At 39.3% G+C, this 72,089-nt stretch overlaps 3 protein-coding genes across 6 annotated transcripts; 2 read left to right on the top strand and 1 right to left on the bottom strand.

Annotated features, from left to right (window-relative positions):
• The first annotated feature begins 4,838 nt into the window (after positions 1 to 4,838).
• LOC121324880 (eukaryotic translation initiation factor 4E-1A-like) lies at positions 4,839 to 9,686 on the top strand. The gene is made up of 7 exons (XM_041267085.1): positions 4,839 to 4,862; positions 5,566 to 5,678; positions 6,417 to 6,512; positions 7,333 to 7,396; positions 7,972 to 8,085; positions 8,327 to 8,466; positions 9,572 to 9,686. The coding sequence occupies exons 1-7, from the start codon at positions 4,839 to 4,841 to the stop codon at positions 9,684 to 9,686; spliced, it is 666 nt and encodes a 221-aa protein (XP_041123019.1).
• A 1,756-nt stretch (positions 9,687 to 11,442) lies between these two features.
• LOC121324928 (tetraspanin-17) lies at positions 11,443 to 29,846 on the top strand. Its single transcript, XM_041267133.1, has 8 exons — positions 11,443 to 11,958; positions 22,868 to 22,918; positions 23,165 to 23,311; positions 24,578 to 24,748; positions 25,709 to 25,834; positions 26,113 to 26,160; positions 28,331 to 28,447; positions 29,100 to 29,846. The coding sequence occupies exons 1-8, from the start codon at positions 11,872 to 11,874 to the stop codon at positions 29,163 to 29,165; spliced, it is 813 nt and encodes a 270-aa protein (XP_041123067.1). The 5' UTR covers positions 11,443 to 11,871; the 3' UTR covers positions 29,166 to 29,846.
• A 10,834-nt stretch (positions 29,847 to 40,680) lies between these two features.
• On the bottom strand, positions 40,681 to 65,287 carry LOC121324509 (synaptopodin-like). Of its 4 annotated transcripts, none has more exons than XM_041266484.1 (5): positions 65,205 to 65,287; positions 58,078 to 59,760; positions 55,467 to 55,589; positions 45,914 to 47,856; positions 40,681 to 42,661 (listed from the first exon to the last, which is right to left on the bottom strand). In XM_041266484.1, exons 2-5 carry the CDS (start codon positions 58,556 to 58,558, stop codon positions 42,029 to 42,031), a joined length of 3,180 nt encoding a protein of 1,059 aa, XP_041122418.1. In that variant the 5' UTR covers positions 58,559 to 59,760; positions 65,205 to 65,287; the 3' UTR covers positions 40,681 to 42,028. The 4 variants fall into 4 exon arrangements, with proteins under 4 accessions (XP_041122418.1, XP_041122417.1, XP_041122419.1 ...); XM_041266483.1 differs by having other exon boundaries at positions 65,073 to 65,269; XM_041266485.1 differs by lacking the exon at positions 55,467 to 55,589 and having other exon boundaries at positions 65,073 to 65,268.
• Between the last annotated feature and the right edge of the window lie 6,802 nt (positions 65,288 to 72,089).

Below are 72,089 nucleotides of genomic sequence, written 5' to 3'. Positions count from 1 at the left end.
CCATTTTGAGCCAGAAGTCCTTTGTATAATCGCCTACCTGTATTGAATAAGCCTTAGTTTTTAGATTATTTGATTGACTGATTATAAAAGAATGTTCTGATTAACACTGTGCACATTGTAGGGCAACAGAAAAACTGAACCAGTTTTTTAAAAAAAGAAAGTTTATTAATAACTGGAGTAATTACTTTGAAATCATTCCTAAAATAATCCTATCATGGCCTCAGTTGAGAATAATGTCGTGGGTTTCAGTCTTTAGCGTTAGTGTTTGGAATGCAAAGTGTTTTTTGATATGACCTGTTAAATGTAAAATGAACTCCCCTGCTTACTTTTAATGCATTTATTTAGAATATATTCAATACTTGCCATCTGCCTGTTCAGAAGCATCCTGTCTCTGAGGCAAGCAATATTATTATATGCAGGGTCAAGATCTATGTATAATAATTATTTAACAAGTCTCTATGAGAAAATGTTTATATTAATGCAGTAGCAGCTATTTACCATTCATCTCATTTCTGGGGAAATAAATAGTGAAGTTTCCTTATTTGAGAACGCTTTCTTTCTTTGAGATAGAAAAATAAGGAACATCTCTAGTTTTAGGTCTATTGTGTACACTGTATCTTTCTGGTTTGTTTCTTATGTCCATCATTTGACTCAAGGGTTTCTTTGTCAGCAATAAATACAGCAGAATACATCATGTAGGAAAACTGTCTTTCTTTTTTTTTACAGCAACATTGTGTAATTGATTACCCTGTACAGTCAATATACACTTTTAAAAGTATCAGTAAACAGCTAATCCATGCTCCCCTCAGCTTAGGCCTTTGTCTTTGTCTTTATCTTTATCCATTTTGTTGTTTTTTGGTATTTGTATCATTTTGACTTTAATAAACTTCTAGACTGGTGGAAGTGACATTTTGTTACAACACACTGCTTCACTTTGCTTGTGAACCAATCATTTTATCATATTAAAACTCCAAAAGGAACAAAGATCAGCTGATATGCTGAGGCTGGAATGAAAGTGGAGGGAGGCCACAAGACTTTAATTGGAATAAAACATATTCTGCTACCTGTCTTTCAAATTAATTAAACAAAGTGATTTTCAGATCTGTGAATGACGCAGAATGAAGCCCCCCTCATCCATAGACAGCAGTGTCCTGCCACACAGGTGGTTAATATTGAAAATAGACATTATATTAAAATTGAGAACTGGTTTTAAACATGGCCGGTGAAAGACACTCAACTTCGGGGACTGGGTCACATGGGGTCAACAGTAACTCCTAGCTGAAACAAGTTCAGAAGCTTTTAAAAGCTACGTTTTGTTTTTTAAATACATGTATCAATACATAGAAAATTGATAGGACAAAACTAGAAATTACTGGTAAAAAAATAATACATTGCTATTATACAGTAGAAGTAGGGTTAGGTTAAAGGATTATTTGCATTTAATTGAATCTTATATGGTTTATTTGTGTACCTGGGGCAAGTTGCAATGAGGCAAACGGGTAAAGCACCGACAAGCATCTTAATCTACTTAGTTTAGAGACTACACTGGGGCTCTGTGAAATTCTCACAAACTGTTTGGCATCTCTCATCTCCCCCTTCCCTGCTGTCTTTCTTCCCAATAACTTATTCTGTCTCATTACCTGTTGTGTGCAATCGTCTGACAGCTACCTGGGTTCTTCTCAGGTTTGCTGCTCATCAGGTCTTGTCTTTAAACTGATGTCAAAGCATATAGTATGCATCCTTCTGGGTCAAGAAGAAGAAGAAGAAGAAGAAGAAGAAGAAGAAGAAGAAGAAGAAGAAGAAGAAGAAGAAAATTGTGTTTCATACTTTCATGAATCTGTGTGACTGAATGGTGTGGAAAAGTTATTGTATTTTTTTTAGAGACAACATTTAAAAAGAAAAGGTAGTAACTACTACTACAAAAAAAACAGTGTTAACTCCAGTCTTTAATTTATTTACTATCAGTATGCGGACACAATTTGAAAAAATGTCCCCACAAAGATAGCAACTCCGGAAAAAATGACATTCCCACTTTGTAAAACACCTTTTTAATAACTGAATATATCTTTAAAAAAAAAATAAAAGTGCCAAACTATTTAGTTTGTTGTCGACTTTTACCCTGTGTGGAATTTTGTCTGATTGGAGTTAGAAATAGTAGAGTCAATAAGAAGTCCCCACAAATATAGAAATGCAAACATGTGTGTTCGTGTGTGACTGTATGGGTGTGTCTGTGTATCTGTGTGTGTGTGTGTGTGTGTGTGTGTGTGTGTGTATGTGGAGTTTTAGTGTGTGTGTGTATCTGTGTGTGTGTGTGTGACTGTATGGGTGTGTCTGTGTATCTGTGTGTGTGTGTGTGACTGTATGGGTGTGTCTGTGTATCTGTGTGTGTGTGTGTGTATGTGTGTGTGTGTATCTGTGTGTGTGTATCTGTGTGTGTGTGTGTGACTGTATGGGTGTGTCTGTGTATCTGTGTGTGTGTGTGTGACTGTATGGGTGTGTGTGTATAGAAATGTGTGTGTGTGTGTGTGTGTGTGTGTGTGTGTGTGTGTGACTGTATGGGTGTGTCTGTGTATCTGTGTGTGTGTGTGTGACTGTATGGGTGTGTCTGTGTATCTGTGTGTGTGTGTGTGACTGTGTGTATGGGTGTGTCTGTGTATCTGTGTGTGTGTGTGTGTGTATGTGTGTCTGTGTATCTGTGTGTGTGTGTGTGACTGTGTGTGTCTGTGTATCTGTGTGTGTGTGTGTGACTGTATGTGTGGTCTGTGTCTGTGTGTGTGTGTGTGACTGTGGGTGTGTCTGTGTATCTGTGTGTGTGTGTGGTGTGTCTGTGTATCTGTGTGTGTGTGTGTGTGTGTGTGTGACTGTATGGGTGTGTCTGTGTGTGTGTGTGTGTGTGTGTGTGGGTGTGTCTGTGTATCTGTGTGTGTGTGTGTGACTGTATGGGTGTGTCTGTGTATCTGTGTGTGTGTGTGTGTGTGTGTGTGTGTGTGTGTATCTGTGTGTGTGTGTGTCTGTGTATGTGTGTGTGTGTATGTGTGTGTGTATCTGTGTGTGTGTGCCGACTCACAAGACAACTGCCATTGATGTTTTTATTTATTTGAAGCAATTAGTTGTTTCAGAAATTTTTACTCTTTTGATTTTGTTGCAAATTGCTTTTTGATGCCACAACAAAAAGTTCAGAATAGGTTCAGAAAAGGTTCTGATTAATTGCTTGTGAGCTGCCTTGTGTTCCCTGCCCTGAACTGAGCAGCCATTACAAAGTCAGCAGAGACCACGTGTTTCTGGGCCTGCCAGATTGGATTTTATTGTATTCAGGGACATGCTTTGCTGTAGTCTGCTTTACTATAACATCTGCCCAATCATTGTAGAGCTGAAGTTTAGCTTTAAAAAAAAAAAATAGGAATTTAAGGTAGATATTGCGCAGCTGCTGAGTTGAGATGTTCTTGTTAGTATTTGACATTTCAGGCTTGTACAGTACTTTCATATATTAATGTTTTATTTCCAGTAGTGAATATTCATCTTTAAATCCAGACTACAGCGAGATATGGAGTCAGAAGATGACACAGCCATCAAGTTTCACACTCCCTGAAGCCTGGTGTTTAGTTATTACTAATGCTGTGACTGATTTGCTGGGGACTTTTGAAGCTCCCCTATGTGAATACAGATACACACAGAAACACACACACACAGGCCTCTGCTGTAAAGCAGTGATTTATTTCTTACATTTTCGTATATTTCTTTTAACTGATCTCTTACCTTTTCATGCTGTTTAGTTATTCAGATTTATTTTGTGTTGCTATTCCTCATATATTGTGTTTAATTACATTTTTGTGAAAATTTGTATTGGAGTTGATTTTAGTGGCAGTTGCCAGATTCTTTCACTTTGACATACAGTGTGTAACATAGGCTTGACTGGCAATGTGTCTGTTTAGGTTTAAGGATCTGCATTATCTAGGGACTCAAGTTTTCTTTTGCATTGCCAGCAGAGTAAACAATACATGCTCACTAGATGTACAGACACTTCTAGCAATCCTGCAGCAACTGTCGCTGGAAAACTGCCCATAAATTCAGGATATCAAAAAAGCAAGTCTGCTGAAATATGTACCTGGCCTGCAGCTTGCTGTATGTTCTTATGACTCTACCCACAGTCCTCCCGCCTATAGACAGCAAGTACTGTGACTGAAACATTTCTATCTGTAATACCCTGCCTGCTATTGTTTGAATAAATGAAAAGAAGTGAAGCACAGAAAAGATGGGAAAGCATGCATAGGTTTACAAACTCGTTCAGGAAAGACAAACTATTGCACCATTTTCAGACACACACACACACACACATACATACACTACGCCATGTCCAGTATTATTAACAATCTGTGAATAAACAGGCGTGTACCGCCGAAGAACAGAAACCTTCTACAATGTCATCTTTTTTTCCAAGTTGGAGTTTTTCGACATTAAATACTGGCTACAGTATTTAAATAAAAACATATATTTGGGTGATATATTTTAAAAAGTGTATTTAATGTAATGTGCCTTGCAGACGAATACAGTTTCTCGCCTTTTGCTAGTTTCGTAGACGGCGTGATTGCGTTGCGTGTATTATAAATTCAAATAAATGGCTCCCTACTTAAAGTTTTAACAAAACAATATATATATATATATATATTATATATATCTATATATATATATATATATATATATATATATATTATATATTGTTTTATTTTTATTTTGTAATTGTCTTTTGTAATTAAGAATACACACCCGCATCGTATTTCCTTTTTAGGATCTTAAACACACCCGTCAGGTGCTGGTGCTTGATTGAGACGGAGACAGCGATGGCTATGGCTACAATTCAAACGGTGAGCGGTTTGGGCTTCCTTGCAAACGTGGCACATGTTTTTACATTGTTATTATCGTGATTGGAAATGTTTATTTTCATAGTTAGCATAAGTTTTATTTTTATTTTTTTTGGGGGGGGGGGGGTTGGTTGTTATTTGCTGTTTAATTCGAGTCAGACGGAACATTTCGTTGGCTTCGTTAGACTTCCAATAGTTTGTTGCTGTGTTATTTACGCCTGCTTTCTGGAGAAAGTACTCTGCCCTGGCAGAGAAGTCTGCGTAGCGCATTTGGTATGTTAGATTGTTTAGTGAAGCATAACATAAAATGCCACTGAACTAATAGGATGTTTTTGATAAACCGAAATAACGCGAATAAGAATAGAGTGGCCCCAGTAGTAGGGCCCCTTATTATCCTTAATTTTTTGTGTGTTTTTCCTAAATTGGTAAAAGTTCAAAGTTAAATATTGCAACCTTATAGTAAACACATCTGATACTACAACCATATAGTAAACAAATTTGATATAAAATGCTGTATCTTTTTAGTCCTGGTAAAATTGCGCACGGACTTCCAACTTAAAACAAGTATTTATTTTATTTTTTATTTTTTTGTGGGTGTGCGGGGCGGTGTCTGTAGGCCTACTTCGCCTAAACACGATTTTGTTTCTGGGTAGCGCAAAGACATTAAAAAAGAGGTTTCAAAATAAAAAAATAACGGTCTTCCTAGGTAAGTTTGGCACGTGCACAGGAAAAAAAGGAGCAAAAGAAGAGTCCACGCGTAATCGTAACAGAAGCCACCGCTTCGCTGGAGAGACCCGTGAAGAGCCCATTGCAGAACAGGTAGAGAGCACATTGACAGTCCTGTTTAAGTGCTGTCAGTCTCTGCGTTTTTCACGCATATGTTTACTTTGAGTTAAAGAAAGCACGGCAGACACCACACTAAGAAGTCATTTCTTGCTGAACAAGAAGCACGCCCATACTGTGACACGTTTAAATTGGCTTGCCATGAGTCGAGAAAATTAAGTTTTGAAAAAATCACCAACAAAAATAGATTAATCATATATAGAAAATATATTATCCAGTCAACATACTTGGTGTATAACCTTGTGCAACGCACTTTTACACCAGATAATGGTATATCTGTTTATAGACCACAAGCTCCTGGTCGGTGCCCTTACCACTGATTGTGTATTGCATCACTGGTAAGGGTCTGTTTTCTGCAGGAACATTTCAGAAAAAGTGCTGACGATATCCTTGGTATTTAATGTCATTTAAAAAAAAATTGCAACTGCCTACAAAAAAAAATGTAAATTTAAAATATAATAAACAAGTTAATGTACTTGTCAAATTGGAAAGTAGTGCAACTTATGATTTAATCATTTAGCAGGCGTTTTTATGCAAAGCGACTTAGACTAGGGAGTGAACTAGACATCATCAACTGCTGCTGCAGAGTCACTTGCAAAGGATGGATGATATTGTGATGTTTGGCCTAATCAGGCTAACAAAGCCTGGGTGTTATTGCTGTTGTGATAAACTATTGTGTTAACACTGTCTTACGTCCCCCTGGTGTCCTTACAGATGGGCTCTATGGTTCTATAAGAATGACAAAAGTAAAACATGGCAGGCGAACCTGCAGCTCATCACAAAGTTCGACACAGTGGAGGATTTCTGGGCGTGAGTAAAAACAAGCTGACTCAAGGATATGCATTATATTGGATAGTTGATGTGCAGCATTTAGGGCTAAACTAACAAAAAGCCAAACAAATGAGGTGTGAATGCCATTTTGGTTGATGCCAAAAGACATAATGTGATAAATACTGTAAGCACTGACTGAATATAATATAGATATCATTGGAGTTGAATCTATAGAAATGCTTTGCAAATGTAAGGGTACACTGCCATCCTGTGGCAAAGAGCTGCAAGCACATACCAGGTAGATAGAGACATACCCCTTGCCTCGAATTTGATATTGTTACACATGTTGATGGAGCAGACTATCTCTGAAGTGTTTTCAGTGTGAGTCGTGCATGTACCAGTATTGTAACGTAGCTATCGGGCACACAGTTTTGAGGTTGCCTCTTTGGATAGGCTTTGGATCAGTCTGCATTAGAATGTTGAGGCAGGTGGAGATGTCACTTTTTCTATCTAGTTTCCTGGTCAGTCCTCTGCCAGCATGCATTGTTCCTTGTCCACTCCCCTTGACCCTCCATGAACTCCAGCACTAATGGAATGGGGTGGTTTTATTATTGTGCATAAATTATATTTTGTCAAGCTGTTGTACTCTGCAGTGCCATTCAGTTTCATAAGAACTTGAGCCATGTCAATGATCTCTAAATCCAGATTATTGGTTTATTTGTATAATATTTTGGGGAAAGAACCTAACTGTTCCCAGTGATTTGAGGGTGTTGCCATTGAAGAGACATCTCCAGATTACAATCATTTAGAATGTCTGCTATTTCAGTTTATAAGTTTGTGTTGCTTTGCTTTTTCAAAGAATATATAACCACATTCAAGTTGCCAGCAAGCTGTCATCGGGCTGTGACTACTCTCTGTTTAAGGCAAGTGAATTTGGTTTAATCAAATTTTTTAATTTTCTGTTTTTAGAGACTTTGTCTCTTCTTGTGGGAACTTTTGGTGAGGAGGGGATGATTAATACTGATGCTCTCAGCAATCTTTTCACTTCACTTTTATGCTAGTCTCCATTAGTGAAATTATTACCCTGATGAAAGCACTAGCCGAAACTTTTATTCTTGATTCAGTTCCATGTAAGTTTCTTTAGAATCCATGATCTAGTGTTCAAAGTTATCAGAGGTTATGAAAGGGCATGAGCCTGCTTTATTATGGTCTTTACACCACAAGATTTTCCTTTTAAGGAGAAAGATTTTGATCGAGTTGGACTATGCAGTAGAGGAATGCAGCACTCCTCTGACTCCCCTATCCCGTTCTCCACTCTGCCATGTACTAAACACAGTGAAGAAATGATTCCTTTAACACTGTGGTCTGGACTAAAGTGGATAATCAGTGCTCTTTATTTTGTTGCAAATGGTACTATGATAGTACAGAACTAAGCACTACATTCTCAAGTTTGCTGCAACTGACCAATTGTGTTTTTTTTTTTTTTTTTTTTTTTAAGGATGGGATTGAGCCCATGTGGGAGGATAGGAGGAACAAGTGCGGAGGCCGCTGGCTAATTACTCTTTCAAAACAGCAGAGGCACACCGAGCTTGATCGATTTTGGCTGGAAACTGTGAGAACTGTTTCACTGTTTATTCGGTAAAGGGCATAGTTCTCTCTCTCATAAAAACAAGTTTTAAAGATGTGTTTGTATACAGTACATGCACAGGGCTTATAGCAGTATTCAGTACCTGGATAACTGACCCTGTCCTTTGTTAAGAGCTCTCTGTTCTTAAGGATTGAAATAGGATATGCAGTTCTGCTCTCTCTTTCCTACGAGGACAGTGAATGTTGTCTGTCTGGTTTTCTCTCAGCTCCTGTGCATCATCGGAGAGACCTTTGATGATTACAGCGATGATGTGTGTGGCGCTGTCATCAATGTCCGTGCAAAGGGAGATAAAATCGCTGTCTGGACAACCGATACGGAAAACAGGGAGGCTGTCACTTATATTGGGTGGGTGTGCTCTTTGTGGTGCTCTGATGCATAGCGGGTTTCAAATCACTAACTGTACCATAAAGCCTTTTCTTGTTGGAGTGAATTGTCCTCAGACGGGCTCTAACCTTGATGTTTGAGTAGTTTCAATTCTCTTAGCGCTCTATAATTGCAAGTGTAGTTTCTGTTAATAGGTTCCAATGGGGGCGTGACTTACAATGCATGTCAGAACTTTTACCAACCAATCGGGAAGCTCCATATCAGGGCACTACCATACTCCAGGGTGCAAATTGTTTTGAAAATTGGTGCTAAACTGTTTTGAAATTTTAGCACCAGAGAGCCTACTGGTGCTAAATTATCAAGCCCCCCCTCACAACCTCCCACACAAGACTAACTTTCTTTCCTGTGTGTGTGGATGAGTGTCTTGGGTCATGTGAGCAGTCCAGACCCAATCAGAAACAATCGCCATCATCTATGGTTGCTAAGGAATACAAAAGTATTGCTGGCGCCAGAATTGAATGTTTCTTCCTGGGGCTATGTGGTACCCTGACGCTAGACTCTCATGCCAGATTGATGTCTAAGTGCCGTTTGTATGCATCTGTGCTCAAAACATTTGAGCAGTGTTTGACTTGGATACTTGCATGGTCTTTTCTTTGATGTCAGTCTCTGCAGTGTACTGCTGACGCCTGATTGGCTGTTCAAGGCTGTACCTTCTGAACTTCCTGTCAGGTTTTGTAATGCTATTCTCCATGCTGTGGCTGCAGGTCATAGTGGCACCTGTGTAAATACAAACTGTTTAGTATTTCACACGGTCAGCTTGAAGTCTCCATTTAGTTATGGGCAGTCAAAGGGATATACAATGAGAAAACAAGAACGAATCTGATGCTTTATGCCGCAGGTGTCCAAAGTCCACTGCTCGTCTTTGTTCCAACCCTGTTGTAAATGATTTAATTGAACCAATTAAGCCTTTACCTAGACCCTGTAGCAGTTCACTGTCTAATTGTACCTGTTAAACCTGCAGTGGAATGGCCCTTCATTGTGCAGCCTTGCTATATGCAATCATTTCCATGTGTTGCACGTTACAGATTAGAAGCTGCACTGAACTCCTTTTCCTCTCCCTATTCAGGCGCAGGTACAAGGAAGGGCTGGGGCTCCCTGCAAAGATAGTGATTGGCTATCAGGCTCATGCAGACACGGCGACAAAGAGCACCTCCCTTGGCAAGAACAAGTTTGTTGTCTGAGAGGCTGTGGTAGTCTTGGAAGAGGATGCAAAACTACAGTGTTAACTTTAGTTAATGCCATGATGTGTTTTTTTTTTTTTTTTTTTTTTTGGGAGGTGGGCAGTGATATGACTCTTTTGGTTAATTTTCATTTAATGTGCAGCTCTTGCACTGTTCCGTTATCTAAAATAAATTAATGTGTGGAGAAGCAAATAGTTTAGTTGCATAGACAGAATACATTGCCACTGTGCTCAAAACAAGCAGTTTGTGTATAAAATAAAAATACGTATTTGCATTTGATCAATAAATTATTGTACTGCATTTAATAAGGTCCTGTAAAGTGTATAAGACATGGAGTAGTCATGTGTATTTGAGCTGTTTTGAACCTCTGCTTTAGCTGAGGTTGGTACTGTCTTGTGTAACGATGCAGACTTCAACTGTTTCAAGACCATCCTCACAGTTGGAGGTGGTTTCGTGGTGTGGGGAAAGGGGGCTTTGTTATTTTTATGCTGTATATTTCTTAACACGATGGCTGCTCCTTTTTGTTTTCTTTTGATTAAAAAATATCCAGTATTTGGAAAATAACTTCATTTTGTACTATTGGTGGATGCATGCCATTGCCAAGTAAGAGGATGCCGAGTCAAGAGCATCTGTAACAATGATATGAGATTAATTTGCAACATCGTCTTACCTGTTGTCTTGTTCAAAAATCCCACCTGTCTATGCACAATGCTTGCTTATGTGGAAGGAGCTCTAATCAGGTTTTTAATAATTGAATGTCTTATCTTTACCTCTAGCTGTGTTATCACTGCTTTTGTGTTAATATTTAAAAAAAAAAAAAATGCTGTTGAGTTTAGTCTGGCATTTCCACATACATTTGACTTATGTTCGAATTGAAGGAAAAACAACCATTCTAAAAGCCTGGATAATGTGTTGGTAGAAGCAGGACTGTCTCTCTACCACATGAACTGGGATTAAATAACTCTTGCAAGCTAAGAAATGCAATGTAATGCAGATCTTAAGCCTCTAACTAGTTTTCATGGTCTACCTTTTTGTGTATAACCACTTGAAAGGCTGTTGTAATTGGTACTTTTTTTTTTTTTCTTGGCTCCTTTTTGCCACAAGATGGCACTGTGCAAGTTATGCACAGGTTTAGATCCAGCATTTATTGTGTGCGAATAATGGCACGGCTTTTAAATTTAAAAACTGCCTGCACGCATTCGTGCTTGACTGTGGATAGTGATCCGTGACACACTGTTAAAACGTGTAATCTCCAAAAGTGATGCAATTTAAATATACAATATATGTTTGGCAAAATTGCTGGGCAACACATAGACAGGGAAACCGCAATTCCATGGATAACCAAACATCATTTTGACCAAACAAATATGTATCACAGATATTGCTTAGTTACAGAAAGAGAACACATATTGTATCAATAAGGAGGTGGGGGAGTTTCATTCTTGTGGGTATCCTTCTATTGCATACGTACATTTCACACTTATTTTAAAATAAACATTTTACAAAGAATTCCAAGCTCTGTAACGATTTATTTCTTTGATGTTAACCCACTAATGTAAAAGCCAAATTTAGCTGCAGTTTCCCGCTTGTGTGTGTGTTTCATGGTTTTGATTTAGTTCGTTGCGGCAATATGTGTCATCACTATCGTCATCAACAATCACTGCACTTCAGAATATTTGATACTGTACTTCGCGCAGGTTCCACTAGGGGTCCCTGTTAAAAAAAAAAAAAAAAAAAAAAAAAGGTACCTTCGAAACGGACTTTGTGAAGAGTCTGTGTTTTTCCTTGCATGGAACACGGCAGGGGTGTATATGTGAACAAGTCAGAGATGCATTGTTCCAGAAATGGAGGTTATTCGCAGGCGATCGTGAAACAAAAAACAACAAAAACCAGATGCAAGCCTTTTCGTACCTCTGGGATCACTGCTGTGTAATTCTACACCAAATTCGCCCTCGTCGTTGGTTAATGTCTCCTGTTTTACACTAATTCATTCCTGCCGAGGATTCCCACAGCGAGATGTTTTACATACACCCACATTCCTAACGCGCTTTTTTATTTTTTATTTATTGCTTTAGTGTGTGTGTGAATTGTAGAATCGTTTCGAATTATTCTGTGCTTTTTTTTGTATTTATTTTTTATTTTTTATTATTTGTGTTTATTTTCACGTAATAATATCATAAGAAGAATGTCTGGGAAACACCACCATTACAAAGGACCCGAAGTGAGCTGCTGTGTGAAATATTTCCTTTTTGGCTTCAACATTATTTTTTGGGTAAGTAGATGTGTTGCTACTATGCTAGAGAAACAGTACGGTGCTGCTGAGGAAGTATAAAACATTGTGTAATCTACACATTGTGGTTGTGACATTATCTGTGGGGTAGGTGGGCGACCGTTTGTTTTTGTGAAAAATCCATTACATCTGCACAGCACGACGCAAATTGCCTTTCCCGATCTTGGAAGAATATTGACATGTGAAAATGCTAAATCGAAGATTTATTATTAGTAGTCGTAGTATTATTATTATTATTATTAGTTCTCAATGTGGTAAAATACTAACATCTGTCGCGTTTTACAGCAATTACGTAATTATATTAAAGGTTATATAATATTGTCTTGTTTTTCATAAGAGAAAGCTCAGTTGTCGATTGACTGACGAACATTTTTTGTATTTTTTTTTTTTTAAGAATACAAAACACTTAGAGTAATCCGATTTATGCCTCTGTTGTACAGTAGACAGTAAAACAGTGTACTGTACTTTGCAGTATCTAGTCTGGCCCGAGTGTAATAATGTTATTTCCTCTGTTCTACTGGTGTACCCTATGAAGTTGTATAGTTGTCTTGCTTCCTCTTGTTGTGTTTTTAAACATGTTAAGACTTTTAAATGCATTGACTCTCTTTTGAAGAGTGCTAGCTTTGTCCGTTTTATATTTTGCCAATAACCCCACTGTTTTGTATAGCGTGCCTATCTGTATGAACACATATTTCAGGTTTGAAGTTCCTGTGAATTCAGGTTTCCTTTGAAGACCAACAGCAGAGCTCAATATTTTTAGTGTGTCATCTGCCTTGCCAAACTGGGGGCATACTAATCCAGCTGGAGTTACAGTTCAGCTTTTAAAAGTCAAGTTTTTTTTTTTTTTTTTTTTTATATACACAGTGATGCAGACCACAGAAAGCGATGGTGATTATTGTTTGTAATTTAACTCTTCTTAGTACAGTACCTAACAGTATAGTGGAGGGAATTGTCTGCTTTGAGTTGCATCTTCAAGTGGCCTCAAACTTCCTAATCTGAAATATGTAGTGCATGCTGCCCCAGTACAGTACAATACTGTGCTTTGTCAGAATGACTGGAAAGAAGTGTGCTAATGGAACAGATCTGCGAAGCCGCAGACTGTGATGGTATAACAAGATGTAGGTATTAATCCAAACTGGCAAAAATGTGCATGACAAATATACTGTAGATGGTTAACATGACATTTATTTCATATTCAATTCAGTCTTTATTCTTCCCCATACATTTTAATTGAAGTACATATTGGTTTAATGGTGCAGTCATTTATGTAAATGATATGTGAATGACTGGAAACATTTCAAATATCAGGTGTGCAAAAGGCGTATTCTTAAAGTCTAGGCTAAAGATATAGTAAATTACATGGACTGTAACAGCTATGCATTGTGACTGACTGACATTTAGGCAAATTACTTGGAACAAGACATTGACAACTTAAAAAGGGAGCAGTCCAGCTCTTCAACATACCATTAGTAGTGGGAGTAAGCCAATTGCAGAGCACTGGAAAGTTTCTTCGAAAACATGCTGTGGTGATAAGTGATAGTGTAAGGACAAGGACATTCTTGATGTGCTTTCACCCTCTAGGGTCTTATGCGGAGGTGTTTCAATTAGGAGCATATGTTTACGCATGTGAAGCCACTCCCTGATTGTTCCTGTGTCTGGTGTTTAATCTAATCCACATATGTTTGTTTACCAGGCTCAGTGAAGGTGAAGCTGTAGCTGTGTTTGTGTTGCATATCTGACGCAAATTCACTTTCAGAAACTGCACCAAGATTTAGAGAAGCCTGTGTTTCCTTTGTGTAACGTGTGATCGTGTGTGTTTGATGGGATTGAGGGAGTAATCGGGGAATCTCGAAGGACTAGTTGAACTCCTACTGCTGAGTGGTTTAGCAGAAATATTGGCATACTGTGTACAGGTAGTGGACAAAAAAATGGAAAAAACCCTCTTTCAAAGTCGCTGAGGTCTCTTGCAGCCACGCTAGCCATAATTATAGGCAACCAGGCCTGTCCAGCATTTTTATTCATGACCCTAAGCATGCTGCAATGTTATTTGCTTAATTAACACATGAGCCACGCCGTGTGTGGAAGCCCTTGTTTTCAATATGTGTGTTGTCCCTCATTTACCCAGGTGTTCCCATTTTTTTGTCCACTACCTGTAGTATAGCCAGCTGGATATTGTGATAAGATACAATACACTAAATTGTGCATTGTGGCATACAGGTACCATCTTTAGTTGTATTTTTTATGTTTTATTTATTGACTTGGTTCAAAGATTTGTTCTTTTTTCAAACTAAAACCCAGCTGGACTTCTAAGAAGTGCTGAATGGCTGGTACTGTGGTGTCTAGTTAAGTGGATTAAGTACTGCAGGCTAATTATTAAACAAGCAGAAGATCAAGATTATAAACATTTGAACAAGAAAAACAAGTGCAGTGTCATTGGGCAGCATTTTGAACATGTTCTCAAAGCTCCTGACAGACAGGACAGCATAGCCATTTCACAACAGGGACTCCAAATTTCATTCTAACGATTTCTTAATCTTCCTTGTAAAAGACACCTGTCTCATGTGGGAGACTTTCCCAATTGAAAAGGAGTAAGTGGGTGCAGGCTGGCCACAGAGCCCTTTTCTGTTTCAATTGCTTTGGTTAATCAAGTTATTTATTTTTCTTTATTCTAAAGCAGAACCAAACCAGCGATCTAAATAATTGGCTAGACAGCTGACATTTCTACAAGCTATTGATTATTGAGCTGTTTTTCTGTTTGTTTTGTAATGCTGAAGAGGTTGAGTAATAATGGAGATGTGTTCTTTTTTTCTTCTTTTTTGAAAAAAAATCCCGACAGGAAGTCCAATTCCCACTCATTCGCAAAATCAACATCCTTGTTGGTGCTGGATAATGCTGTATACATTAAGTACTGTAGCCTGGTGATTGCAGAGATTCTTTTCAAACAGTAATGTATATGGGGCTGCTGTGTGTCTACTTTCATGTACTTTAGTATAACTTGATTCCTGTTTAATATTTGTATAGTGATTTGAGTGTAGAGGAGAACATGGTTTCCCAAAGAAACTGTTGATACTTGTGTTTAATAACACCGGTTTAAGTTTGCTTTTTACTGCAACTGCATGCATTGGGTAACCTTCAAACTGCAGGGTGTGTTTTAATGAAGAGTCATGCCATGCTACTGTAGCCTGCTCTTAGAAGGCACCTCGGTATCTAGGCAGCAGAGCAGCTGGAGAGACCCAGGATTAATCCTTTATAATGAGCGTATAGGGCCCTGGGGGAAGATTGATTAGAATCGATTCATACTTACCTTCTTAGTAAAGCATTTTTTTTCTCGGGGTCCCGAGTCTGGAATGAAATGGAGTCATTCAGAGGAATGATTTGGGAAGAAAAGACAGAACTCATTGTGTGCCGGGGGGGGGGGGCTCGCGTTCGCTGTCTCATTGTGTGCAAGGAGGGGGCCCCCCCCGCGCCCTCTGTCCCATTCATTGAGAGGTAAGTGCTTGTATTGAGCTAGAGCTGGACTTGAGAAGCGTTCTCTTCATCCTCACTTGAACAAATAGCCTCCCCCTCACCTTGGGACTGAGCAGCAACAGAAAGGGACAAGGGAAGAGAAAACAGACAGATGCTTTACTTTGATTTACTAATTACAGGCTGATGTAGTAAAACCGAAGTAGTGTACAACTGGGACAGATGTTACTCTGGCATTTGACTGAACATCCATTTACAGTATGAGTAACTTATGTACAGTCATCGGTTAAAAAAATCAATTCACCTAGGGAAAAATAAAGACTAGCCTGTAAATACAGGCTAATTACCCATGGTACTCCAGGCAATTTTGGAATACTGTAACCTTCCCATTCAGAAGGAAAAAGGTGCAAAAACTGAACTAAACCAAGTTCCTGTAGGAAACTGTTGTGTTCCTGTGAGTGTGTAAACCAGCAAAAGCGAAACCTAGGAGCAGCACTAGAAGGAATCTCTCGGCATGCAATTGAAGGTAAAACCTCTGTAATTGGATCGGAGATCAGCCGCTGCCTTGAGGTCAGGCTACATTTAAGGATCTTACTGTAGTTCAGATTGGGACTACTCTCCATATAAATGGGTTACCAGTCCACTTGCATAATCTTTAAAGAAGCTTACACACATCGCTGCAAGCATTCGGTACAAATATGCACCCCTCCCTCTGCATGCACTTACAGGTACAGTACACACATGGTCAGATATATTCAAGCAGGGAGCAAAGGAAAGTACGCAGTCCAGCATTAAGTGTATATTTAGCTCCCTCTCAATGGATTTGGAATGAAGAGCAATGTGTACGTAATAGGTACCTTAGTACTGTAAATACTGTAAGAATCCCTATTGACGAACACATTTCTGACACTATTTCATGTGCATGTTTTCATCACAGCGGAAGTTTAAAAGTTTTGCATGTCTTTGTCCACCCTTGTAAATTTGCAGGATAATTCTGCAGTATTCCTATGGTCCTGTCCAATGACTGCGTTTACCAGGGTTTGCCATGTTTTTTTTTAATATGCTTTACCTCACAATACCTATCTTGGCTTTACACTGCTTACCTACAGTATGATTTAACTGTGTGACACTTTCATAAGGACAGAGCCTACTAAAGGTAACAGAACAGTACATCAAGCCTGAACTATTAAACCCGTATCCACTAGACCTAAAATCTGCAGCACATTCCATGGTAAAACAAATAAATAATTAAATCAGGTTTTCAGGTTCAGCATCAACGAAATAACATCGCATTCGTTGTTCTAGACTAAAGATGATCTTGCTCCCCAGTTTTCAAATCCTTTTGAAACCCATCTCATTATTTAGTGGTTTTCTTACAGTAATACCTTCCACTTTGAGGAATGAAATTTCAAATAGCCGGGGGGGATATGTCATTTACAAAAGACAAATGGGACTCTACAAGCAAAGAGGCTAAATGTAGATAATGCATTCATTCATTTTCCTTCCCTATGTTGTGTTCATAACACTTGGACATTAAGATAATAGGCTTTTCTAAAGGTTATCACAATAGCTGGTTGCAACAGTAGAGCCAAAGAAAGTTACCTGTGCTACCTGTAGAAATGTATAACTGATAATATACCCAGATTACTGTGTACATTACCGAAACGCCACTTGGTACCTGCTTGCTTTGCATTTTTTAATTTTCCTTGTAGAAGTCAGGGCATTGTCTGCAAGTTAAAATATCAGTTTGGTATGTTATTAAGAGATTTCATTTTTGGGACCTATCAAATTGTGAAATCTCACTTTATATAAAACCAGTACAGGCAGAATTTGGTTAATTCCCACGCAGAGTAATCGCCTTTAGGTGTAAACCATGAACAACATGTTTTTCGTGCTGCTGCATGCAAGTGTGTCTGTTTTCTTACTCTGTGTTTTATCCCACACCTGAGAGAGGGATAGCTTCACAAGGCAGGGCTTCTCCTTTTACAAAAAGTATTGCTTATGTTGAAAAGCAACAGAGCCCAGCCAGTGCTGATTCAAAAGTAGCGCAAGTTCTAATGCAAGTGTTAATTTATCTGCATGGCTGGCCAGCAAGACAGGTGGAAATCTGGCCTCTTCAAACTTGCAGATATGCTGATTGCGGCTTTTACTGCTGTGTCTGCTTTAATCTGATTGGATAAGAAGGTAGTCTGAGCCAAGCTAAATTGGATCCATCGCTCTTTGACCCCTGTTGCTTAATCTCAGCATACTGTATGGAGAATTGTTATTTGAATTGCAAACTATCCAATTCATCTGTTGTCTGTGCTGAGCTACAGTATAATACTGTATAATATAATATTTTGTGTGTGTGTGTGTGTGTGTGTATATATATATATATACACATACATATATACAGTAGTTAATAATTGTACCAGACATCGAGCTAATGACTGGGACTAATGCTGCTGAGATTTTATTACATGTTCTATAAAACTAGATGTAATCTTGTAAAGTTGTAGACTGTTTTAACTCTGATTTAAAGTAAATACTTTTTAGCGTAACTTAGTTTAGTGTTTGTTTGTTGCTTTGCCAAGGGATATCAGTAATCTTGAAAGTATGCTTAGGCCTTTTTGGCTGTTACTCAAAGCCATTTATGTCCTTTTTTATGTTCCCCTTTTAAATGTCCTCTTTCATCATGTCAACCCATTTGTTAGCCGAACAAAACAGAGATTGCCCTTTCTGTACAGTGGCTTTACTGTTGAAAAATGTACAGATAATTCTTGAAGCGTACTGTTATTGTGCAGGCATTTTTACTCTTACATTAGTTTAGTCCAAATAAATCACTTAAGACTTAAGTGAATTACTGCTTGCTTTACAGAGCGCTGTAAAGTTTATCTGTGCTACACCACCCTCCTGGTGTGTTTATCATTATCACAGTTATATTGCATACCCCACCTCTTGTGTTCTTATCTTTGACCCTCAATAAGTATAGGAGGAACAGCCGGACACGGCAGGCTGTAAATCAGCTTCTAATTGCCATGCAGTGCGAAGAGATGAGGGGGCGGAGGGAGGGTAGCCATAGCAACAGTCTGTAGGCGGTGGGATTCTTTCTGGTTGTCTCGCAGTCTGTTAACGTCTTCATCAGAACGAGAATGCAGCTTTGTGCATCTCCTGGGTAACTCTGGTTGCTAACGGAGGTCGTCATGGAAGCCCTGTCTGGAGGTCAGGGCAGTGGATTGGCAAACTCTGTGAACCTGCAGTGTTGTGCTATAGCCAAATAGACTTTAGGGTTTCAGACAAGAGCGTGACGTGGGAATGAAACTCGAGTTCCTCCGATCATGTCTCATCATAGATTTTCCTGACGCATCCCATCCCTTGAAAAATGTTTACGTGTCATTTTTTTCTCCCATCCCGTACTGTTCCATACATAGAATTTTTTTCATTCCCGTCTAGTCAGATGTCCTGTCCCGTCCCATGATATTTAAGAAAAAGAGAAGCGACCGTTATCTTTTAGCCTTTCCAGGCAGAAAGGCTAAGACTTATCAGGCAGGATTCTTTTTGGATTACCCTTTTTTCTTGTCTTTTTTCATTCTCTACCTGTTCTTATTTGAATTTTTAAAATTTCATTTACTACTGCCATATAACAAGAACCACACCAACTAAAGCCAACCGTTTTATTATGCATAAAGTCTTGATAACAGAAAAAAAAAGAGGGCCAGTCTTTTGAGTTTCACTCCATCGTGAACATCTAATAAGTTTAATTAATCCAATTATTTGCCAGGGCTGGCATATTTAAAATTAGTTTAGGTATTTTACAGTTTTACTGTGAATGTTAGTTGCAATCAACGATAGCAAGATGCAGTGAGGTTGAATTGAATGGCTGGGCCAGTGATGTCACTAAATGAGGTGGGTCGTTAATACGAGGGTTATAGTGTTTGTCTTGGTAAATATATAGATACCCAGAAGTCTGAGTATGCATTTGGTTTAGTTTTACGACATCATATATTGATTTGGTTTAATATTACAACATCTAAAGTTCTTGGCTTATCTGACAGACTAAAGTTTGTTACTGTACTGCACTTCCCACAGCCTTCAGTCTTGTTCCCACTCATTCCCTCAGCCTTCAGTTCTCTCCCATCCATTCCTGTGAGATTTAAAACTCTTTATTCCCAGTCCCAACCATTCCTGCCAGTTTCATTTCTGTTTCCATCCATTCCTGCAAACATAAAAAGAAATGTGTTCCCGTAGCGTGGGAATCCCGTCCTCCTGTCACTCTCCACTGGACATGGACACTAGTACGCACAGTAGCAAAGGATTTTATTTCCTGAGTTTACTGTACTGTGTATACAGTCGGGTGTAAATAGTTTAGAATTAACCATTTAGGCTAAATGTTAGCAAAGTGTCACGCTTCACATTTAACCATTGTCATGAATTTGATGGATCAAACCGTTCTTCCTCTGTTGGACTGTTGATTACATACTGTTCTGCTGTGACGATTATGTGCTGAGAGTGGACCGGAGTTAATGTCCAGGTTCACGACAGACCTGCGACCTTTAACCTGTGACCCTGAGAGTGGTGTGCTGCTTCAGTGTATGATTCTCTTATTTGTTATGTACGTTCTCAGCCATACCATTATTAAAATAAACAATGAACCGAGCATTTACTGAGAATAGATGCAGTTGAAGCTGATAATGGCTCTGAGATTGCTGTATTCAGGTCTACTGTTTACTGTGCTGCCAGTTCAAACCTCTCTTCTGTTCTGTTCTGATTGAGTCCTTGAAGTAGTCTCAGTTCGTAATATGCTCGGGGATTTTCAGTGCGATTAGCTGTGCGCAGCTTGATGTCAGTGGAGTTGGGAAAGGTCTTTCTCTGCAGGCTACAGTTATGGTGATCACATCAACCCTGGATGATGTGACATATGAAGAGCACACAGCCAATGGCAACATTTCCCAAGAGTTTACTGGCAGGATGTCAGAACAGGGAGCCGTGTAACGCATAAGAGAAAAACTTTCAATGACATCGTTGTACAGTCCGCTCCAAGGACAGCACTGGTACAAGTGATCAGTTACCCACACATCAACATCCAGAGCACACTTTATATCCACATTCAGGCTGTATTTAGCTCCACAATTATATATAATTCTGTGTTAAATATATAAAAACAGTGCAAACACATTCAGAGGGTCCTCATAATCGCACAGTATGTTTATAATTTATTACAAGTTTATTATTTATAATAATGTTCAGTGAGGTAGAGTAGAGGCGCCACAACAACAGTTTAAATGTACATTAAACGCCAAGTTAAGAGCATGACAGAATTACTGTACAGGTTAACAGTTTTTGTATTAAAGCAAGTTTCCTTGATTATAGCCAATTGCAATCCAAAACATATACTGTAGGAGACTGGGAGTGTATTGTATACTGTAGGAAATGTATTTTTTTTCCCTTTTGGACAAAAAACTTGAAGGAAAGTGATATTTGTAATGTTTATGTGTGTTTGGGTGCATGATTTTTACTATTTCTTTTCATCTTCTCTTCCAGTGTTTTTGCTGCATAGTATATATTTTTTCTGAACACAGAGGAAATATTTTCACTGTAGAACCAAAGGACTCTTTGAGTGCAGGAAGTATGAATACTATTAAGCTGTCTATTGGCACCCTCTAGAAGGTAGAATGTAGGCTGGTGTACACATTCCAGAGCATAGTGACAAATTCAGCCCTTGTTTCTGCAGTCAGATATCTGACACAAGTGGGACAAGGCTGGCAGGAGACCAGGGGTGTTCTCCTTGATTCCAGCTCAGATCTACTCTGTATGTCTCGGACAAGAAATCTGTGAGTGGGAGTTAAGAGGACTCCTGCTGTTTCTAATTTAAATAAGAAACTAAATGCCTTTTGTTCTTTTGTGCATTTGTACATGGTGTGCACATAAATGCCATGCTTGAACTGTTTACTATTCAACAGGGCACAACGTAATACTGTGCATGCTGTGTACTGTAGTAGCACTCGGCTATTACTCAAATCTGGACACACGAGGGTAGCTTGGTCTATACATGTGCCACCCAGTAACATCCACTGAGATTATGCAATACTTTCAAATAGATTAAAAAAATAAATAATGATTTTAAAAATCAGTGACGTGATATGCAAACTACCTTTGCATTTGGGGCGATTCCACTGTTCAGGTTTCAATATTAAATTGAATCAGTGGTCCTTGGGGCTTTCAGAGCAGTGCTGAAGCAAGCAGAGGCTCAATTGTCAGTATTAATGGCTTTCAAACGGTTTGCTCAGATAACAGTTTTTCTATTGTGGTGTTTATGCTTTTAGGATAAAAGATTTCCATCTGTGCATTACAGGACACAGGGACTTCAATTTGAAGATGGGTAGATAAAGGCGGTTACCAGGCCGTTGTCGTAAAGGGAACTGTTTTTTCAGAACAGAACAGACTGTGTGTCATCTGTGAATGCATTATTTCATTGTGTTTGGGGGTAAGGCACTGAACTGTGAGACAGACATCTGGAACAAGCAGACATTGCAGGGAGTTTACTGCTCCCAATTCTCCATTCTGAACACTAGATCACAATAATGTACCACAGTGTAGCCTGATTGAAGCTTCTTTCAACTTGAGAAGGCTTTCCATTAGAAGTCTTTTACAAGTTTGGCTCTTTAACATAAATACAGAGTCCTAAACCACATGTAGTACTCGCAAAGATAACGGCACCCTTTGCAGTAACAAGCACACTGATTCCAGCCCATGATGATCGGCTAGCTTTCAGACTAATATACGCCATCGAGTTAAATACCTAAAATGTCAGTCAATTCACTGCCTGAACTGCAATGGCTAGTATAAACTTGCCCTTAAGTGTTTCTTTTTTATTATTATTATCGTCATCACTCACTTCAATGGGTTACTGTATTCCTGTAAATTCACCAAATGTCAAAGAAAGTACAGTACACTCTCCACACAGCAGCCCTCACAGCAACATATGGGCAGTTTCAACAGGTTTCTAAATAAGTTTAGTGTCTTGTGTGCACAAAAATACATTTGTGTCTTCATTCTACCCACGTCTTTACACACCAAAACCCACTGATTTGTGAAAGGCAATTAAAACTGTTAATGTTACAAAAATGGTAACAAATACCTTGACTTTCATGTAACATTATAACATTAATATATATATATATATATATATATATATATATATATATATATATATATATATATTCTCGCACCAAAAAAGAAATGGAGGGTGCAAATTGCGTTTTGGTGTCTTTGATAAATCCTAGCCATTTTGTATACTATTTTTTGTGTTGTATGTTTTGAAATCTGCACTAATGACAATTGTTTATTTGCTCTTGTGCATTGAAACCGCTTTCCCCTCTAAAAGTAATGGAATTTTGCTTGCATTGCGTTCAGCAGTCTCGTTTATCTTGTATTCCCTGTTTTTCAGTTGCTGGGTGCTTCGTTCTTGGCTATCGGTCTCTGGGCCTGGGCTGAAAAGGTAAGGAAGCAGTGTGAGTGAATCGGTCTGTTTGAAAGGCTGAGCATGTTTTCTTGATGTTTACCACTAGCACCAGGCAACCAAGGCCGGCATGTATTGAAGCTAAACATGCTGAATCAGCCTGTTCATTCTTTCAGTTCTCGTTTCAGTACTTCTGTGTGAGTGATAACCAGGTTTAGGCAAGGTTGCTGAAGCATACCTTGTAACTTTTAAAACCAGTCATTTTGAAATGGCTTGCTGTTGCAGGGAGTGCTGTCGAACATCTCTTCGATCACGGACCTGGGCGGCTTCGATCCCGTCTGGTTGTTTATGGTGGTTGGGGCGGTGATGTTCATCTTGGGCTTCGCTGGCTGTATCGGAGCTCTCCGAGAAAACACACACCTCCTCAAATTTGTGAGTTTATCACATGTTACCTTCAAAGGATTTACAGTAAAATGGCACACACACACACAAAGCTCTATATTCTTTACATAATGTGTACATGAAATCAACAGTTTATCAGATTGAACCCAGATCTAATAGAAGATCTATTAGATCTTTAGGGGTTTATGATAAAAAAAATATATATTTATTGTGTCAGCCAAGTAGCATGTGGCAGACACACAGATGTACATGCATACTGTAGGGGTCCACATTTGCAATAGTGATTCTAATGCTGTGCAGTGTATAACTGTCTGGTGCCATTACACCGCAGCACCACAGTCTCACTACTTTATAAGCACACTGTACTGTGTATCCTGTCTGTGCCATGCCAGTTCAATTCATTATTTATTCCTCAGTGCTTTGCCTAAACTAATACAATATGAATCTAATTTGAAACACATTTGAAGAGGCTGATTCAGAGACGATCAAAGTGTTAGCATTCTCTGTTGTTACCCAGTGAGATACAAAACGCTGAAGTCTGGATTCAGATGCAAGCAGTACGAATAAATCGAATCACAGAATACAATTTGAACAACCCTAAGCTTAAACGTTCAGGCTGATAATAGCAAGGCTATCCAGAGCTGTATTGATCCAGTTTACAAAATGCTAACTTGCTACAGCAGTTCAACGTAGTTCTGTACATAATTTGTTATCAGAACCAGTGGGCACATTTTAAATGAACCTTAAGTTCCACTGTCATTAAAACCATTAAGCACAGACCCATGCTGTTGTAATTTACAGCTACATAACACAGTAGAAACAACTCATAGATTTTCAGATGTTTCTGCTGGGTGGTTGAAGGATGATCAATCACGTTCTGCCGAGCAGAACGTGATTGATTATCAGCAGCATAGAGACCCTGGTTGCCAGGAGTGCTTGCAGTCAACACATTACAAATCCAAATCCAATCAGAGAGGAAAAAAATAGCCTCTGTGTATGCAGCGTGGAACTGTTCCTGCAGGTGTCGTGCATTCTGGAGTGGACAGTCTGTAGAATAAGATCTGGGTCAGTGAGCTGACTGGATTGATTCGTTAAGGTTTCTTTATGACCTCCCATGTTTTATTCAACCTTGCATTTCTTACAACGTGTTCTTCCACTGCTACCTTTTCACGGTAATGAACCTGGTTGGCTGGGTTGCTGGAGGTTTTCTTAATGTGTGTGCTTTGCAAGGCACTTGCTTGTAGAAACCGGTTGTGGAGGATCTTAACCAGTTTCTTTCTCTCTCGTTCTGTCCAGTTCTCTGTATTTTTAGGGCTGATCTTTTTCCTGGAGCTCACGGCAGGGATCTTGGCCTTTGTGTTCAAAGACTGGATCAAAGACCAGCTCAATTTCTTCATCAATAACAATGTCAAGGCATATCGGGATGACATCGATCTGCAGAACCTTATAGACTTCGCCCAAGAATATGTGAGTAAATGTCTTTTTTTAAAAAAAATAAAAATAACAAAAAAAATAACTAAATGACGGCAGTCACAATATTCATAATATTATATTTGTTTCCAAAGAGAAACACCTACTATTTTAATTTTGTGAAAATAGGACTGATAAATAAAGTAGAGTGGAAGCAAACAGTGCTGGGAATATTATTGTCTCTCAGATCTAAATGTTAATGGCATTGTGATTTGTTAATAGTAAGCCCCATAGATGTGGCGGCTGTGTGACTAGGGCTATGACCAGGATCATGTACATAGTAATTATTTCATTTTTGTATGCTTTTGTTGCAGTTTTTATGACCTGTTTTAGTGTTAAATAAATACATACATAAGTGCACACTGGAAAGCAATGCAGAGGGTAAAGTCACAAAGTAAAGAGGGTAAAGTCCTAGTGTGTAAGGCCCTGTCTCTCTGTAACTGTTTGTTTTTAAACCAATAGTTATGGGATGTTGCTCTTGGATAAACCAAGAGCTGAACTAGAGGGCAGTTCAGTGCTGGTCCATTTCTGGTCAGTGTTTGATAAACAGTGATAAAAAGTGAAGGGTCCTGTTTTAAAGTTTAATTAAAGTCACATATATGGCTGTGTTGGTTTAGTCACTTGTTGCTGCAATAACATTGATATGGGAGCTGCCCCAGCTGGATTATAGAAACACTAGGAAAAATAAACTCCCTGTGCAACACAGGACACAAATTCTCCCTGGGCATCTGATCAATGGAAGGGATTCGCTTGCAGTGGTATTGTCTGTATGGATTGGGTTCCATTGTGTCTTCCAGAAAAGTGAATTCCCGGAGCGCCCAATATGACAAAACTGGAGGTGAAATGGATAATGAGGTGTTTCTAGCTGTAGGACATATAGAGTTCAACTAACCAGCTGTCTTAATGAGGAGCTACAGTAGTTTTGTTTTGAAGGTCTTGTCCCATGTCATTTTGCAGTGGTCATGCTGTGGAGCACATGGTCCGAATGACTGGAACCTGAATATCTACTTTAACTGCACGGACATGAACCCGAGCCGAGAGCGATGCGGAGTCCCCTTTTCCTGCTGCGTCAAGGACCCTGCGGTAAGAACACCAGTCTCCCTAGGACCTTCAGAAAGCAAATGCAACAGAAGAAGGGGCTGTCCAGCCTGTCTAGATTGCCATTAAGACATTGTTGAAAACGAATTATCATTTAGGTGCAAAAGGAAAATATGAAGCTGGCATAATTGAAGAAAGTGGCGGTCAGTTTGAGTTTTTGACCTTACTAACCAAAATAAGTCGTGCCTTTTTCTTGAAGCGTGGCGGAAGAAAGAGCCAATAGTTCCTGTACAAGTTATTTTTCTCCTTCTTTCTCTGTCTAGGAGGATGTACTTAATACACAATGCGGCTATGACGTGAGGCTCAAAATGGTGAGTATTACTTTTGAACCTTGCAGTGAATTGAAAGGAAACGGTTGAGATGAAAGAGCCCTTCTCTCCAAGGCAGAAACACACACGTGTGTCGGTGGGCAAAAGAGGTGGACATTCAGCTTCCGTCTCCTCACCAGCCTTGATGTGCCTCTGCCTTTCATGGTGTTCAGTGCTTACTGTCAGCAGTAATACCCAATGCTGCTTTCATTTGCTCATTAAAGGCACCATGCCATATAAGGCCACTGAAATGAGTGACTATCTTCTTTTAATTATTTTTTCATTCCAATGAAACAAGAACCGTCATGTTCCAAGTCCTTTGTTAATTAGTATTAATCATTAAATAGACTTGAAATTATTGCTGTTCCCTGCAGTTGAGACAGTGAGGGCGAGTGATTGAGCAGCGCTGTCTATATAGAGGATCTATATAGAGGAGGCTCTAATGGGCAGTCAGTTACGCACTCGTTTAGCACCTGTTTTACATTCAGTAGAGTTTGAGCCCTGCTAGGAGCTGTCGTCCTCGTCTTCGCCCTTCCATCCCAACTGGGATTCAAGGTATGGTTTTACTATATAAAGAGGTGAAACTAGAAAACGAAATTGGACAAGCATTTACGCAAATGCCTATGCTAGACATGTGAGCTGCAACACTTGTCTTTTGAATGAATTACAGTACCTAGACATTGCAGTGTGTACTGAACACTGATGAAGCACTATAGGAATCTTAGTTCGATATATATATATATATATATATATATATATATATATATATATATATATATATATATATATATCCCCCCAAGGATTTGTACAGAGAATATGGGGTAGAGCGGCATTCTAGACAGTCATTTTATAAAAGTGTCACAAAAACAATTTATACTTGGCCAAGCAATTGGGCAAATTCCATTTGTAAAGCAGTAAAAGAAAATGACTGAATCTCTTCTGAAGAGTGCACCGATTTCAGCTGTCAGCTTGAACTTCTTTACAGCAGAGTCACTTATGCAGTAAACATTGTGGTGTGCTGATAGGTAATTGCACAGGAGCATGCCTCAGCCATGCATAATTACACAGCGGTTGCTTTATGTACTGAACTTTACTTCCCAGTCTTGGTAAAAGTGTCCTAGCAGATGAGATGAGGGCTTGTTTCAGTGTGTGTACATGCATTGAATCATTTAAATCCACATCTGGATTCCCCACAGTTCCGCCTGTTGTGATCAACCGAGTCACAGTATTTATTACAGTCTGATCGCAATAGGCTCTTGTAATTTGCTACCAAGCCTCGTTCCCTCCAGGTTCCTGAGGGGCTGTGATTTTCAATAGCAGAGCTTTTTTTTGTCGGTTATCTGAGGAAACAAAAGCCCCTTTCTGTCTGTGTCTGTGCAAACAAAGCCTGTGCCTCTAGGGGGGGGGGTTTAGGCTCCGTGTTCCTCTATTCAGTCTGCCTCCCCTCCCAGCACACAATCTGCCAGCTTCCTGGATAGTGCAATGAAGAACGGCAACCACCCCCCCCACCCCCCCCCCAGAAACCTGCTCTGTGACATGTATTTGAGTTGTTTCATTGTTTTATGTATCTTTAAATAAATATTGGAAGGTGAATTAAATCCCCAGATGTATGGTAATGCGCTTGGTTTTGGATAAGATAAACAGCTCTGGTGTTCATAAGAACATAAGAAAGTTTACAAACGAGAGGAGGCCATTCGGCCCATCTTGCTCGTTTGGTTGTTAGTAGCTTATTGATCCCAAAATCTCATCAAGCAGCTTCTTGAGGATCCCAGGGTGTCAGCTTCAACAACATTACTGGGGAGTTGATTCCAGACCCTCACAATTCTCTGTGTAAATAAATGTTGGAAGGTGAATTAAATCCCCAGATGTATGGTAATGCGCTTGGTTTTGGATAAGATAAACAGCTCTGGTGTTCATGTATGAGGGGGTAGCAAGGACCTGCTTATTTGTCTCAGAAGGGGAGAGGTGTTCTGTAAACAAGGGTGCAAAACTTTGACTGGGAGTGTTGTGTTCACTGGAAATGTTCCAGATTCTTCTGAGAATCTTCAGGGTTCCAGTATGAGGATAGGGGCCCCTCCTATCACACTAGCATGCCTGTTTACAAACCTTAAGAAGCCTATGATGTCCCCACTGGTAATACCTTTCTTTGTTTGTTTTCTTCTGTGCTGTTTAGGAACTAGACCAGCAAAGCTTCATTTACACCAAGGGATGTGTAGGACAATTTGAAAAATGGCTCCAGGATAATTTAATAGTTGTAGCTGGTATTTTTGTTGGAGTTGCACTGCTACAGGTAAGCAAATGACAGGTTCTTTATAGTTTTATATGTAATTGCTTTTAAATCCTGTTTCTTTTAAGAGATACAGGTCAGTAGATGTTCATGGAAAATATCATCTTTTCCTGCTAGTCGATATCCGGGCAGGATTTCTGAGTTCAGACTCTCTGTCAGAGCTGGCAATTTTAATACTGGATTTCCACCTAGTGCCGCCTGTGTGTTAGTGCAGCTGTAGTTTGTGGAAACTGTGAAAACTCAAGCATGTGTTAGGTTGCACGCATCTATTTTTATGTTTTGCATTTTAACACCTGGCAGACCCTTGTATAGTATTGTTATAATTTTAAATACTGCCCAATTGTCAGACAACCCTGTAAATACACACTGGCTAATCAATTACCTACTGAGGTGTAACAGACTATGTATTTGTTGTGCAATCTATATGACATAGTTGTTGTAACCAGTGCCCTGCTCTGATGTGTATTTCGCTGTTTTTCTCAATGTTTTCTACTGATTACCTCATTCGCAGTAGATGTTTTCTACAGTAATTAATTCATATTAAACATTAGGGCTTGCCCTTTCAGTATATCGAGAGTAAGCCCTTCAGAATGGATTATGAAGACAGTCTGCCCCTGAGTGCCCACGTGATTGTTGTTTATTTGTTTGTTTTCAGATATTTGGAATTTGTCTGGCACAGAACCTCGTTAGTGATATAAAAGCAGTGAAGGCAAACTGGTGACGCCAGGTTCAGGAGACTGCAGAGACGAGAACCAGTCTCCCCAAGGCGGCTGTGCGTTGAACTAGAGCATGGAGCCCGGGTTGCAGCAGGGGGACCTGTAGATTATTTCATTAGATGACTCGACATATTTGATTTCTCTTTTTTTTTTATTTTATTGATTTACAGTATGTCATGGTTTTGCACGTGCTCCCTGCGAGAATGTTTGAAGACTCGTTCTCTTGCAGGAAGAAGCTGGAGCTCATTGGCAGTTTACTGGACTGCCTTTACCACTTGAAACATTGGATCAGAGATCGTCTGCCCTGATCAGTGGGGCTGTCCTAATTCAATCCGGACTCCTTCCTCCTCTCCTAGGTCAAATTTCACAACCTCCCTTCCTGAAATGAGAAGGCTGACATTACATGTATAGGTTGGCCTGTTTTTTTGTGTCATGTTTTTAATTTCATGGTGGTTTTGTGCTCTCTGTGGTTCTCTTTTTTACTTCAGAGATAACCCACATGTGTTGGCAGGCTGCCCCACATTATTTAACAGCTGTGATCTTTACTCGTACTGGAATATTGGGAGAAATCACGCTGAGACTGATTCCCTCTGTAGAGGAATTTGGATCAGGCCAGTAATTTAATATTTTCGTGCAAAAAAAAATTGTTAAAATCTGTGATATCTATTACAGTACTTCTCTCTTAACTAGTCCAGTTAAGTTCTGTTTTTAAATATCATTTAAGACAATTTGGGGTTGACATCATTGTTGTTCCTGGACACTTATTTTACACATCCTTACCTACTACAACAGAGACCCCCTCGCCCCAGTTACTGGCACATTGGTGCTCACAATTATAATGCACAACCTGAACTGACTCGGGCACATTTGAAAGAGATTTCTTTTCTAGGTAAGTGCTCTTGAGGTTTGTGCAAGAGTGGGTTTTTTGTACTGACACTGCCACAACTAGGATTTTATTACTGTCTGGTCCTTTGGTCATGCACGGCGCATTTATAAAAAATAAAAGTCCTTTTCATAGTTCCCTACATGTCAGACTGTGGTTGGGACACAGTCCCAAATTGCTCTATGGGTGTCTCTAGCGCTGGAGTTGCCTGTCTCTGGTTTAGAGTCATGCCACTACTTGGGCTCGGCACTGGGCACAGCGCTTCTGAGTGTTCAGACACTGCTGTCAGTTATTCATCTCTTAAACCAGTTGATGCACAGATACAGTAGAGACTTGTGGGACTCTTTGTCACCCTTCTGTCTCCATCAGTACCAATTTTAGTAACAGTATTCAGATATTTGCTCTTTTAAATATCATGTCTCACTGTGCTAGCTCATCCTGTGGTGTGTGTTTGTGTGTGTGTAGGTGCTTTTTTTGTCCCATCCTCTATGTTGCAGTGCCCTGTTTCAGGATGCTGTGGAACCAAAACAACTCAACAGCATTGCTGTACCTGCTGAACTGGCTTAATCATGGCGAGTCAAGCTTCCATGATAACGATTATAAAACAATTAATAAGATCAATAAGCTCTTGTTGATTTCTGTCATACAGTAGCCACAGCCATGCCACCCCAGTGTCTATTGTAACTGGAAGGCTGTGAAGCTCTGCACATCTTGGTTCTTCCTGACCTAAGAAAGCTTATTTCTATGCACTATTCCTTTGTCTTATGAGAATAAGACATGTCCACCTCCAGGGCTAATCGATCCTTGAGAACCTTCCCAGTGAATGTGTTTCCAAACCATTGGTGGCTCCTTGGGGATTGAGGCTCTCAAAACCAGAGAGACCGTCCTATTTGAGGAGGAATGGTTTCACCACAGTGCTCTCTGATACTGGATGCGGTATAACTATAAATCGAGTAAACCAACAGATAACTCTAAATGTGCTGCATATCCTCTGTCTAACCAGCCAGTTCCCTGAATGGGAGTTCAGGATGGTTTTCACTTGAGGTTTCAGTACTGTTGTGTATGAGCGAGGCACACCCGTCCTATTACAGTGATCCTGGATATTCAGAGTTCTGTGTTGAGTATAATCTCAGTAAACCAACATGCCCACATCTCAAACACTGTCATTTCAGCATGTCTATGTAACACTACCTCGGTTCAAGATATGTCTTGTACAACATGTCATTATGTTATGTGTGTAATATTATCTAGTAAGGCAACACAAGTCCGGTATTCAAACAGAAACTGTAGTTTAATACTGTGTTATTAATACTAAGCTATTTCTCCTAGTCGATATTTCTATATATTGTGGTACCATTTTCTTTTTTTTTTTTTTTTTTTTTGTGAATATTAGATTAATTCCCTTGCAATACCGGGCCCACCACTAGGTGGTAGCCTTCAGTTCAGTCGGGTTAATGGTTGTGCTGAGACTGTATCAGATAGTCTCGTCTTAGGGGGGGGGGGACCCCGGGGGGGGGGGGGGGGGGGGGGGGGGGGGGGGGGGGGGGGGGGGGGGGGCAGTTTGAGCCGTTCCATGATGTGTTGATAGTTTATTCAGTCACACTTGGATTAAGGAGAAGCAGTTAAATTTAATTAAGCTAAAAGGACAAAACAATAGTAAGAGTTCAAATTGTCATACAAACGGAGGTTTATTTCCACCCTTCCTTCTTGGATGTGTTTTCTGTCCCTGTCTAGTCTGATCGCACCATTCTTTTTTGTGGTCTCTTGCTTCCATTGCAGCTGTCAGCAGGCTCGCAGGATAGCTGTTATTGGATAGGGATGGGCATTGCCATTACTTTTAATGCTACAGGCATTTTTTTTATTATTATTATTATTCTAGGTTCTGAATATTATTAAACTTCGTCACTGCGAATTAAGACTAAAAAAAAAAAAAAAACTGCCATGTGAAAAGATTTTGGTGTGTTTCAAACGCAGAGCTGTAACCCACAGCACCCTCATCATGTCCCAGTAATAACCCTTATATAGTGATGATAAATAGATGCAGTAGTGCGAAAAGAGTCATTATCATTGTCATGAATATTACAGAGGAGAATGTCTTACCAAATCCCTTAGTCCTACCACATTACCAAGACTCCTACATGACAAGAGGCACGGTGTTCATGTGGTATGCCTCCAAGCTTGTCTCTGATCATTACACTTTATTACAGAAGTGGTCAAAGCTATTGAAACCTCGGGTCATTATCATAGCTCTCCTTTTTAAATAGCGTCCCTCTTTATTTTATCAGACTTTGCATATGAGCAAACTGTGAGATACAGATAAAGGTAAATTAGAGAAGGATACTTGTACAGTAAAATACAATTTCCAACACTACCTGACCCCCAGTTTTATCACGTCAAGTAGAGCACCTTTTAGGATTCGGATGGAATAAAAACTTGCTGTATTTGCAGTACTTGATGAATGGAATAGTTAGGAATAAAGTGGGTAACACTAAATAAACCATAACGTTCTTGTTAATTATGAGGGGAGGGGAGGGGTTGGGGGGATAGTTTATTATACACCACTTCCAATGTACTAGTTTGTGTCCTTTTAAAACAAAGCTATTGAATGAAAGCGTCTGAATGGTCTTTTTTTTTTCTTTTAAAGCATTCCTTTTATTTCAAAAACGGTAAACTAGTGAGGCAGACTACGTGACATAACAAGCCACAAGTTTTAAAAAAGGTCCAGGTTTACCGTATATCACTGACTCGTCAGCCATTTAAAACAAAAATATATAGGATTCTATAAAAAGTTTGGAGTCTGTTGAATGTGCTGTAATAGTGAGACAGTAAAGACAAGCTAAAGTGTGTTACGTGGAATGAAATGGGACATTGTTTTCTATAGGAGTCCTGTAACATTGTACACATTCAGTAATTTATTATTTGTTTATTTATTTAGCAGATGCCTTTATCCAAAGCGACTTACAGAGACTAGGGTGTGTGAACTATGCAAGTCACTTACGACAACATCTCGCCAGAAAGACAGCGCTCAAGGAGGTTAAGTGACTTGCTCAGTGTCACACAGCGAGTCAGTGAGTGAGCCGGGATTTGAACCGGGGACCTCCGGGTTACAAGCACTGTTCACAGTAATACGTGAACAGTGGTTTCTTTGAAGGAAATGTGCAGTGCTGGTTATCAAGCACGCTTTACCGGAAAAGCTTGGGATTCTGTTTTCCATATTCGGTATTTATTTATTTTTGTCTTTTTCTGTGTTTTGTTATCGTGCAATTGTGATCATACTTAACATACATTTTGGATGTCCTTACACATACTGCTCCTTTCTCTGTCACGGACTCGGACTTGTGTGCAGTATCAAAGATCAAACAACTGTTGAGTTGGTCACAAAGGCTCAAAGGGAGTCCATCATAATCTGAAATTCATACGGTACAGTACGTGAGAAACATGCCTCTTTTGTAAGTCATTTAATCAGATCTGGAGCCTAGAACTTCCTCTGAAAGCGATGTGATATTAACAAACCGTTGCTGATGTCAGAAATTACATTTTAAAAGGGCTTGTTGTACTCTGCACCCAGGTCCACCCACTGTACTGTGTTTGTATGTAAATTATTATATAAAACTTGAGCCACCAACACACTGATTAAGAAATGGGTTTGATAGTTCTCAAATTCTGTATCGTGCAACGTTTGGAAGGAGGTTTCTGTGTGCAGTGCAGGCTGTCAAGTGATGTGAAAGGACAAAGACACTTTGTACAGTAATTCTGGATTACAGAGTTACTAGATCTTTAACTAGATCATTTAGTTCCAAGAAATGGTTTGGAATAATAACAATACAAAAAACAAAAACTGCCATCTTCCTCTTTCAACTTGTCTCTTCATTATTTGGAGAAAAATAAAAGGTGTTTTAATGGTTTACAACTTTTAATTCCTGAAACACCAACATGTCAGAACAGGTATTTTTGAAAATAAAGGACATTGATTGTTGGACACGGTCTGCTACACTGTATATTGTCTTATAAATATGCTTCTTCTTTTTCATATGGAATAAAATGATTTATCACTACTGTGTGGTGTATTGTATTGTATTGTATTCTTAAAGTAAGGATTGCATCTTATTATGTAAGGGGTAAGTGGTTAATCTGTGAACAAAACCACAGACTAGAGAGTTGCTTAGTCCACATGAAACATCTCAATTCAACTGCTTTCAGAATGGCCCTGCTAAATACCATGTGTATTCAACCTTTTCTCAGCAGTTGAACCAGTGTTAGTATTAAGAATTTTATTAACTTGTTCTTTTTGCTGTTCTCTGTCTTTCACGCATCCACAGTTACTGAGTTGGAAAATTGTTCAATTATAAGAGCAAAGGTTGCCATAAATGATTTAATAAGAATTACATATTGCCGAGTGGGAACTGTTTACTGTTGCATGCTGGGATAGAGCAAACAACTGGGTCCTTACAGTGTGTCACAATACTTCTGATCTGTAGTCCTGAAGGTACTTTATCTTTAACTGCAGACTTGCAACCAATTCTAAAACTTTTTACAATGACAAGCGATCCATCAAGTGTGCTTGCTCTGTGTTTTATCTTGAAGGCTGCTGTTCCACTGTACACCACCAGGTGGCTCTTTTTGTGCACTGATTTTTTTAAAGGGTGGTAAAATGACTACTTGGTATTTATACAATTGTTGCTTTAGTTAGCTTTTCAGAGTTTAAGAAAAAAAAAAAGTGAACTGAGTGTTACTGTAACTAGAGCAGACTAAGGTGATCTACATAAGTTTGTAGAAATCTAGATTTCTTATTTGACCACAAGAGGGAGCTATTTGCTCATCTTTCAAATTGTTGACCAGCACATTGTTTCTGGTGTTTTTATTTTAGCAGTATTCCATACAGTGCTACTTGTTAAGTGGACAGCCTATTTGATTTATTTAATTAAATGTAATATATATAAAAAAAAGGAGAGAGAGAGAGAGAGAGAGAGAGAGAGAACATCTGTTTCTAGTTCTGTTGTGACTGCTGTTTGGAACCATGTTATCATCTACTTTTTCCTAGTACAGTACTGAATTTGTTACCTGTACAATATCCTGTTACGTGTGTTTTGTATGCTTCTCTACCTACAGTAACTGACATGATGTTTCCATTTAAAAATACAACCAAGCAGCATACAGCCTTGGGACCATCTTTCCAGAACCCTCTCTATATATCTGCTGCAGTAAACCACAGAAACACCCCCATTCAAACATACTAGTAGGTAAAATAAGGCTGATATAAAATCAACTTTAGCAGAAAGGTTAGAAAACAAATGTACAGCAAACCCCTTCATAACCACACGCTCCATCTTGAGAGCTTGACAAGACACTCCCAGTCATTCAAACCCCTTCATAACCACACGCTCCATCTTGAGAGCTTGACAAGACACTCCCAGTCATTCAAACCCCTTCATAACCACACGCTCCATCTTGAGAGCTTGACAAGACACTCCCAGTCATTCAAACCCCTTCATAACCACACGCTCTGTCTTGAGAGCTTGACAAGACACTCCCAGTCATTCAAACCCCTTCATAACCACACGCTCCGTCTTGAGAGCTTGACAAGACACTCCCAGTCATTCAAACCCCTTCATAACGACACGCTCCATCTTGAGAGCTTAACAAGACACTCCCAGTCATTCAAACCCCTTCATAACCACACGCTCCATCTTGAGAGCTTGACAAGACGCTCCCAGTCATTCAAACCCCTTCATAACCACACGCTCCGTCTTGAGAGCTTGACAAGACACTCCCAGTCATTCAAACATACCCGAGAGGACGGGTTCAGCAGTGTACGCAACATCTGTCTATTCCTCCTTCTAGCTGTCACGAAGTTATCCTTGGGTTTATTCAAAGACTGATCATTCTAATTAGGCTTCCATGAGACAAATAACTGTCAAAGGCTGAAGGATTAACGAGGAAGGTTATTTATTTTTTTTTTTTAATGAATAATGATCATTAGAAAGCTAGCTGCTGAAAACGTGATGAGTAAGAAAAGGAGAAATTTGGATTAATGGGGGAATCTCCCTCTGGCAATCAATAGAAATTTCAATCTGGAATATTTCGATCTCATAAAAGTACTTTGGCACATGTGGTTTTAATGCTGATGTTAATAAGTGTTAATGAAAAAAACCTAGAATCGACCAGATTGGAAATATTCCCAGTTTTATTCTGAGCATGGAATGCAGCACAGTATAAAATGATCACAATACATTTACAATCATGCAAGAAAACCAAAGAAGCTGTCTGTAAAAGAATAGCATGTATCTACAGTAACACCCTATTCAGGCAGCATATCCCTTGACTGCAGATACATTGCAGCTACACGTTCACTGTGTCATTAAAAGTCATGAAGAGACACTTGATGTATTACCAACTGCTATGATGAATTCCAATAAAGCATCGTCAATGGGGGTTAGGTTCCATCTTTGGTAACATGAACAGCTTCCAATGACTCCCTACTTGTTTCAAGATGTGCTTCACTTCTCTTTTGTGGGGGTTTAATGACTGAACACCTGTGAGTCTGGCAGGGCGAATGTGATATCTCTTTATGTGATACACTGGCTTGATGCATCAGCAAGCATAGGGTCTTGTTTCTGTTCTTTCAAATGGGAAGCTTTCCTTAATCCAGTTAATTAGGAATGAGCAAGATTACCCACAGCAATAACAGCTTGGAGTCGCTCTGTTCTAATAATTTCAATCACAAGCCTCAAGCACCGGTGTTCTCAGTTTGTGGATTAGAAAAAAAGTTTCTACCCCTCTCTCCTGAATTACTATGTTCCTATTAACCATATTTTGAATTGTAAGAATAACAGCAATCCCCAATGCAACCAGGAGTAGCTAAACTTCCCATCTGCAATTCAGTGCGTTTCTAGACAAAGTGTTTTCGTTGTGCACAATTGCCAGTGCTGAATTCCTATCCCTCTAATTCAATTAGCTGGTTCAGCATCAGGCATTTGAATCACCTGGTATTTGGGTCACTAACTCCCTGCGCACATTTGAATGTTCCAACTCAGGTCAGACAACAAGAGTTTTAACAAAGGGTCATGGAGAGCAGAGGGAGTTCCACAGCAGGACTGTGCGCAAGGTATCACAAGCTGATGTTGTCATCTGGCACACAGCCTACAGTAGTTACTGTGTGCTCTGTTTAGAAGATAGGTTCCTTTGTGGAGCTGCAGCAAAATGCTGTGTTTGTTTGTGCAATGCCTTTCAGATTCTATTGAAGAGAGAGAGAGAGAGAGAGAGGGGCAGGCAGGCAGGCCTTTAGCAGATGCCTTTATCCTTACAGAGTTACAGAGACTATAAAGGCTTACTGCACAAGTGTATCAATGTCAAAGGAAATTCCAGCAAATAAGTAAACCAGGCCCCTTGATCTGTAATGATGTAATTAGCCTAATGGAGTGGGATTGCTTAACAATGAAAATATGCATTGCTACATGTAAAGCGTTGCTCATCCGCCACCGACGATCACACACTGTAGATGTTAGACCCCCACCATTCTCACTTCACTTTGATCTCGCTGACGGAGGGGTTCAGGAATGAAGCATTAAAGGCCGGGTACTGTGTATTTTCTATTAGTTGTGTTGTTTGGCACAGCAGGAGGACTCGTTTCAGTTTGCGGTCTATTCTGGCATACATCATCTGCCACTGGAAAATTATGTTTAGGAAACGTACCCCCCTTGTAAACCATCATTCAAACCATCAGATCGTCAGCTCTGGCCAGCATCCAGCAACATGCACATAATTAAGAGTATTTATAAATGTAGTGATGAGAAATGATCCCCTGCTGCTAAGATCTGCAGTATGGAAGTTTTATCAGTTAAGTATTTTGAAACAAACATGAGATGCATGCGCAAACCTGAATGCACACCCCACAGTTTAATTCTGCTAATGTGCTATCCCTAATAGTCATGCACATATTCCTTCTGCAGTTACAATATTAAGCCACTAGCTGTCACTGTGTGTTATACACATACTGTATTATACTGGAAGTAAATGACAAACAACAATAAAAAGGGGGAATAAGTGGTTTTAGCCACATTTGTTTTTGTTTTTTTTTTTTTTCCCTCAACCCTAGTACATATACTGTACTTGAAGGGTTATATCTGTGGATATTCTGTCAATGGAGGGTTATCTCTGTGGATATTCTGTCAATGGAGGGTTATCTCCGTGGAAATATGGAAGATGAGAAATTAATATCTGGTGCTGTAAGTTTGAAGTGCTGATATTTTGCACATTGTTTAATATAATCCCATTAATACATGTAAAATGACATGTTCTACACAATTCTTTGCAGATTCTGGAGCTCACTTCCTGTGTGTTGACACTGGATGCAGGAGTTGAAGAGCTCTGTGATGATGTAACACTCTGACAGAAACCATTGTCATGTTGAACCTAATAACTAAGAAATATATGCATTATCTGATAACAGCAAGCGAGAATACAAATAAGGTATATTTTATACTTTTACTGTATTTTATGATAATTGCAATATCCCTTTATTGGCCTAAATGACTCTATTATTATTATTATTATTATTATTATTATTATTATTATTATTATTATGAAAAGTTAATGTAGTTACACAAAAATGTGAATAATGGATTTTAAAAAATCAATGATAGCAGGACGTTTCGGACTACTGGATGGAAAAATCACTATGGAAACAAAAAAAATAAGCTGTCTTTAAAGTTGTCTTTTTTTAATTTGAAAAACAACTTGTTTGTAACTACAGCTTGTTTACGTACTGCTTTTTCCGTCCGGCTGAAGAAGGACTTGTAGTCCAAAAGTCCTGATATCTGAGAACTCTATATATATAAAATATACTATATATTATATATATCTGAGAAACTGGCTTGCTGAAAATATTAAACAAATACATGTTTAAGGACCAACAAAACAGTATTTTAAAGTTAGAAATTTTGTAATTTAGGTCTTTTGATTCAGGAACATTGCAATTTAAAATGACTATTTTGCAAAACTGAAATGAAATGTGTTTGCAGAAGCAAAAGTGAATAATAATGATTTAGAATCATGATACATGTATGCAGGTAAATTTAATAATATATATATATATATATATATATATATATATATATATATATAGATATATTATATATATATATATATATATATTAATGCCTGATGTTAAGACAACTGCATGTCGATAACTGCCTGGTTTTATTGTTATCCAATCCAGACTGACATTGAGTTGGTCTATTGAAACTATTTCTCATCAAGATCTGCTGTGTATAAAAGCTGTTCTACTGCATGATCTATGAACCGGTGTCATGGGAAATAAGTTAGCCATGAAATAAGTCAGCGTTTGCCTTTTTGAGCTTTTCTGCGCACGCATAGATTTTAGAACTTAAAGGCAAGGTTCTGTGGAGATTTATCCAAGATTTTACAGATGCCATTTGTATTTTTGTAAGAAACGAAAACAGGTATTGCAGACCGTATTCTCTTGTTTAAAAATGTGACGTTTGACATCATATTTATCAAAGTGTATTGCAGACATTATTTTTCTGTTTAAAAAAAGTTACCTTTGTCGTCTTATTTATAGAAGTGTAAATTTACGTTTAAGTTTTTTTTTTTTTTTTTTTTAAAATACATTTTATTTTTAGTAAAGTGCTTGCTGTGTTTGCATATGCAGTGTGGTTTTTAATAAAAATAAATATTTTAAAAATATTATTTTGTCAGTATAATTTATGTTCATGCAGAGTTAAAATCACTACTTGCCAAATGTTTATTTCCTTTCAAAAATGTTATGTCATATCATACTGTGGCGTAAGCAAATACAGGCGTTTATTCTATGAAGGCTCAAGTTTAACTAAGTTATTATTTTCATGGTAAAATCCTCGGTTGTTTTGTATTTTTTTAACAAATGTTATAGAGAAGTGGGTACAAACACTTTTATTGACACAAAGAATACTGTTTTTGATGTTTTAATCAAGTCTACGTGTGGGAATATCTAAACCTATTTTAATATATATTGAAAACGTATACGTTTTTAGTGAAAGATGGTGTTTTAAGAGATCTATAGATAGATCATTTGAGATACGCACAAAATGATTGGCTTCCTATACATATTTTCATATAATCATACGAAGAAACACACGCAGACTTCATCTATATGGACGTGTATATACACACCTGTATTATGAATGATAAATCTGAGTGCAGTACTTACAGATCGATGCTTGTGATGCGGTCTGGTTTTTGTTTTTTTGTTTCTTTTTTTTTCCGGTAATATTTGTACAAAGAAAACCTATAATGTAAAAATCCGGTGATTACAAACTTAAAATGAGAACTCTGATGATGGTTTAAACTGGGAATGTTAAATAATAATAGATCATATTATTTAAAAGTGTTATTATAATGATTTAACGCACATACAATTGCACATAAAAATAAATCGCAAGACCACGTCTTTGTAGTAGCTTAAAGATAACCGCTATTATTAAATAAAATAAAACATGAACAATAATATTATAACAATGTGTTTTCCATTTTAACCACATATAACGTAGATTTAATAAAGATCCTGACAACATTTTTAAAAGTAAAACAATTTTCTGAATTAAAGTTTACCGACAGAAAACGGAGACGGCTTAACCTTGCCTTTAAATTCTAAAATTTGCACATGCGCACAAAGGCTCAAAAAGGCAAACATTAACTTATTTCCTGTGACACCAGAAATATTGTGAACATCTTGAGCAGTCCTTTGTGACACCACAACCTCCTCTAGTCTCTGCCTCTTCTTAGGCAGTCCTATGTGACACTACAACCTCCTCTAGTCTCTGCCTCTTCTTAGGCAGTCCTATGTGACACCACAACCTCCTCTAGTCTCTGCCTCTTCTTAGGCAGTCCTATGTGACACTACAACCTTCTCTAGTCTCTGCCTCTTCTTGAGCAGTCCAATGTGACATCACAACCTCCTCTCTGCCTCTTTGTGGGTCCAATTTATAATCGCTGACCTTTTGCGAATCAAAATACTAACATTATATTCCCTTCACATAAGGTTGACTTCGGTTTACAAAGAGTCTGATTCCAGACTTTCAATCTGCTATCGAAATCCCTCTGTCAAAACAGAATATATACAGGAATGTCACATGGCAAGTATCGCTTTGTCTTCAACCTCTAAGATCAAACGTGTTGTTTGCGACAGCTGAACACTGGCTATGCATTTTTCTTAAACTGGATGCTGTTGGGTGTTTGTTTCGCAAATCCACAAACCAACCAAATTTAATTTGGTAAGTAACTCAGTTATCATTAACTCCACTTTGAGGTCTAAAGAGCCACTAAAAGTAAATTAGCAAAACATCAAAGTGCAATTATGTTCTCCAAAAAACAGGATCCAAATGTCTGACTGACTGCAGCCTGCCCTGTGTCTTCCAGAGTGGCACTGACTGCTTGACTGTGTTCATTTCAACTGATATCCAGCATCAAACGACAGTCCATCTATTTCTGTGAATGTTGAGCTTTGTCCTTCTAGCTCTTCCAAAATCATTCAGGCCGGCTCCTGATTTATCAGCAAAGTGCTAAATTGGGGCATACAGATACAGTTCTCAACATTATCTTCTTGGGTTACATAAATAAATTCTCTGGGTGTCTTTCCTCTACTGGTGAAAACTGTTTTTTTACTGGCTAAAAAAACTAAAAAAAATGAAAACAAAGAGGAATAATAACTGGGAAAAAAAGTTTTCCAAAATCCAATACATCTTTAGAACTCTGGGACTAACAAATTATACTTGTTGAGAAAACACGGTTATCTTTGGTCGCTGGAAATTTCCTCAGGAATGTTGTGTTCATTTAGTTCAACAGAGTGCAATCTATTGGTGCCCTCTTTGTTTTGGTCAATGGAATGTTTCCTAGTGAAGCCGTTTTGTTTCAGCCATTAAAAGCACTTCCCAGCAGCGACATCATTCTAGGCCTGTCCTGTAGGAGTCACCCTGGAGCTCTGCTGTTTCACAGTTCTGCAGAGATGCCGTCCCTCTTTAGCCGCAGGCTTCCGTTCCAGCCTCGGGGGCAGGTGTTGTAGCTCCGGGCACCTGGGGACTTCAGGCCAGAGCTGGGGGATCTTAACCCAGAGTCTTCAGAATCTCCTGAGGCATCTGAATCCGTCAGTGACCGGGTGGCATACAAATGCACGGGCGACCTGATCATCCTAGTGGGGGTCTCTGGTGGACTCCGGAATGTTGGAGAATGGTTTACTAAAGTCCTGGCTTGAAAGGACAAGGGGCTGGAGGGCTGCTGTCCATGGTGTAAGAAGGAGCTGCTTGTAGGAGACATGGACGCCTCTTGCTCGTCCAATCCCCTGGGTGATGTGGTGTTCTTCCTCCTGGCAGCGTTGATGATGTTCTTGGCTAGCATGCGCCGACTGGCTTTGATGTCCTGGCCGATGGAGGACTGGCTCCGCTGATCCCACGGAGGGGAGAGAGGAGACGAGCCTGACGATGGATAGCGGGCCCGTGGGGAGGACACAGGGACTTCAGCAGCTGGTTGTGCCTTCGACACACCTGTACCTCTGTCCGGGGTGCTCGGGGGTCTTGACTGACGGGGTGTCCAGGTACTAGCGACTGAGAGGGACTCCTTCCGGGCCTGTATAGAGATCAAAAGCACATTATTATTATTATTATTATAAGTCACAGTACTAGTATCATCCACTGATGAAAGAATAAGCGGGTTTGTACAACCAAAACCCTCCCATTGAAAATAACATGTTGCTTGCTTGGAAACCACGTTCCATCAATCATAAAATCACCATCTGCATGGTAAATCACCAGATTCCGTTTTCTCTAATTTGTACAGACTGACCGCTTCCCCTGAAATTTCAAAGATGGGTAAAAGCTTGCATTGTGGTCTGTGAGCATGCAATGGTCAACCAAGGCTGCTATTGCACATACTGTACTGTACTTGGGGCTCTGTTTTACTTCTGAGGTTATGAATGAATGGTGCTGGCCTCCGCTCATGGATCCTGACCATACAGGATTGAGGTCAGCATTGTTTTAAAGGGTATCAAATATTAAACCAGCAGACTGTATTTCAGATTTTCAATGTAATTCTGAATGCTTTTAGAAATAGCTGCTCTATATAACCAAGACCCTTTCCAGTGTGGTCCTGAAGAATACCCTCTGCTGGTACAGCTATCTCTTCTCGTCTGCCTCGGGGCTGTGTCAGCTTTCGTATCGTCCTCAAGTTACAGTTATATTTTTAAAATAAGCCCTTAACCTTTCCCATGATTTCAGCTGTGGCAGCAGTCAATCAGTCCTACACCATGACAGTGTGTTTGCATTCCTGTGCTGACAATCCGGGCTGCCTGGATTCCTGTGTCTGCTTCAATGTGCTATTCATTGACACTCATGAACTATAGCGGACAGTTGAGCTGGTGTTGTCGAGAGCTTACTGGCAAGATGGAATGCAACATCCATTCAATAAGCAATGTGCACAGAGGCACTCGCGTAACATCCAACCGTACTCTTGGCGGTTTACGATGGTTACGGTTCTCCTGGCTGCCATTGGTGAGTTTGTTCTAAATGTTGTTTTAATTACATTATTTCTTCATGTACCCCCCCCAGATGTGTTCAGTACAGAATCTAAATTTGACCTCCTTGTATTCTCCATGGTATATACTGTGCACCTCTTGAAAACATATCTACTGCATCTTAAAATGAATCCTAAATCGCCAGGTAACCTCTGACTTCCAATTCATTCTGCATATAAAAAGAACCCCCAAACTGTAATTGCATCACTCCACCTCCAGGGGTACATCTCTACCCGGCGCTAATAACTCCCGACCCAGGGCAGTCTTGAACCAAGAAAGCAAGTTCAATACCTCTCCTTTGCATTCTTGCAGTTGGCAATACAGATTCTTTGAGATCTGGCCAGACAAACTGGCACCCGCTCCTCATGCTGCGTGCTCATTGGGAGGGCCGGTCTGCTTTCAAATCTGACCTTAGACCCATCCGGTCAAGCACTTCATGTACTCTTATCTGTGACCCTTCAGCTTAGACCACTAAATCAAATTAAAACAAATTCTCTCACTTATTTGCTTACGAATTGTTTTTTGGCTTCCTGCTCCAAAGTGAAGCCAATCCAACCCCTTATTCTGTTCAATAACGAATTACCATTCGACACTGTGGATTATAGCAGAGGTTAGTAAAAGAATCTGAGGTAATAAGAGAAGACAGCAGAGAGAGAGAGGTGAAGATAAGGCTTTAATACTGAAAATAAACAAACAATTCAGAGAGAGAGAGTGTTATACAGGAGAAAAGCACAATGAAAAAGCAAAGGAGATGCTACAGATCAGGTACAGTTACAACAGCATGCCTATGAAGCTGTTAAAAGGCCACTGAATGTTAGAAATATGGGAAAGAAACAAGGGCATTGACAGTTCGAAGTGTTGTGTCAAAGATTTAGACAGTAGACTAACATACACCTGGTCTTCAACCTAATCATTTATTGTAGCAGGTGCATTCTTCAATCGCTAATTTCTGCTGAAAGGTACCATCATTAAGTTCTATGTTAGTGGATTTTATGAAGTGCAATATTTATTGTCTACTGACGTGATTGCAGTTTGCATATAATTCAAGGGCAGGAAACCCCATATATTAAAATTAAAATATAAAAACACCTTAAATCAGCAGCCTTTAACAGCAGCACAGACAAGGTAACATACAATAAAAAAAATAATCAGTTAGAGACACCTAACTTAACATGCATTACCTTAACGAAAAAGGAAAATATCGCTTTACACTTTATGTTTTTCATCACACGCAAAATTCAAAGTCATTTTAATAACTAGAATTTTAACACTAGTCAGAAAACATTTATCACGTAGAAATGTGTGATAATCACTAAAATTGTTATCCAAAATGATATATAATATTCAGCAGTAAAACAGTTTTGGTTTGTCATGCATAAACTCTTATTTCATGACTGTCTGTTTCCAGGGCTTTCATTACTCCAATAAACAAGATTGTATGTTACATATCTTAAAAACAAACAAACAAAAAAAAAAACTCTATTTGTTATTTGAAAAACTATATTTTTATTAACTAGGAAAAACATTCTAACACTGTAACTGGCAGGAATCCTAATGTTTACATATGAATTAAAAAATCCAATTAAATTCCATTTGATATAAAAAAAGAGTCAGCGATAAAGTATAAGGGCACTCATATTAGCAGCCTTGTTTTCTGATCCTTATCTTATTACCTGCCACTTACTATGACGTGCGATCTGAAAAAAAAAACCCAAGAACAAACCAAACATCTAAAACGAGAGCTGAAAAGTGCAGTATTATGTTTTGTGAAAGCAGCATAAGAACAGATCAGAATGTGCATTATCCGAATCAACATTTAAAATAAAAACTAGGATCAACTTCTTATAATGCAGGACCCATGCACACCCTGTACTCTACTTTAGGAGGCTGATTCAACAGGAAGAGAAGAGGAAATGAGCTTGGAATTTGAGTAGAAATGTTTAACAGTATAGAATAGGAAAACAAAGAGCACTAAAAGGTAAGATTTGATCGGCTAGCCCAAGCCTATTCACGCCATGTCATTAACCCTTTTGAAACAATGCAGTAAAAGTCCCTGGCATTCAGTTTGTGTGCAACTGGATCGAGAAGCCTGAAGGAAACAGTAGTGTTTATGTTTTTTTTTGTTTTTACCATAGATCTAATCTGTGACGTGGATGCTGCGTTCACGACTATCTATTAAATAAACAATGAAACACAACAGCCAGCACTGCAGCAGCATTAGGGCTAATGTCCTTGTAAACCTTCAGTCATTTGCATAAATTTAGATCTAATTATGTAGGTTTATTTCTCAGTATAAAAGGACTCCACACCTGGGGTTCGATCCCTGCCTTCTTGGCACAAAATGTGGGTCTCGGAGCCTGGATGCCAGGACGTGGTGAGGGGACACGGCCCGGCTGCAGAGATGAAGCTGGGGAGGCTGGAGGAGCCTCAACCACCTCCAGAGGAGTTCCAAGGCTCGGTCTGAACTGTGTTCCTAGTCCATTGACTGGGCTTGGTGGCACCTGAGAGGAAAGGCACTTGGTGGCTCTGAAGGGTGTTGGACTATCGAACAGTGGGGATACAGGAGGAGGGGAGAAGGGTAGGGAGCTCTGCCTGGTGTTAGCTCCGTCTAGGACCATGGGTTTGGGAGGGGGTGCAGCCCTGGGTAAGGACCTCATGGGGTCTTTGCTCGGGGAGAAGATGAAGAGAGAGGAGTTCAGCTGATAAGGCTGGTGCTTTGCAATGTCCATCTCTTTCTTGGAACTTCCGTTTTCAATGACTGGGCTTTCTTGATCTGCAAAAGAGCCAGATGGTTGCTGTTTGGAGCTCCTGGAAGGATTAGCAGTGATGTTAGCAGAGTCAGCCATAGCTCTCACCCGCCCTGGCACATTAGATGCAAATGTCCAAGAAGGAGGTAGGGACATGGTTGGGGAGGGGGACCTCAGAGCGCCTCCTAGAACTGGTGGGGATTCTACCACATACTTTTCCATTCTGGACTGCCGTTTGGCAAACAGCTCTGCCCCTTTCCCTGCAACATTGGTCAGCCCTTGAGCTGGCTTGGGTTCAGACCTAACCCTTGATCCAGAGCTCTTCAAGCATGATGACCATTCAGGTGCCTTGGAGTCCTCTGAATTTGCTTTAGTCAGGAAGTTTGACGCTTCGGCCCCTAGGGCTAGAAGTTCCTCGTCGTGTGTCTGTTCTCCTGGCTGTTGGTGCTTTTTCTTCTCGTCTACACCTTGCACCAGGGACAGCAACTCAGGGTTTGGATTGACCTTGGGCTTCTCTTGAAATGTGAACATGGACTTCCTGGATGCCCTCCGTGTCTTACCTTCTTCTAGTATGCCAGTCTTCTGCATGGGCACCTGCTGTCTCTCTTCATTGCTATACCATGGCTCATAGGCTGGTCTTTGGTCTGCGCTTGCTACATACTGTGGCACATAAGGAGAAGAAAATGGAGAGATGACGTGGGACACTGGTGGATGATTTGGAAATGATGGTGTCTGAGGAATTGGAAGGGATGGCTGTGGGGGAGTTGAAAAGGCTGGTGGTGGAGACACAGGACTTCTTGTCTCTTGCACGCTTACCAAGGCAGGGGACCCGAACGGCCTTGCTGTTCTGTTGACTATAGTGGGCGGTTGTTTACTCAGGGACACTGAGATTTCTCTACCGCTCTCTGCACTTGGAACTCTATTTTGTTCTTCGCCAGTTATGACCAAGTAGCTTGGCCCATTTTTCTCAGCTTCCAGAAGACCGTGGGTTGGCCGATCCTTCCTAGCATAGTTAAAAATCTCATTTGGAGGCTCTTCTTTCAGCTCCTGGGTCAAAGCCACTGCAACAGTCTCAGATCTCAGGTCTTCAGCCAGCCGTTTCCTAACCTGCACTTCAGGAATTTCTAAACTACTGTCGTCTGTGTCTGCTTCATGGATGCTCTCAACTTGCTCCTCCATGATCTTGTCTCTGGTATCCCTGTGTTTTGGATACACTGACCTGTACTTCAGGGACTTTGATGTGCAGCTGCTGCTTGGGTCTGGGTTCCGTTTATCAGTGAACGTTCCCTCACATGTTTTGGTGTCCTTGTCAAGAGGCCCCTGTCTGGCTCCTTTGCCAAAGCTGACCAGGGTGAAGGCGTTCACCCGATGCTTGCGTCTGTTGAAGAGTTGCACCCCTCTGGAATTGGCGTTGGGTGGGGTGGTCAGCTGGGAAGCTATTATTTGACTTCTGTCTCTTGCTTCCTTCAGCTCTTTTTCTGAGAAGCTGGCACTTCTGGAAAGATCTGCAATAAACAACAACAACGACATTAACAAAAATATAACCCCAGGTATTTTTTTGCAGACAGTACCTTTAATAACGATTTTGGTAAATTTACCACCCTTAGCATTTTAAAAATTAAATCCTATATGTATTTAACCCTTTATTTAAAAGATAACATAGCATCCATAGCTGGATGTGTATGTTTTCAAATCTGGCGTGTCTCTGAGCTCCACAACGTGATCTCCAGTAATTACATTTTCTGAGATCTTCAGGAGACATGCCGGGTGGTAATTTCCATCCATTAAAGTTACAGTTCCACAAGGGGAGAGAATTATTCCTTATTTTTAATTGTGCTGAGCATGTAGAGACTGGGAAACTGAGAAGAGAACACAAATCCCGCCTGACAAGACGCAAACGCTGACACCCGAATCCAGAAACACAGAGGAGATGGCTCCTGGGATAGAGGCCTATCATTGGTTGTGCTGAGTAACATGTTTGAAACTGTAAACAGCTCATCTGCCAAATCATTAAACTCTGCACTGGATGCTCAAGCTTTCACAAATTAGAGGTTAGGAACACGGCTATTCAGAAAACAAATTCCATTTGGTTTACAAAGCAACTGCTGCTGCACCCCTTATTTTATTGCCACAGTTTAGAAACCTTTAGTAAGCAAATGTAAACCTCAAAGAAAATCTGCTGAAAAGAAGTTCCCATATTTCATAAAGGAACTTATAAAAAATATTTAGTAAACAGCCATTTGAAGTGCTAACAGTGTAAAATCATAACAGATTAGCAAAGGTTTTAGCTGGAGAATGATGATCAGGAATTTCACATTAACCAGTGCTTGGCTCTACAGATTATTTTTAAAATAAAAGTAATTGGTTAAAACCTAAAATGTACATAGACTTTACATTTCTTACATGAAGCGTGATATGTTAACCCTTTAAAGATGTATGCTTTTACTACAGAATGTATACTATAAGATACATTTAGCATATTTTAACAAATTGTGCATAATGGTTTTCCAAACTTCCTTTGGCATTACCATTTTTTTAATAACTGTATGCTTTTAATTCATATTTATATATAGGAGCACTGTAGTATATAACTTATACTATCCTTTCTATCTTAAATGAAATTAAAGTTCTGTAAGCCTGATGTATTTTTACTTTAACTGAAGCTGAATCTGTTTAATGAATTAGTCAGAACAGTGTCTCATTACCCTTGGAAACTGTACCTGCTGGCAGATGTTTGGTATGCTTGGCCATCTGGAGCTAGAAATCCCAGAACATTCCTTAAATGTCTGTAGGAGTCTACAAGCCTCAGTACCAGAATGTCTACCCTGAAGTCTTCTCTCGGCTCAGTGCTAACCGTCACAGAACCTTTTTCAATTATGTTCATCTCATGCCAAAAAATTTGGCTTTACTACTGGTAATAAAGTATTAGACAGCTGGTTGATTTAATAAACCGGTCACTGTTTGAATTTAAAACAGTTGCAATGCAATATATTATGCCAGGCCAAGTCAGAAGGCCTAAAGTAAAAGTCATGTACAGAAAAAGTAATAAAAAATACATGAAAACCTCAACCTGTCTAGCATTAGACAGAGGAACAAGAAATGAAACATTGTTGAGAGGAATCTATTCTAAAGCTTCTCTACTTTGTTCCTTTTAAAGCCAAATTGTACTTTTACCTGAATGGGGAATAATTGGAGGGATTTTACTAATTCAGGATCAGATGTTTAAATACTGTTTCATTTCCTCTGTTGAGAGCTTCTGTTCTTACCAGTCAAATGCTTACCATTTCAATGTTTGGTTTTCTGTTTCTATTACAGTTCTGAAAAGGGAGCCAGTCTGTTTATCTTTCTCAGTCTCAATGCACTGTATACAGTTTATGGTTTGAATAGGGGATGAAATAATCATAATTATTTAGCACAGGTCTCTGCTTGATCAATTCCCTAGCCAAGGTTTGGAAACGCCCTTGGTTGTGGAAAGCACCCACTCATCTTCACTTGAATTCCCCTTTCTTTTACAGAGCTCTGCATCGCTGTGATAGCATGTTACACAGGGCTGTCTGTCTGGCCATGTCTCTTGTGCAAGTGCAGCTCCTTGCAACCCATGAGACAGTCTGAAGTGCTGGGGCCTCAGGAAATAACAGCTTAGCCTCCTACCCTCGCTGCCAGCTTGGCACTAGCAAGGCTGATGCCAGCATTTTCAGTCCATGATCCTGAGATACAAGGCATTTTAATATGTAAATATTTATAATTTTCAAGGGGAAGTAAACAACAACATGGCGTTCATTCCTGCACACTGGTAATCAAGGACAGGGGCCTACTGCAGTACTAAGCTTTAGTCCTGTATGGTAATATGACAGAAGCACACATGTTTAACTCTCTGCTCCTGAATGTAGGGAATTTATAGGGCATGAATAGCTGGATGACATAAATAACTGTATTATGCTACAGCAGTAGCAGGGGAATGCATGGGATGAATGGTAAAAGCATAGCTAGAGCAGCCAGCATTGCTGCCACTATAAAGCATTCATGTTTCCAGCAGTAATCTTTCCAAATCAGGCACCTGATGGCCATCAGGAAACTTGAAAAAAGTTTTGAGAATTCCAAGCACTAATGGGCTTGTTTTCTAGTGAAGCAAAAACAAAAAGCAAAAATGTTTCCCACGAGTAATGTTATGACTTTTCCTTCAGGTCAGAAAAGAAAACAAAAGAGCTAATTAATAAAAAGAAAAACACAGCAATCGAGTTGGGTCTGTGTGTGTGTGTGTGTGTGTGTGTGTGTGTGTGTGTGTGTGTGTGTGTGTGTGTGTAACTCAAGGGTTGGTTCTGATCTGACAAACCTCTCAATAACTAAACCTTGTGTACGGTCAATCACTCTTACACATGCAGGAGACGCAGCCATCAGCATTACAGACTATCTAAGATTTAAATCGCTCTCCATTCTCTTACTCATCTCTTCCTGGGGGGGCAGAAAATCCCTCCCTGCCAGCATTATTAATGCTAGGACAATGGCTGCATTAGGTCATTGACTGTACACTCACACTTACTATCCAAGAGACAATAGGAATCAACGCTGTGTTATTTGTTCCAGCTCATAAACAACAAATGCAATCATTGCGAAATACATTATAATCTCTGTCAGTCATTTTTTTTTTCTTCTGGAAAGCAGGAAGAGATGTGTTGGAGGTTACAGCAGCTAATAATACAATGCAGACAATGAACTGAGGTCTGTGTTTTAAACTTCTGTAGTCAATTAGGAAATGTGATATTTAACTTTATTCCACTTTAAAGTGCCAAAAAGTTTGAGGTAATGTCTGCACAGGGGCTGTTGCTTTTTCTTTCCTTTTTTCCTGTTAAATTACAGAGCAGTTTGCAGACGTGTTTCTACATATCAACAACCACAGCTGCTCACATTTCATGTTTTTCCACCTCATTTAACTCAGAGTTGAATTAGTGCTACAGGAATACTCAGTTAGCACTGATTCACTTCATGTAAAAGCAGTGAAGCCACTGCAAGCTTGTGCCACGTGGACTGTGTACGGGCTGCCTTGCCTAATCCATCCCCTCATCTGCTTTGCAGATCTCACCGACATATTTCACTTGCTATACCCGCTTGCATTTTCAAACAAAACAAAAGCCTTACAGTTATCAGCAGGGTCAGACAGTTCAGCAATCCAACACGAAATTGGAAAACAATCAAAGTGCCCCTGGGCAACAAGCACCACAGCTAGCAGCTGACATCATGTGTATTGTATGAGTTAAAGTTCAGAACGAGTGAGAAATTACTTTGACCCTTAATTTAAAGGTCACTAGAAGGGGTGAATAATAACAGTGTTCTTTAGTCGCCACTTAATCTTTATGCCAGGTTTTCATCTGAAGCATGCGCTGCCCAAGTATTTGAGTTTGTCGTGCTTATTATATGACAATATGCCTCAGTAAAGCTAGGATCAGCAGGGCTCCAGAGCAATTGCCAGTCTCACGCTCTCAACTCTGTTTACGTTTCTTCCTAACGAGAGCCAGTTATTAGGACTGCAGCTGATGCACAGCACGGCAGGCAGCTCCAAAACAGCAGAAGCCACCCAGCTGTCGTGAATCCCTGCAAGAAAACTTTCGAAGCTCTCATTAACACTGGCAAGCTCATTCAAGTTGGCTTGAGCAATTTTGACATACGCCCACTTGGTTAGTGCATGCGTAATTGATAAAGATCCAAGGGAGAAAGCTGCTTTTGGTTTACAAACAGCTTGTTCACATTTGGGTTAAAAATGGTCTGTGTTAAATGTTCCCTTTTAAAATTTGCACGGGAGAAAAGAAGGTTTTTGAAACAATCTAGACAGTTTTTTTTTGTTTTTTTTAATCACTTACAGTATATGCTAAAACAGTCCATTTTCTAGTTACAATTTCGAGTTACCCTTTTTTTTTGTTTAAATGAGCTGATCCTAAACTCTTGAGATGCAGTAAATGTCATTTTGTTATTCTGTCTGATTTAATGTGCCTTTTACATCTGCCAGAATTTTTTGGGTTGTTTTAAATGTTTATGTACTGTATGTAAATTCAACCAGTGTCCTGTAGTTTCATCTGGTTGACAGATCTGAAAAGGAATGAGACTCATCTAGATCACAGGGAACGTTTACCTAGCACTGCTTGAACAGCAGATACTATTAGGATGGCTTGGGAAATTCACTCAGTAAAAAGAATTACTGTAAAGACAAATCTCAATACATACGCGCGGTCTGCATCTCTAATTCAAAGACATTTTACAAAGTGAAGACTTCTATCACATGTGTCCTGAAAGACCAACAAAAAGCAACAAAAACTAAAAAATAAACAAAATAAAAAAACTAGACAAAGCTTTGAACTAGGCTGCTGCCATGATTCTCTGTCAGGCATCACCTGGTTTGGCACAGATTCTTGTTTGGTCTGCCCTCTTATATTTAATTAGAAGGAAAAATATTTGCAACCAAGAAAGGACAGCACTTGAATCGTGATGGTAAGTATATGAAAAAGTTAAACTAAAAAAGTTTAGTTACCAACCATTAGCTACAGATTAATGACAAAGAACAAGCGTGCTCCAGCTGAATGAATCTCCTGATTTCTCATATAATGCTACTGCAGTATTACCAGCCCAATGGATGGACAGTCGCTCCAATGAATCCAATACAGATGTGGTCTGCCTTTGTGTGATGGGGTATAAGAAAAACAGTATCTGGACTATTTGAGCTAAAACTACAGTAAATAGGAAGTGTCGTCATAACTGGAAAAAATAGTGAAAAAGTCTGCTTATTTTTTTAAATTATTATTATTATTCTGATGTCTAAACACAATCTATAGTTCGTCAAAAGATTAGAAAGTTCAGATTCAAGTTCAGTTCAGTTCAGAGAAATGAAATACAACGTTCAAATCGTCCAAGGAAGCAAGTCGCTATACGAATATCCCATGTGTTTTACCAAATTAACAATGGGTTTACAAATGCTTCACCATGCTTTCAGTAAGCATCTTCTCTTCACACTTTTTTTTTTTACCGTGGTATACCATTGTTTTAGAAGAGTGAACACCTTCCAATGGTAAACAGTAGGCTGGTATCAAGTGTTAAGTGTCATTTAATTCACAGTGCAGTTGATGTAAAACAACAAAAGAAACCTAACAACACCCTTAACTTAAATATAAAGACAGTGCTCAAGCTGAGAGACATCAGAAATTAAAATCTCAAGGACAGTTTCAGATGAGAGTCTTGAGGCGCTGCAGGCAAAATTCTGAACCAATCCCAGCTGGGTCAGCTCCAAAGTGGACCCAGCCATAATGCAAACAGAGAGCATTGCCTGTACATGCACAGCCTTTGAATCAGCAGTGCAGGCTTCCTGCAGATAACATCAGCCTCATCATCACACCCACAGGATGGCTACCTTACTCACTCCACCAACATCGCTCAGGTCTGTTGTGAAGCATCGGTCTGAACTGCAATGCTGCCGTGCGTAACACCGGGCAAAGAATGAGCAACAAAGCAAGCAGAGCACAAATTCAGTCAGACCTTGAGCCAGCAGAACAAAAAATGCGCAAGCAGCTTTTTTTTTTTTTTTTTTTTTTTTTTTTTTTTTTTTTTTTTTTTTTTTTTTTCAAAATTTGTTTTATTTTAATAGGCCCATGCACATTAGACATTACATGCTCATTATCACTAATATAATGTAGAACATGTAAAAAATTGTTTTCAGTGTTATGATATATGTGGCTTAATAGTGTATTTCTATCAATTCTGTTACAGTACACGACTACAAATAAATTAATTAGTGTAATAAATATGAACCGCTAGTCGCCGAGGATACTGCGCAGCACAGCACCTGTTTCCAATGTTCTTTAAGCACAATGTTATGTTACCAAGACGCGTTTACTTACAGAACCACCTGGCGGCATAAAGTCTGTTCGTGTAATTGTGCGACAAAAACAATGCACTACGCCTGAGTTGCTTTTCAGCAAGGTTATCCTCTTGTAAATGCTTACTAAGGAGGCTCCTCTCCACATAAAACAGAGCATCTTAATTATATATATACGCATATATATATATATATATATATATATATATATATATATATATATATATATATATATATATATATATAATATATATATATGTGTGTGTGTGTGTGTGTGTGTGTGTGTGTGTACACACAACACATCTGGCACAAAAACTTTACAATCTGACAGAACAATCTGTTTTAGTACTTTACAGCTATTATTCGAGCTATATAAGTTTTGCAGAACAACTTTTAAAAGTTTTATAGGGCAAGCTGTTAAAATAACGTTCTCTCCTTACCTTCAATAACTCAGTCCGCTCTGTAAAACCGCCAGCAGCTTTTTCAATTTAACTGTATAGCTTTTCTCCACACCCTTTTACTACCGAGAGAGGATCGTGTTACTTTTTCAGAGCAAGTGTCAGCGTCTGTCAAAAAAGGGCAACACTCTCTTTCGGGGTGTGTGTAGTTGAGTAACTCTTACAATATTATGAGCCCGTTCTTTTGGTCTCAGCACTGATGAGTGCCCTGTTCCTGAATTTATACCATAACCGTGCGAAGAGTGAGGATTCCGCTTGGTCCTAATGCTACGCAAACCGGACAGTACAGAATTCCCCCAGATGTGTAACAGTTGATATAGTAATTGTAAAGATTTATGGTGTGCTGTTAGGAACATGGAGTATTTAAAGAGAGAGAGAGAGAGAGAGAGAGAGAGAGAGAGAGAGAGAGAGAGAGAGAGAGAGAGAGAGAGAGAGAGAGAGAGAGAGAGAGAGAGAGAGAGAGAGAGAGAGAGAGAGAGAGAGAGAGAGAGAGAGAGAGTTAGTCTGTATCTACACAAAATGATTAATGTATCTGCAATGTCTCTTTGTTCTGAATTTAATGTTACTAGCTAAATCTTGGAACCAAAATCAAAGCTAAACAATGTCAGGTCTTTGCCCATGTGGGAAGATCAATAGATTCCTGTAGAACACACACACAGTTCGCAGACTTTTTTATGTTTTACGTTGTTTTTCTATGTTTTACTTTTAAAAATATTTTCTACTGCTAACGATATACTCTGGATTTGTGTAGCACCCTAAAAGCACAACAATCACAGCTGTACCCAGCCTGGCAACCTACCTGAGGAGTGGTGGCTGGGCAGGGTTTGCAGCTCAGATTTGTGGGGTAGGCTTGGTGGCTCAGTGGCTTTCCAATGGGATGTGAAGCCTTTGACCTCTGTAGTGTTTCCACCTGGCACTGGAGCTGGCAACGAAGTGATTTGAAATCAGTCCCGTTTGTTTCCATCGCCACCATAGAAATCGAACTGCTCTCACTGTGTACACTGTCACCTCCAGTTAGGTAACTGGACTCCAGGGTATCAAGGCCATTAATGTTTTAAATTTTTTTTGATTAAAAATGTTAAGATTTTGAACGCAAACACGCAAACAGATTGTGCCTCTTTCATTTTCATATCGAAACGGTTTAGGATTTAAAATTTAAAGCAGAAAAACTACATAGAAAGTTATCCTACTACAGGAAAGTACATTAAAAGTGTTAAAGGCTCTGGATGTGAAAACCATGCCCCTTAACTTATTCAGACTAAATATAGTTCTGTTCTGGCAAGTCTGTTTAATAAATCGCAGTGATCTCTCCTCCTAAGGACCAATGTACTCTGCTTGAGTGCCAATACTGAGTAGTGGAAGCCAGAAGAGGCTGGCATTGAGCACGTCCTCCCTAAACAGCAGAAATATCCACAAAAAAATCATCACTGACTAAGAGAGCATCTTTCTGTGACAAGACAGCACAGTCAAGCAGGTTAGTTCAGCAAGTTATTTGCAAATATTGCTACATTGGATTTGGAATCGATCCTTAGTGCAATTTACAGCAATATCCCAGTATGATCTTGTAAAAATAATTGGAAAGACCCAGAAAAGCCTGTTTATTTCTTTTTTAACATTGAAGTTAAGAATATAGAAAAAAAAGATTACTTGATTCTTGAAGGCTTGTTATTTTTGATAATAAAGAAGTCCAGATGTAAAGAATGAATAGCCCTAGACTTCAAAAGTTTACATTACCATTGAGCCATAGTGAATTACAAATTGCACTGCACTATACAGTGTATGAAATAAGCATAGCAGACAACCACATTTCCATCTGCACCATGAAACTCCATCCCATCTTGTTCCAATATCAGCAGGGAGCTACAGTTAATTACAACAGCAGTCTACAATCTACAATCCATCTGAAAGAGAACATTACACAAAAGGTAACCTGCATGGATCTGTCTTTTGTATAATTGCTAGTATTTATCAGTGAACCTTTAATATTTCCCTGAAAGCGTTATATATTCTCGGCTTTCATCTTCCGCTTGCATCATTTCTTTTCTGCAGTCAGACTTTGGGTGTACACTGTGTACATCTGCAATGCAAGCCTAAGAGATCAAGTTCTGCTAGCCCGCCATCCTAACTGGTGCTGGCAGGCAGAGTCCTAATTAAAACGGATCTGATCTCAATCTGCTGCTGATGGATAGGAACGACGCTGATTTCAAATCGCTTTCATGTCAATCCCAGTGCAGATGGAAACACAGTAAAAAAAACAAAACACCATGTCATACCTGAAACAGCTGAGGGAATATTACGAGGCATGATGGCACTGTGGCTTGCTGGGTCTCCAAACACTAAAAGTGTCACTGCACAGTCTCTTCTCAGCCTTCCCCTGCCTGTGCTGTTACTGCCCCTGGCACAGCACTAACCCATTCATTGACACGGTTCTCAGATGATGTTGCCTTCCTATCTCCAGTCTTAACAGCCTGTTTCCAGTATATAGGCATAGGATTCCCCAGTGTGGTTCCGTTTAACATTCCTTTCTGCTGTGGTAGGGAGTTTTTTTTTCAGTTTTTTTTTTAAATCTGAGAGTCACAGTTACTTTGCTTGCCTTTCTTAGCTAATTGTGCACACATTCTTTACCATTTGTTTAGCGTACCACAAGAAGGAAATCTCAAAGGAAAACCAGAGATGGTGGCTGGATTTGTTTTTAATGAGAAAAGTCGGTAATGAGCACACAAGGTCTTGTGTTTGGGGGGGGGCTGTTCATATGATAACAGTTAGAGTTTACAGGGAAATGTAATTAATTTTTGGACTAGACCTAGCTCCCTGTAAACTATTCTTTTCCTCAAGCAGATTCCATTTCATCCATACCTAGTGACTGAATCATCAGTTCTTTAGAATTCTTTAAGGTTTCCCAGACTTGGAATCAGGAAGCAACCTAATGATAGTAATTTGCACTCTAGGGGTTTTTACACCCTTCCGCATGGTTTGATATGGTTCTCTCTCGTTTTCTTTCACTCGCTATTTTGCCTGTATTTTATTACATAACACTTTTGTAATTTACCGATAGTTAACGTAAATACTAACAAAAAATGAAAAATGTGACATTTCAAAAGCTAACATGATATACTGTACTACTATTATAGCTTCCAGTAGACTTTTGCGATATCATTCTGTAGTTTCTTTGATTACTTGATGTTAAATAAAAGATCTAAATTATATATATATATATATATATATATATATATATATATATATATATATATATATATATATATATATATATATATATATATACATTGAACTAGAATTAGGATTTGTAGGTGATGCGTTTTGCCTTTTGGCCATAGCTATACATATATCTTACCCTTGCTGTGCATCATTCCTAAGAATATGAAGTAGAGAGCTAAAGAAAGTTGACGTACTTGTTTTTCTGGCCTGTGGCGTGGCGCTGGTGATCATCACGGGCTTCACTTTCACCACCTTCCACTCCTCTCCTGACCTCTCCCAGTCTGGGGCACTGCCTGCTCCTCCCAATTCCCCTTCCAGAGGTAGCTCCGAGTCTGATATAGGGCAGACAGGCCTCTCCCTCCTTTGGCTGAGGCTCTTTGAGTTCCAGTGCTCAGCTCCTGGCTCGGGGCCTGCCCAACTCATTCCTCGCCTCACTGGCTGCTGTGTTCTTTTTTCCTCCTTCACATCTCCCTGTTGATTTTGGTCCATCGAAGCCCAACTCCTTGACTGGGGCTGAGCAAAGACTTGGCCTGTTTTTTTCATCTCTGTATTAATCCCAGAAGGGCTGACCTCTGTATTCAAAAATGGTTGGATGTTGTCACTCAATGCAAGTCCAGGTTCTGAAGACCCCTCTGCTCTGGTCTGATGCTCCAAAGAGTCAAGCTTCCACATCATAGGGCACTTCCTTCAAGAGGGGTTTTCTTTGCAGGTATTTACTGTTCTCTTATTGATGGACTGTGTTGATCCACAACAATAAAATACAAGCAATACTTTCAAATCATCAAGCTTGTCTTTTTTGAAATTACAAGACCTCCCCTAAGAACCCTGAGACTGCACTTTGTACCATTTCCCTTGGAAAGTGGCCAAAGATATTGCTCAACAATGATCTGCTCACTTGTGGGTCCAGTAAAAGCTACATCTGTTCCACTGTTTCTCAACTGCGGATATTTTTCTTCATTTCTTTTTCCTTAATCCAGTAGCTGCCATTTTCATAAACCTGTCTCTTCTCTCTATTAGAATGTTTCTTTTTCTGCAGCACTCACAGTAAAGCTGGAGACTGAGCTAGCTCCAGTAAATGCAAAGCACTTTTAAAACTTCCTGTGTTTCTGTATACTGCAAGGTCGCTTTCAGGAATTTCACTTTATTCTACAAGTTCAGAGCAGTGCACAGACAGTAAAATCCCCTTCCTGTTCATTTTATTATTTAAAGTCTGAAGGGACAGGTTTCCACAAAAATAGGCACTGAGTGGCTGGCAGGGCATCAAGGAAAACACTTCGATAAACTGACAAAAGAAAGTAAGCAGCTTGAAAATAATATTATTCTAAGAGGTTCGAGATCTGTCTTCAGATACAGGTCAACTAAACAGCCACTTGAATGCTGTATTGCTATTTTCAATAAATGATAAGTTTGTAAGCAATAAATCCTGTATTTTTAAGTGGCATCTAATATAGACACTGCTTGGTTGATTTGTCTCCACTGCCCCCTTGAGATACAGAAACATTAAAGAAAAGAGGTTTTGTTTATTTGATCATTTATATAGGTACTTAGGTTTTTTGTCTTTTCCTATTTTACTATGGGCATTGTATCCTTGACTTAAATCAGACATTCAAAGGGTTAACTCCGTTCTGACAGTGTTCTGTGGTCCAGTTTTCTAGTTTTGCTTTTATTGCATTGGTCTCTCTCTTCCGCTCATTCACCTCCTTGCTCTGTGATTTTGCTAATGCGCTTGTGTGGTGGAGCTCCACTGGCGATATGAGGCCAATGAGAAATTCTTCACATTTTGTGAGCTGGTTGTCATTTTAGTATTCCCAGCCAGTTGTTGGATGTCTAGTTTAACTAAAAGCTCTTCTTTTTCTGTACATCAAGTTGGCAATTATCTGTAGAGAATAGAAAAGGAACCGATATTAGTCAATGACACCCCACTCCTCTTTTTTTCTGTCGTGAGCTTAGACTGGAATATAAAAAATGAATAAAAGCATACGGTACTGTATGTCTACACAGATCATTTCAACCACGCTTGTGCATGGTCTTCTTCTACACTAGAGGCCTCTTTCACAGTTTCTGTACGTTTTACGGCTAATTTACACAAAATTGTGTTTGTGTGAACTTTCCGGTTTGTGGCAATTCACAAAGACTAATTGTTTTCCATTCAAGCTGGTTTCTTTACATTTTTAGATAGGCTTTATCGAGATTTGCACAGTTGTTTGGAGTGTGGCTTACACAGCGTTCAAAGAGTTCACAATGAGTGCTGGAGTTACAACAACTGTTCTGATAATTGTGGGTGGCTTTCCTGGGCACCAGAATGCTTTCTAAGACCTAGGGATCAACCACCAATTAGGATTTCTGGCAACGATTTTCTTTTCAGTATCTGAGTAATGCAGGTTTCAAGTCCCTGCTCCTACCACAGATTACTGGCTGTCCCTGCAGTCTTCTCAAACCCAGTAACAGTCCTGAATGGGATACCTTTATCAAGAGTCATACAAGAGCTATATCATAAAGCTCAATAACCCATACACCTCAATGACCAGACATTAGTGATATTCACATTATTAAAAAGGAAAAGGGTCAGGGGTTTCTTATAAAGAATGCAGTTGCTGGGCCTTTAATAAGAGTATAGTTATTTTTATTTAACTTTTTTTTATTTTTTTTTACTTTTTTTATTTTTTGCCAAACAACACTAATCTCCTCCTACATAAATATGCTTGGCAGGACTTCTTCAGATTTACAACCTAGAAGCTTTGGAACAAAGAACCACTTCAACCATATTGTACTTCTAGATATTACAAGCTGCTGGGGATTGGGCAGAGTGGTGGTGAGCTGTGAGAGTGAGGGAGAAGAAACCAAATCAAGACAGGCCATGCCATTTCCAGTTATACTTTCTTTTTATAATGTAAATGCGACTGTACATAATGAGGCTGTAATAACAAGTTATTCATGACTTTAAACGCCTTTATGATTTTAAACCCTAAACCTAACAAATTTATCAGGAAACTAATACCAAACATGAGTTTTGAATGTATCATTAACAAAGAGCCAGCTTCCCAACGTTTTGTTATGTTTAACATACCTTTTTTTCAAGGGAAAGTGTGTTTGAAAACAAACAGTGGAGGTACTTATAGGCTTTTGATGCCATAGTAACTACATTAATTTATTTCTATTGGACTCTATTAAAGTAAAGTAAATATGTATGGCAGTTCACTCTGTGTATTTATTTCCAATTGTTGTACAAGCAGGCAGTTTGTTGTTGAGGATCTTAAAGTATAACATTTTTTTTTACAGCAGTTTATTTTAACAGATATTTTCAGATACCATTTGAAGCCCACCAAGTCAGATAATTGATTGCAACAAAAATACAGGAAGGGCTCACATGCATCTAAATGCATACAACATACACATGCATACAACAAAATCTTCAAGCCATTAATAGATTCCCACTCTCCACAATTGCACCTTTGTAGCCTCTCCAGAACTAGTCGAGGGACCACCCGCGCTGATCATGTATTTCATTTTTCACAGCTAATAATCTGGTCCCTCCTGAGATAGACGATGGAGTGGAGCCCCAGACCCTGAGCCACAAAATGCAACCACCTGTCCTACTGAGCTGCACGCTTCAGTTGAAAGCTTTGTGCAAACAGACGTCTTCACTCAACCCAGCCACTAAATAATGCAGCCTGTTATCTTACCCTGAAGACGGTATCCTATAGCTTTCACTCTGTTTGTACATCAGATGCCATTTGCAAGCCAAGTCATGATGAACAGGGGTTCCTCGTCCACCAGGTGAATTTGGACCCCTTCCTCCCAGCGTGTGCCTGATCTGCCTGCTGCTGGATCAGAAGTATTGCTGTAGTGGCACTAATCCCAGCTCGCTGTCTTTACACAGTCCGGTGCTCAAACTTGCCCAATTGTTATATGTTCTGGCACTGTAAAGGCTCTATCAATAACAGACCGACCCTTTGACGAAAAAAGACACATGTTTTAAAGGGATAGGGCCCTTTGATGTTTGATTCCTGTAAACAGTCCAATTATGGGTGGCTGCTTATAAATATCAATTTCAGATTTTGTTTATTTGCAGATAATCATGGTGTAGCTCAGAGTTTAAAACACACACACACACACATACAAAAACACATACAGAGTGACTATATCCAAGCTGTGATTAGAAGTGCACACACAATGCAGCATATGCGTTAATATGGGAGATATTAAAGACATTGAGGTATTAAATATCCAAAACTAGACACAGGCTTGTTTAGATTGACGGGTTTTCAAAAGGTACACTTGAAGAAACACAATGATAGATTCAGACACAGCTCAATATGAAACTGGGATGTTTCTAATAGTGTCCCGTTAAGTCAGCCTGTGACAGTGTAGAGAAACCAGAAACGAACAGAATGCTAGTTTAAATGAGTGATAGTTGCCCTTTAGCAAAAGTTTTAAAAAAATTATCCCACTCCCTTCTCATAATTCTATTCTGACCTCTCCAGCCCAATAGTGCTCGCAAAGCTCCCTGCCGAACATTTCAACAGGCAGCAATGCCTTATGCATGTGTGAAGTGTACAGTTTAGAAGCCTCTGACTTGTCCTTACTTGTTGAATACCTCACTGCCAAGGCTGTGGAGATGCAGGCATCAGGGCCTTGTTAAACACATCCACCCAGCCATATCCTGATGCCCAGTAGCCCACTTGACCATACAGCTGACTCACTGCAAACAAAAAGGCTTTGTAAAAAGGCACACACCTTCCAGGAATCGAGAACATCTTTTTTTTTTTTTTTTTTTTTAAATGCTTCATAAATGCTTTCACACAAGCATTAAAAAAAAAAAAAAAAACTGCAGCACCATATGAAAATCAAGAAGTGCTGCACAAGAAAGGAAAGCCATCTGATGAAAGAACTATAGTTGTACAGTATGGATACACTGTAGTTGTCCAGTATTGATATTTTGGCGCACATTAAAATCAATGGTCTCTAGTAGATGCCATCAACACTATTAATATGCTGTGACCGGGTACAGCCGCTCATATGTTGATTTGTATTATTATTATTATTATTTTTATTATTATTATTATTATTATTATTATTATTATTATTATTATTATTATTATTATTATTATTATTATTGTGTTATTATTATTTAAATGTATTGGTTTGTATATGTGTTCAGTACAGTGTGAATGAGGTTAAATTCCCCATCCCTCTAAACTCGTGCTTAACGTGGCCATCTCCAAATTGATTAAGTGATTACCAATTTGGAGATGGCCACGTATATAAAAGCGTAGCAGCTGCTCATTGGGGGAGATAAGAGGAACAAGAGAGAGAGAGGAAGAGAGATCAATCTCAAGGTGAAACGCTGCTACCCAGCTGGCTGCACTCCAGCTGATATTTGCTTTATGCTCTGTGTTTTGTTTAAATGTTTGTTTTGTAAAAGTGTTTTGTTAGTTATTTCAGGTGATTTAATAAATACATGCACGTTGGCGACGCAACACTTTGCCTGTGTGTCTTCCTGGTCTGATGTCACACTCCAGTCCAGCCTGTCACATATGCATTAGCTACCTTAGGATTGAGTTTCAATACAGAAGAAGAAAAAACTACAGGCTAAAACCAACAAAACAATAGGAAAATATTGTTTTAACAGTGCTGTGTAATAATTAAATGGGATTGCCAATGCTGATTGTAATGACCTGTGTGTTTGTCATTAGTTGTAGAGTTAATGCATTTATAATTCTTGCAAGCCATTCACAAATACTATGTTGTTATATAAAAGCATGGAACTGTTTCCATTAAAATAAAGTGATGTTCAAATCATGTGAATTGGAGGCACAATGCCAGAGATGACATAGCTTGATGTGATTCATTATGTACAGGTTTAGGAGCAGGCTTGCTTTGACTTGTGCTATTGGAGGAAAACACTGCAAGCTGTCCATAAAGTTTGGTTAGCATGCACAATCTAAGGATCTTACACAATGCTGCCCGAATACCTCACTGAGTATGGTACATTGCTATTTTACCAAAGCAAGCTCACACCCTTATCTCGCTCTATATATTTACAGGGGCACCAGAAAACACAGCCAACATGAGCTCCCACTCCCTCAAGCCAGCTTTATAGAGCCCTGATAGATATGGCATGCATTTCAGCAGAGAGTGAAATCTAATGTCCACTCGAGGTCTTTGAAACTCCTACTTATAAAAAAAAAAAATCAATTATAAACCCAACCCTATCCCTTTCCTTTACCTTATCCCTTAGCTAGTCCCTAATGCTAACACTAACCCTAACCCTAACAGACAGATCTGGAATCTCAACATCCCTTGTTAGAAAAATAAAATAACCTACTGCAGGTTTGCCTCACAGGACTGTTGTCGAGGTATAACATTTTAGAGATGTTTACCCAGTATGGCACATCCTGCAGTTGCAAGCCTTTTGAACCCATCTTCACTAAGGCTACACTATATCTCTCCCGATTCCCACAATGGTAATGAATAATATATAAGCAGTGACCATCAAATACAAGTTAACATGTGATATACCCACTGCTGTTTCAGCACAGCGTTTACATTACTCACACACACAATGGAAACTCAAAGAGTAGCTGAATTGGAACAGTTATCTGGCTAAAGTGGGGTTCTGTTACTTTTAGAAAATAACAGTGCATACCCTGTGTTAAGAGACGCAGTGTAGACCAGTTTGTGTACATACAGTAGTTACAATAAAAATGTACCACTGACAAAAGAAAACACCATGCTGATGTGTCCCTGTGCATCTACATCTACTGCATTTAAATTACAATCAGCAGATTTGATCAAATGACTTGATTAAATAGTATTTTTACTCTCTCTTCTACTACCAGCTGTGCAATTGATTTTGTACCTCTCAAATAATAATAATAATAATAATAATAATAATAATAATAATAATAATAATAATAATAATAATAATAATAATAATAATGGTGTTTATGAATTGGCAAACTCTTTTGGTCAGATTTTCATAACTTGGTAAATTACACCAAGCATTTGTTTTCATTCAATATCTTTCTTCTGAACTAGTACAGGTGAATTAAATTCTAAACATGTTTATTCAAATAACACATGACTCACAGTAACTGTGCAAACCAGAAAAGGGAATTGACAATATATACTCATCTCATCTCCTCACCCACTGTGACAAGACAAGTCCCTCAGAACTTCTTCCTACCTGAAGCAATGGCTGCATGGAATCTTCCCTGTAGCCTCCTCTCATGGCTCACACACAGTGCAGCTGCTGTACTCCCGCTGTTTGCTATATATTCAGGCTTGCTCAGTAGAAATTGTGAGGAAAATGGCTCACCTGAACTCCGGGGATGCTGGAGCAGGAGTTCTGCGGTGCTGAGCTGCCTCTCTTCTGTCTCCTATTGCTTTCTGTCTAGTGCATTCAATCCCTTGCTCCCTAGACAGAGACACAGTGAAAGGGGGGTGTGGCACTACAGCACTTGGAACACAGAAGGCTCTTTGTCTGGCTGCATATGGTTCACTTCAAGCACACTGAACACATTATGCCGTTATATATTTTTATATTTAAAAATGTATGTTTTAGAAATAAATATGGCTCGCCTGTTGGACCATCAATCTTAGTTAACACTTTTTGTGTGATTTTTTGCTTCACTCTGCTGTTAGACTGTGGCTATAGCTCAGGCCACTATGACTAAACATGACTCCCATCTAAGTAAGAGCAAAAACTATGTATATAAAAGACCTTCCCAGTATTGAAAAACAGACAACTGCAGCCAAGTTCCAACTGGTAACAGGCGTAGTCCCTAGATTAACCCTCACACAGATATTTCGTTCTGCTTTTTTAAGGCTGCCAAGTTGTTATTTCATCTACTGGTTTAATTTCAGTGCCAAAACCATTGCTTCCTTGTGCAAATTCAATAGATTGCGGGCTCCACTTAACAGTCTGAGTTTTTGATTTGGCTGGTACTTCAATATGCATTTAAATTTGTGATGTTTTCCAGTGCAAATAAAGCGGCACTCATAGACAAGAGTAATCTGTATGCACGATAAGGCTGCAATTCACAATAACACAGACGTGTAGTACAGCAGGTTTTAGAATAAGCCAAAAGTTTCCGCCAGATTTAGATATGTGTTTTGTCACTGCACAGGCTTGTTTTATCCTGTACGGAATGTAGTTTTGAATTTCATTATGTAATTCATGCAGATTTTAAGTCTTTTATGTATTTTAGGCTTTTTGAAATGAAAAGCACAGCATCATTCTTTGTAGTGGTTTCCTTTATTTGGTCTTCTGGCATTTGGTCTAGGAGTCCAACTTTGTATAAAAGCATGCAAAACTGTTATGTGGAGATAACCAACTTACGGATCCACATAACATTAGACAACATGTATTTTAAATCTTGTTTTTCTTCCAGCATGCTTAGTGCATGTTATACAGAATGTAATAAGTAAAAAGGCAACCGCAGTCATTAATGTGCCTATAGAGGCAGAGTGTGTGTGACATGGCCTTTCCAATATTATATAGGTTTGCTTTACGTGTGAATAAAGACTGACAGTCAAAGTTAGTACAGCTGCTTCACAAGCAGATCAAACAAGCAGATCAAACAGCTGCAGCACTCCAGGGGTTAAGGGTGAGGAGCACAGGACCAAGGCATGAGCAGTAGCAAGCTGTAATGAGTCTCCAGTGCCTTATATCAGGTAACAGTGGAGGTGCTCAGGTTGCATGCATCGCCCTAGGTTTATGAATTAGTCAAGTGCTTCAGTAAGAAATGAGAATGCAATCAAAGAGTTACAGCTGTTAAGCTGGTGTGCATTCAGCGATCACAGGTAAAAAGTGACATTAACATTTGAACACCAAGGTCATGCTCAACGTGATGTATCGTGAAATCATTACTGAGTTTGAAAGGTTTACTCTCCAAGCTATTTATTGCTAGTGATATACTGTGCTTCATTGCTCCCTGGATAGTCCATTAACATGGCTTAAACATTAGGAGCACACTTATCGAATGATGTAAAGATGGAATTGTTTTTGGCTTTGAAGCAATGAGAAAAAGCATGTCCTGTCCAGATCACAATGCTCTTTTACAGATGCTGTTCTACAGTATGTGCTTGCTGTCTATCTCAAATCATATGTAATTAAAACTAGGTACTGTACTGCTTACTAGAAAACAAAGAAAATAACTTGACTGTGAAGTTAATTTGGCACTGCCTTCTCAACACACTATTACAGTACTGCATGTTACCAGTCTTTATTAAATTATTCTCCTTTTTTGCATGGTATGCCACCCATTATATTCATTTGTAATGGGTGCTATGCATTAATGAGCTTCTCTAAATAATACCATGCAACAGAGTGCATGACTGATTTCTGGCAAGCATGTATATTCATGACAGGTCATCCTCCTATGGGAAGTAAGCAATACATAGCAGCCTTACCAGAATCCTTTTTGACAAAGGTATTAATATCATAATATGTTTATTACAGCAACAGCTAATGCTCCTAATCTAAAGCAGAACAAGGGCAATGGCTTACTCAGCCCAGGCTGGATGTCTTTCATCAGTGTCTCTTTCCCTCTCTCTCTCTCTCTCTCTCTCTCTCTCTCTCTCTCTCTCTCTCTCTCTCTCTCTCTCTCTCTCTCTCTCTCTCCCTGTCCTTCCAGACTGCACTGTTTGGGTTCCAGCAGGCTGCTGCTTTCACTGATAAATATCAGCTCTTAAATCCACAAACTTTCGTGACTTTTCAGGGGTCAGCTGTGTGTGGGAGAAGGAGCCGGAGGAAATGTTTGCAGAAATTCCATTAAATCTCTGCGTTTGTTCCACAGTGTTTGAAGGCATGTCATTGAGATCTGGGTAATATCCTCATGGAACTCATTTTTATTGACCCAGCCTTGTGGCAGGCACAACAACGTCCCAGCACTAGCTAAGATTGGGACTTCTGGATTCATGTTCATTCAGGAAACTAATGCAATTGATTCATTATTAAAGCTTAGACCAGACAACACTATTACAGGTAAGCCATGGACGGGGGCTCAGCATAGATGCCCTTCCTTGTTAGACAAAGCCAAAGATGAAGTGGAGGTTGAGGAGGAGGAGACGAACTCTGGCACCCATCATTGGACATATTGTTTATCGAAGGACAAAAAAATAAAAAAGATACTAGGTATTCGACTGATGATTTGTCCTGGTTTTGGAAGCGCTTAAGATATGCTTGATGTTTATGTGATTTAAGATTAAAGTGAGTTCCCTGCCTAAACCATCTCTTTGCTTAATTATTTTGAGGTGGGTTGGCTTTTCCAATACAGTGCACAGGACAGAGATAGGGGGAAGGGGGAAACCAGGTTTCCCAGTAAGTGTGGTAAAAGCACCCTGCCCACTGCTTTAAAACCCCCTCCCATCATGTTACTAGCTGGGACAGGCTCCCCTTCAGCCAGGGAGAGGGTTCAAAGCTTTGCACTGCCTGCAGCTACACTGTCTGCAACATGAAACTGCACACAAGAGATCCTGAGGGCAGTTCAATCTGGTGTAGCTCAGCACAACTGCGGCCCAGACAAAATGAAAAAGCAAAGACTTGCTCTCAAAACATGGATCACTGATCGCAAGGATCAAATGATGAAAGCAAAGAGAACTGAAACTAAATCTACAGAATGTCAGAGTGCACAGGATATACAAACTAAGCCAAGCGAATAGATAATATACAGCATTTAAAAATAAATAAATAAATAAATAAATAAATAAATAAATACACTACTTTTTATTCTACCTGATTTCAATATAGTGAATGGTTGTTACTGTAAGATATATAGTTTCTTGCTTTTTTATTATTATGTCAACGTTATTTATTCCTGTCTGAAAAGTTGCCTTTTTACTTAGCTCTTATGTAAGGCCCTCAATGTTTCAGGGTGACAATGAATTATGACTTGAAGACATCTGCAGAGTGTCTTGTATATTTATGTGACAATTAAGAAATCAGAAGCAAGACATTTGCTTGGACTGCATATTTACTTTGATGTTTCATTGTAGCTGAATTGAAAATAGTGCAGTTTCAGTGTGATGGAATGGGTGTCTCAGCCTCCCCATTTTCAGCAGCTTCTTGACAGACTATTTAATGGTAAGAAAACACCACATTCCTGCCTGTTATAAGTATGAATATATAACAGGGAAAGGACTTTATTCATTTTATTCTAAAGGAACATTATTTACTGTGCCCTGTTGCACCTTTAATTAATTTCCTGGTCCAGCCTTGTATCAAAACAATTTAAATTTCTTTCTCTTTATTGTGTTGCTCTTTGGCGAGCCTCTGAAATAGATTTCTAATCTCATTGACTTTTTTTTCATTTAACTATTCACATATAAAACTAAGCAACCTACATTTGTGTGTTATGTAGCAACCTACATTTGTGTGTTTCAATGTCTATTGGAGTGATTATGTACCAGATAAAGACGTTGCTTCAACAGAAATATTTTATAAGGGTTCACAGAACAACAAATAGAATGTCTTATATGCATGGAATGTCTTATATGTACAGGATGAAATAAATACACTGCACTGATTTTAATACTTAACATTGGACACTGAACCAGTCAGGATTTAAATACATTAAAATACATGTTTAAAAAAAACTATGCACACCATTGTTTTGCAGTCCTGTATTGACATTTCCCATATTGCACAAAAGCACACCTCCAGTGATGACACCAGAGCACGAGAGCCAGTCTCAACAGGCAGGCAGCCTAGGTGAATGGGAATTTTAGTTCCAAAACAGTAAAAGCTGTTACAGTGTAATTAATAATTTGCTGTTTTGGAGGGGAATAAAGTATAATCCCATAAAGTGAGGAATAGGAATTTGTGTAAAGTCATTTCTAATGCACTGGTGTATATAATAGAGAACACAAACACACAATGATCACTTTCTGTGATTTTGGACTGTGGACGGTACAGGCTTCCATTGGAGTAAGCCAGCAGTGCAGTGTTAACACCTCCCCCCTGACAGCACCATCTCAAGAAGGAGATTTGATTGTGCTCTTCTTCATTCAGGAAGGTTTGTTACAATATCAGAAAGCGGACACTGAGCCTCTAGATAGTTATTCTTCCATTGAAGCTGTCTGACTGTCTCCACCTTATGTCCGTCTTGTTCATTTTCCCACTGATAGCTTAGCTAGAGTTTGTGATTTGCGATTAAGACTGCAATGTGTACAAGAGAATAAAAGGAAAAGGGTGGGAGCCTTTCCTCTGTCCAGAGCCCTTTAAAACAACACACACATGCTACTGAATGATTGCCCTGGCCCCTCACACATTGTACTCCAACTACACCTTCCTCAATTTACACACAGCATTGTTTGCATTACATACTTCTGTGCCTAGTCTTACTTGTGCATCCTCATGAAACATACATTCTCCCCTTCGGATACTTCCTGCTAGAGGCAAATTCTGCAGAATGTGTGTCTCTGCTCCCTTGTGGTAACAATGAAACTGGTATCTGTTTCTCACAGGCTCTTTCCCTAGCTCAATATTTGTATGTAATGTTCACCAAGCCAATTATTGGCAGATGTGTATAAATATAATGACACCTACACTCACACAGTTAGATAAGCTCTTAGGCATGAGGTTCTGACAGAGGATGCTCCACGACCCCACCCCCTATTATCATTATCCATCTGGCAGGGGAGAAAGTTAATTCAAAGAGTTAATTCCAATTCAATTGCCCAGCGAGGCCAAAGTATTTCTCTTTGCCTCTTACTATGAGAGATGCACGGGCAGAGGTTACAGACCTCACTCGGTACAGAAGACTGGTTTACTAGGCGTTTTGCTCACTTTATTTCTGCTTTGGAAAGAGGGGGATTTGAAAAGTTAAGACACGTTGTGTTTCTGCTTTTAAAACTTTTTTGCAAAAATAGGAATTTGTCTCCCACTGCCTGCCCCTGAAGTAACTCTAGTATTGAAATCCGGCAGATCCCACAGAGGAAGTGAAATGGAAACCACAGCTCTGTGAATGACATCTGCAACAGTGAGGGCTAACGTGCCAGCGGGAGCAGAGCAGAGCAGCCTTGCCCAGAACACAGGCGGGGCAGCTACAGTCTGCCAGGTACCCAAGGTTAAACAGCAGTTGATCACTACAAATCAGAAATCTGTTATGTGTTTTGTCATCTAAAGCACTCATTTGTTTCCAGGCTTTGCATCAGATAATAATTTTTACCGGAAATGTATGCTCAGCCTTGAAAGCAGTAGCATCTAAAGCATAGCTTGGGAGTCTGGGGATTTAGAGCAGTTCTCAGCCTGCTGTGTTTTGGACACAGTAATATGGCACAAGTATTACAAAATGCCCTCAATTTATAACTTACAGTGTGTCAGTACCCTACACTGCTATACTGTATGTCGTCACAATGCTGCAGTTTTTTCTTAGGGATTATCCTGCAGATCCCTATTTCTGATCAGGAAATTTAGAAATATACTTTGGTGTTAAACATCCTGAAACACATCTGATTGGCACGGGGCAGAGACTGTTGCCTCTGAAATTATATTTATTATTGTAAATATATTTCACATTCAACAAGGGTATAGTGTGGAGAATAATTACTAACTTCTTCCTGTGCTAGTCCTTATTTGTGGTCAAAGCAAAGAGCTTGGGGCCACCAGCACTCTCACTGTGTCCTCTTTCATGTGTCTCGAATCATCAGTGGTTAAAATAAAAGAGAAGAAGAAGAAAGAAAAGGGAAGTCTAGCCACAGGCTATAGAAAAGAGTGATTAGTTGTTAAAAAAATAAATATATAAATCTGCCTTGCACTTTAAAACTTCCATACTATAAATCTGCTTGACTATACGCTTTGTTTCTCTGCCAGAAGCAACGTCTCTTAACATCAAGCCATAAAAACCTAGACTTAAAAAAAAACAAAAAAAAACCATAACAATTGTCTTGAAATCCTCTTATAGCAGTGGTGCTCAATCTCGGGCCTGCAGGGTCATTCCAATTTTGTTAAAGGCTGAAACGTTATCATTCCAGACTGCAGCGTATCTGCTGCCCCTGTCATTAAGAAAACAACCCTCTCCCACAGGCCTTGTTAGGGCCAGCTTTTGTAATACAGGATAAAACTGAGGAAAAGGTGGGTACCCGGTTTCCATAGAACTCCATCAGCAAGTGTCAAAGAGAGTCTGGATTAGAGGCCTGTCCTGGTACGCCTAGAGGGGAGGGGGGCTTCCTCTGATTAGAGGCAATTGAGTGCATCTGG

The sequence above is a fragment of the Polyodon spathula genome, chromosome 12 (genome assembly GCF_017654505.1).
Source record: "Polyodon spathula isolate WHYD16114869_AA chromosome 12, ASM1765450v1, whole genome shotgun sequence".
In the NCBI taxonomy this organism is placed as follows: domain Eukaryota; kingdom Metazoa; phylum Chordata; class Actinopteri; order Acipenseriformes; family Polyodontidae; genus Polyodon; species Polyodon spathula.
The sequence above is the reverse complement of the archived record's forward strand: the minus strand, read 5'-3'. Positions and strand labels throughout refer to the sequence as shown.

Coding starts and splice junctions, on each gene's coding strand:
- LOC121324880 (XM_041267085.1), top strand. CDS start 4,839: ATGGCTATGGCTACAATTCAAACG. Junction 5,679..6,416: donor AAGAGCCCATTGCAGAACAG/GTAGAGAGCACA, acceptor GTGTCCTTACAG/ATGGGCTCTATGGTTCTATA. Junction 7,397..7,971: donor GTGACTACTCTCTGTTTAAG/GCAAGTGAATTT, acceptor TTTTTTTTTAAG/GATGGGATTGAGCCCATGTG.
- LOC121324928 (XM_041267133.1), top strand. CDS start 11,872: ATGTCTGGGAAACACCACCATTACAAAGGACCCGAAGTGAGCTGCTGT. Junction 24,749..25,708: donor TAGACTTCGCCCAAGAATAT/GTGAGTAAATGT, acceptor GTCATTTTGCAG/TGGTCATGCTGTGGAGCACA. Junction 25,835..26,112: donor GCTGCGTCAAGGACCCTGCG/GTAAGAACACCA, acceptor TTCTCTGTCTAG/GAGGATGTACTTAATACACA.
- LOC121324509 (XM_041266484.1), bottom strand. CDS start 58,558: ATGATGTGGAAGCTTGACTCTTTGGAGCATCAGACCAGAGCAGAGGGG. Junction 55,590..58,077: donor GCCACAGGCCAGAAAAACAA/GTACGTCAACTT, acceptor CTTCGTTGCCAG/CTCCAGTGCCAGGTGGAAAC. Junction 47,857..55,466: donor GCCCAGCCACCACTCCTCAG/GTAGGTTGCCAG, acceptor TGTTTATTGCAG/ATCTTTCCAGAAGTGCCAGC.